The sequence below is a fragment of the Agelaius phoeniceus genome, chromosome 31 (assembly GCF_051311805.1).
Source record: "Agelaius phoeniceus isolate bAgePho1 chromosome 31, bAgePho1.hap1, whole genome shotgun sequence".
NCBI lineage: Eukaryota > Metazoa > Chordata > Aves > Passeriformes > Icteridae > Agelaius > Agelaius phoeniceus.
Window position 1 is genome coordinate 4,832,595 of NC_135295.1, and position 57,735 is coordinate 4,890,329.

At 56.7% G+C, this 57,735-nt stretch overlaps 1 protein-coding gene across 1 annotated transcript; it reads right to left on the minus strand.

Annotated features, from left to right (window-relative positions):
- Nucleotides 1-8,889: 8,889 nt before the first annotated feature.
- Nucleotides 8,890-41,600, minus strand: LOC129133536 (Fc receptor-like protein 4). Its single transcript, XM_077191910.1, has 16 exons — nucleotides 41,570-41,600; nucleotides 41,113-41,133; nucleotides 40,794-41,024; nucleotides 40,300-40,554; nucleotides 39,529-39,798; nucleotides 39,137-39,439; nucleotides 38,970-39,053; nucleotides 26,058-26,327; nucleotides 25,694-25,911; nucleotides 25,572-25,582; nucleotides 25,092-25,113; nucleotides 17,453-17,602; nucleotides 12,828-12,942; nucleotides 9,833-9,910; nucleotides 9,666-9,749; nucleotides 8,890-8,999 (listed from the first exon to the last, which is right to left on the minus strand). The coding sequence occupies exons 1-16, from the start codon at nucleotides 41,598-41,600 to the stop codon at nucleotides 8,890-8,892; spliced, it is 2,253 nt and encodes a 750-aa protein (XP_077048025.1).
- Between the last annotated feature and the right edge of the window lie 16,135 nt (nucleotides 41,601-57,735).

Here is a 57,735-nt window from a genome sequence, read left to right on the forward strand (position 1 = left end):
CTCGTCAATCACGGTCGAGAGGGGAGTGAGGATTTGGTTCCACTGGAGGACTTACTTTATTAACAGTGAACCTGAATGATCGACCAAAGCGAACTGTAATAATGGATTATCGGGGTGAAAGGCGAACCCTGGAAGGATTATTGGATACTGGCGTGGACTCCAGCATTGTTAGTCCGGATTTTTGGCCCCACAACTGGCCATTACAGCCAACCACAGTCACTGGGGTTGGAGGCCTAACACTTGCAAGAAAATCACCCATGTTATCTGTAAGTATTGATGGAAAAACTTTGTGGAGTGTTTTATCAATTGTACCTTTGTCCCCTACTGTACAGTGCCTTATTGGTCGGGACATTTTTGCTCAAATGGGAGTTGTGCTGACAAATGAGCACCCTTTAGGCTAATGACCATTGCGTGGACTTTCCCAATCCCATTAACTTGGACCACGGACTTTCCAGTGTGGGTTAAGCAATGGCGGTTAAAAAGGGAAAGTCTGGAACAAGTTCATATACTAGTACATGAACAATATAAGCAAAGTCATTTACAGTTGTCAACAAGTCCATGGAATACCCCTATCTTTGTTATTAAAAAGCAGTGCCTGGGAAGATCAGGGTGATGTGGCGAACTTATGCTGCTGTTTTACTAATCTTCACCCTCTTAATAGACAGTACAGACGTTGCTGGAGAAGTGGAAGCCCATCAAGTATGGGCCCCACTTCAGCCCAAGACTAACATCTGGGTCACCCTGGCAAACTTAACTAAACAGGAAGCTATTTGCCTTTCATTATCTTCTCCCGGTAATCCATTTACAACCTGTTTGGTTGGGTTACAAGCAGATCCCTGGCCATGCCCCTCACATGTACCCCCCTGTAGGACCAACAATGCTAGGGCAAGTGTGGATAATTGGAACCAATGGGTTTCCTTTTTTCCCATAGCACAGCAAGAACCCCAAGAATTGGAGCTGTTAGGTTCAGTGATGGCAGATGCATGTGTTAATTTCAACCACAGAAGCCAGCTGCCAGCCAAGAACCATTCCAATATTGTAACTTCCAGCATGGCTGTCTACCATAATGCAACAGCCTGGTGCCATTATACCACAAATAAAGTGTCAATCTCATCAAATGACCCTATTCAGTTGCCAGCAGGATACTTCCTGATATGTGGGTGTCGGGTTCGGCTGTCTGTCTCTGCCCCGACACGGGTAGAGTGGTTCTTTGGTGGGCGCGATGCAAAGGACGAGTCTGGACTCTTCAGCTTTCGGTCTTCAGGTTGTTTATTATTTCTTATCTACAAAATTTTTCTGTCTGCCCAACAGAGGTCTGATCTGCAGGCAGTCACAGGCACTCTCTGACCACCCACGGGGCGGTCATGTCTTTTTATACTAAAACCTACGTATACAATATTTACCTTTATTTCCCAATGCTTTTCACCCATGTTGGCAAGTGCACCTTCACCAGAAACCAATCTCTAAGTGCCAACATCATCACAGGAGATGGAGGACAAGAAGAAGAAAGAAGAAGGACAAGACACGCCCCGATCTCTCCATCTTGTCTCCATAACCCCCCTGTACCAAAAACCTTAAAGTCTATATCTCACCCTCTAAATGTGTCTCTTTTACACCTTTTACTCTAAAGTGATTCTCTTGTCCTCAGACTCTTGTTACTTCTGTGGATGGATCAAAATCAAGCCACCAAACACTCTTGGCAACATTCCAGGGTTTTCGAGACCCCCAAGGGTTCTCCTGGCATCTCTGGACATCGGGAACGATGTGCTGAGATCCCACATGTGGGGACCGTGCTTGGCCTGGTATCCCATCAGTGCTGCACGGGGGACCATGTACAATTGGATGGCTGTCTCTACTTACACCCAACACGTCCATGATACTAAACATGAGCCGCCGCCATCGTAGAAGCAAATGAATGGCTCATGCATTTGCTGCAGACTTCAGGGACGATGTAAAATTCTGGTCCCCAGAGGCGATAGTTGCAGCATCTTTCTTGACTCCAAGGGTATCAGCAGCAGGTGCTCATGCTATTTTAAACAAGTTGGGATGTTGGTTTGCTAAGCAGACCAATGCCACCTCTTTGGTCTGCTTAGCAAGCCAACATCCCAGCTTGTTTGGCACTTTCTAGCCTTTTCTTGATGTTGATTCTATTTGCCATGCAATGCTTCAAAATAGAGCTGCAATTGATTTTCTTTTACTTGCACAAGGTCATGGTTGTGAAGAATTTGAGGGCATGTGTTGCATGAATCTTTCTGATCATTCACAGTCCATTCACTCCCAACTCTCTGAGTAGCGGAGGTTAACTGGAAACTTACAGGTAGAATCGGGCTTTGGTATTGATGGATGGCTCAAATCTTTAGGCCAGGGATCATGGTTACACTCTATTGTTAAGGTCAGCATTATAGTGGGAATTATAGCTTTGTTAGTAGTATTAATTTTGCTGTGCTTTTGCATATGCCTACAGAACATGGTGCAAAAGATGGTATCTGCTGCATTTAATCAGACCATGCTTGTTCAACAGAAAAATGGGGGAAGTGTGGAGAGCTTTGTGGACAGTTGGCTAGCTGAGAAAGGTCACGTTGACATAATACCATTGGTTAAGTTAGAAGGAGGCAAGTCTAGGAGTCAACAGTCACTGTCCGACCACTGACAAGGACATTGTGCCCTTGGTGCAACAACAGGATAGAGGAGAGGATCTTTTGCCAAAAATATGAGGATAGTTTCAGCAGAATAACCACAAGAATGTAGATGTAGTAACAAAATAACCATAAGAATATAGAAGTAGGCGTGGTTGACCAATAAGTAATTAACCAATAATGAGCTCAGCTTTGCAATATGTAAAGGCTAAATTAACACCAATATAAAATATGTGTGAACTATCAATAAAGTTTGAGACTTCCTGATCACTCATATTGAGTGCCGCATTTCTTCTACCGATCCAACACCAAAGGGAGCCGAATTGTTGTTGTCTTTGCAGTAGTTCTTGGGCTCTCTCTGTCCCTTGGGGACAGGGACAAAAGGATCAATTGCTGCATTTCCAGACAGCTCCCTCTCAGCTGCCCCTGCAGGGGAGGTTTCCAACTAGTCCTGCTCTGAAAACCATCAAAGGCCCTCACAGAGCCCCTCCTTAGGCTCCCTTTGGGTCAAGGGGGCAGGGGGGACCCTCAGGTGCTGGCTGCCACCTGGGGCTGGGCAGAGCAGGCTGGGCAATGGCCATCCCTGTGCAGTGGGGCTGGGCCATGGCTGGGCCCCAGCCTTGCATTGACGGGGTCCCCAGGATGTGCCACCCCTGGGACAGGCGCCCGGCCAGGAATGTGCAGGGACATTTCCCGAACTGCCACCACCTGGGACAGGACCCCCCATGCCAGGATGTGTCACCCCCTGGGACAGGATCCTCCCAGGACAGGAGCCTCTGGATGTGCCACCCCAGGACAGAACCCCCCTTTCCCATCTGACTCTCAGCACAAACGGCCTCTTCCTTCTTGTCCAGGAAAATAAAGTGAAAGTGTTGAGGGGGCACAGCCAGACAGCCCCATCCCCCAAAGCCTCCTCACCCTTCCCTGCACCCCCCACAACCCATTTGCCTCCTCCCCTGTCTCCCCCCAACCCATTCCCTGCTCAGGTGCTTCCCAGGATTGCTGAGCCAGGAACCAGGAATAAGGGTACATGGCACAAAAGTGAAGAAAATAAGGAAAAAAGAGAAATAAAGAGAGGAAAAAATCCAGGGCAGGGGAGGGCACAGGAGCACCAGTACTGCAGGTCCCACCCCTGCCAGTGCCGCGGACCCTGTCGGTCCCTGCAGCCCCTCCCGCTGTCGCCCCTCCAGCAGAGCCTGTGGGGGCTCCGGCCGCGGCAGCCCCGCCTTCACCAGCCGTGCCGGTGGAGGAGGTTGAAGCTGAGAACCGCGATCAGCAAGCGGCACCACCCCTACTGGCCCCCCCGGTGGTTCTGCTGACCTTCTGCCGGCACGATCCAAGTTCAAGATGATGCTGAAAACGGCGCTGAGCCCGTGGGACCGTCTTCGGAGCTGCCCGCGGTCCCGCCGCCCCCAGTGGCAGCTGCCGCGGCACCTGCGACCAGCCTGGCTTCCCCCCGGAGTTTTTCGGGCTGTCCTGGGGCTGGCCCTGCAGAGAGAGCTGGGACAGGGAAGGGGGCGTCAGCCTGTCCTTCTGTGGAGGAGGCACGGCCTGACAGCTGAGTGTGGGCGCAGCCCGGCTGCCTGCTTTCAAACTCAGCGTTTTTCGCGGGCCGGTTCTCGTTTGGTCGGGAGCTTCCAACCCCCAACGGGAAGCTTCCGACCAAAGCTCCCTGCCGTCCCTTGTGCACCCCAACAGCGAGGGGGAGGTGGGTCCCGAAAGTTCTGCCTCTGGTCCCCAGCCCAGAGGGGGTTGGGGTGGTACCGAGGGGCTGGAAGCAGGAACACCTTTTGCATTTGCATTGCAGAGGCAGGAGGAACAGCGGAAAGCGACCATTGCTCACTTGCTGTGGGGACAAAACATCCCCCGAACCGGGGTGGTGGTCCCTGGGAAAGCTTCTCTTCCCACAAGTGCTGGTATGTACCGGTAGTCCAGGGAGAGGGAAGCGTTTGGTCACTGCTGCCCAGGAATTGGCAGCAGGGTGCTGGGTTGTGAGAACACAGAGCCCGCCTCGCGGGCTGGGCCTGGGCCGTTTGGCTCGGTTCCCAGGGCCAGGGTCACCGCCTGGCCGGCTGTTGGGTTGGGGGGCTTTGCTTCCCCTGTCAGGACCTGGGCCACCGTTCTGTGGGCCAGGTCTGGGGTTCCTGATCCTTCCACGAGGGCCAGACCCCCTCAGGGCCTGAGAGGCTCCTCTCTGGTGGTGCTCTTTCCGGAAAATAAAAAAAAATAAATAAATAAAAGGAGTTGAAAGAGCTAGTAGCAGCTCAAAAGCATTGAAGAGCCAAAAATTGGCCTCAGCCCAAGTGGTTCAAAAAAGGGCTGTGGCCAAGACATTCCAGAAATTTTCTCAAAATTGTTTGAGAACTGTCAATGGATGTTTGATAATCATTGATGATTTTCATTAGCAGTATTTTGTTTCAAGATTCTGAAAGCCTGTTTCAGGACCAAAAGGGACTTTCAGAGATGTCAAAGAGGAACATCTTCAGTCCATGGACTTTGTCCTGAAACTCAGCTGTCTGGACTTGGAGCAATGAACTTTCTTTGCATTGTTTTTGCATTTTCTTATATTGTAAGATTGTTTAAAGAGATATGATAAGAGTTTATGTTCTACAGGTGAAGAATTTCCCTGATCATTCCACATCAGCACTGGATTGAGGTTTTGATTGGCAACAGATAACCTGTCAAGTGTTTGTTCTCACTTCTGCATGAGCCCAGCAGAGAAAATTACAAACACTTTTCTTTTTAATTTAACTAAAATAAAAAAGGATGATATGTCGCAGACAACTTTTATGAAAAATCATTTCCTTAGGATTTTTCCTCCTGAGAAGCTGAGAGGCCTCAGGAACAAAATGTAAAGAGTGATTATCTGCTGCTGTGGAATGCAACAGGTGGATCTTTGATTGGCCCATGTTGAATGTTTGTAATTAATGGCCAATCACAGCCCAGCTGGCTCGGGCTCCCTGTTTGAGCCACAAACCTTTGTTATTATTCCTTCCTATTCTATTCTTAGCTAGCATTCTGATGAAATCTTTTCTTCTATTAGTATACTTTTAATGTAATATATATAATAAAATAATAAATCAAGCCTTCTGAAACATGGAGTCAAATCCTCGTCTCTTCCCTCAACCTGAGACTCCTGTGAACACCGTCACATCCCTCCTCCTTCCTGTCTCAAACCTGAAGCCCTTTGGGATGTCCTGGGAAAAATATTTCGGTTATTGCTCAGCCGCCAGACAAGAGGGAAAAGTGAGGGAATACAGAGCAGTGGCTCTGCCTGCGGTCGTGGTGGGGCTGTGGGGAGTGACCCTGTCTGGATTCCAGGCGTTCCCAGAGCTGCTCCATCCCTGCCCTCCTCACCTGCACAGGGCACAGGACTCTGCCCTGCCCCTGCCCCGCCCCTTCCAGGGTCCCCCTCCCCTTCCTGGAGCTGTGGGGGCCTTACCCTGGCAACGCTCGGTCCCGACACATCGCGACAGTGGCTTCGGACACGCTGCCACAGTCGGTTCGGACACCCCGTGACCGTCCCGGCACTCGCAGCGCGATGGCAGCTGGGCCCCTTCCCGGTGCTCCGGGACCGCCATTGCGGTCCCTCCTTTCCGCAGACCCCACCGCAGGGTCTCTGCTCCCCCCTGTCCCAGGGTCTCCCCTCCGCCATTTCGCTCCCTCCACGCTCGGGGCTCCCCAGGGGGGTCCCGATCCCTCCATCCCGGCCCCTCCCACCCGCTGCCCGCCGGCCCCTCCGGCCGCGCCCCCCGACAGCCCCGGGGCCGGCACCGGCAGAGGCTGCCGAGCTCCTGCAGGATGAGACGTTCCTGGGGCAGCGCCGGCTGAGCGGGGCCCGGCTCCCTCACGCCGCCCTTGCCTGCAGCACTCGGGCTCCAGCAGCCCCAGGCTGCTCCTTCGGGATGTGCCAACCAATCCCAGAGTGCTGCCCTTTGTCTGGAACGAGCCTGGGAGCACGCAAATCATTCCTGGGACCTCCTGTGAGGCTGAGCCTGAGCCCTGAGGGGTTTGGGGGCCCCATGGGTGTCACTGCTCTGTTCCAAAATCTGGGGGAAGCAGGAATGGTGGGTGTTGCTCCACCATGATCCAGCCCCATGGGCCTCACCTGAGCACTTTACGATATTCCTGGTGCTCCTGCTCCACCTGCATGGCCAGGAGCTGTTCCCGTGGGTCACCTGTTCCAGCCGCTCCCACCTCAGCTGTTGCTCCAGCTCGGGCTTCCCAGCCATTCAGCAGGAAGCAGCAGCCACATGGCACAGGCACTGAATCATCCCCAGCAGCAGCAAAAACCTTCCTGGCAGTAAAGAAAGCTCCTTGTTGGCAGACCTGGGTATATCTGACCCCCAAATGTTACCCAATGCTGCCTTGTGTAGCCAAATATCCCTGTGAGAGGCAGCGAGGCTGTGTGTTTGTGCACAGGGATGCTTTAGGAGCAACAGCTGAACTTCAGGAACACTTCAGGAACCCTAATTGCAACACCTCTTTAAGGGTCTGCAGCTCCCAGAGCGGAACTGGGGCATTGGCCCAACCACCTCCTGTTTCACCCCATTTTCACCCGCCCAAGGCACTGCTCCCAGCCTGGGCTGTCCCTGTGCTCCAGCTGCAGCTGCAGAGCACTCAGGGCAGTGGCTCTGCTCCCCTCCTCCCCCTCCCCCTGTGGCTGCTGTGTCGGGACCTGCAGTGGCCCAGGAAGAGCAGGAGCTCCAAACGTGCTCTGGAGACCCCCTGAGGAGCCCGGGCAGAGTCAGCACCAGCACCAGCTTTCCTCAACATCGCAGGGCAATTTAACATTCCCAGAGCTGCTCTGCCAGGGCTGAAGGAAGAAAAGGAAGTGAAAGGCTGAGGGTTTGCAGGAATTGGGGTTTAAAGCCACCAGAGGTGCTGCTGTGGACCCAAGACCTGCCTGGGGTCAGGCGCTACGTTCCTTCCATTCGGGATCATGGAGAGCGGACGTGGGTGTTGCGCAGGGCATGTGCCTGGCCCCGGGACACTGCTACGCTGCCAGTGGGCACTGGGATCCAACCTGCTGCCTTGGCAGCTTCTGCCCGCTGCCGGTGGTGGTGCCGGGACCGATTGGTGGCCGTGAGTTTGCAAAAGGAGCGATTTGCCCTCCTGCCTCCCGCCCGAGGCCGCCATGGCCCCTGAGGGGATGGAGCTGGAGCGGGGCGCCCCCTGCTGGCCGGGAGTGCTCCGTGCAGCGCCCCCTGCTGGCCGCGGTTATAACTGCCACAAAAACCAACAGCGCTGAGCAGGAGGGAAAGTTCTGGGTTTGTGTTGTTGGTTCTGTTCTGCTTTATAAATTTCCCAGTAAAGACCTGTTATTGCTTTTCCTACAGTTCTGCTTGGAAGCCCCATAATCTTTAAAATTAAAGAAAATTTTAGGTATGATCTTCCTTTCATTCCAGGAATGCTCCACTTTCCTGGGCAGATTTTTCTCATTTAAATGAGTTGCCAGCTCCTGGGTTCCAGCCTCGATGGGACAGACACCCCAAGAGGAGACAGGGTCAGGGACATGGCCACCTTATGCTCTGCCTTTTAAATGCCAGTTGGGTCACCAAGGGCCCTCTCCCCAGCTGGCACTTCAGGTCACCTGGCTACTTTGGTGCTGGCTTTGGCAGAGCATCACATTGTCCCAAGTGTGCCATGGTTGACAGACTGATGGACAGACGGGGCCCTGTCTCAGTAAAAGCAAAGTCTGACCCACTCCTGCCACACACAGGTTTTCCAAAATCTCTCCAGACATCAAACTTTTCTTGTCTCTGCAATGCCGCCCTGTGCCATGGCCGGATACTGACTACCCTGTGAAAATGGGGAGGCTCCAGAACCCCCACAGGGCCTTTGCGAGATCCTTGTGTGGGGAACAAGGCAGAGGAGGGCTTTGGGACATGAAACAAGAGAATCCAGAGCCTCCTGAAGGCTGCGTGGGCGATTACAGGAAGGAAGGTCCAGGGCCCTGCCGGGTTCCTCTGGTGAGAGAAATATGCGGGGGGAAAGTTCTAAGATTTGTTCTTTTTTGGTGGCGTTCCCAGGAAATCGTTCCTTGTATGACAATTTGGACTCTGAACCTTGTTGCTGTTGCTGTTGGTTTTATTCTCTCTCTGGTTGCTGTTTCAGGAAATTGTTCTCCTCTCAGCCCTTTGGCATCTTTGTGCCCCCATGGGGAGCAGGAGGGGCAGTTTTTAGTGGCAGCACAGACACGAGTGGGTGCCCATGGGTGGGGACCCCCAATGCCCCCCAGTTCCCCCCAGTGTCACAGCACATTCCCGTAGATGTCACCGGGTTCCCGCGGTTGCCCCTGGTGTCCCCACAGCTCTGCGTAGGTCACCTGGGGATCCTGGAGGGTGGTGGCACGGAGGGATGCTGCGAGAGACACGGGCTGTGGGATCTGGGTGGGGTGACACTGGTGGGTGACGTGTCCCTCTGCGTGTGTCCCCCCTGTACTCACCCCCTGCCCTCTTGGTGACCACGACGTGGGTGTACAGCACCTCCCCCTCCTCTGGGGGGCCTGGGGGATCTGGGGGGGGGGGGCCTGAGGGAACAAAGGGGATGTGGGGGAGGAAATGGGAGGTCTTGAGGTTTGGAGAAAAGAGGGAGCGTGTGGTTTAAGTTTCCCACTCACCTTTCCTTGTTCTTCCTGGCAGCTGCAGAGGAAAGAGGGGAGGGGTGACTGTGGGATCCCCAGGGCCCTAACTGCTCTCAGGATTCCTGAACTCCCATGGGACCCTCAATCTTCAACAGGACCCCCATGCATCCCTGGAGTCCCACAGAATTCATGAACATCCTCAGGGCCCCGAATCAACTCAGTCTCAAGCACCCAAAGCCCAGGAGGGACAGAGACCTCCCAAACATGCCCAGGGACACTGAGAGAACCCTCAACCTCCCTGAACAACCCTCCAGCACCTCCCCAAGCTCTACAGCACCCCAGCCAATGTCACAACTCTGGGATTGTGAATGCCACACTATTGCTCCTCAATTATGGAAGCCTCTACCGTCCCCTGGGACGCCTGTCCCCCCATTGTCACCCACCCGCACAGTGCCACCAGTTCCAGGCCACAATGACACCCACGAGCAGGAGCAGGAGCAAAAAGGCCCCACAGACCCCTGCGGCCACTGCAAGAAACAGAGGGGGATCATTCAGGGTCACCCATGACCCCAGAGGTCCTGCACTCCCTGGTTACCCTCTGGGACCCCACCTGTGTCCCTGTGTGTCCCTGTGTCCTGCAGTGTCACGTCCAGGGCACCGGGGGTGATGGTGGCATCGGCCACGGGCACTGCGGGGACAGAGACAGGGCTGAGGGCACAGGAGGGGCTGGCAGCCGGTGTGGGGGGACAGGGATGGGGGATTGGTGTGATGGGGGATGTCAGGAATGGGGTCATAACACAGAAGGGTGTGGGCACAAGGGGAGTAATAGAAGGAGCAAGGAAATTTTTGTTGGGGACTTGGAGATGCCCAATCAGGGGACCCGAGGTGTCTGTGGGGGCTCCCTGTGCCCATCCCGCACTCCCTGTGCACCATGACATGGAGCCAGGTGCTGCTTTTCCCCACACCCCCCCTCTCAGGGTGCAGCTGGCAGCTGTAATTCCCCGAATGGGAGACCCCGAGGGCGGGCACCAGCAGCTGTGGGGACCCCTGCAGATCTCCCACCATCTTCCAGTCCCAGTATAACATGTGCAGGAGGGGGGCTAAGGGCCACAGGGGGCTGGAGGTTCTGAGGCAGCTGAGAGTCAGGGGCGACCCCAGGGTGGGGTGAGGCAAGAACATGAATTCTGTCCAGGGAGCACATCTAGAGGGGTCCAGCCTTTAGGGAAAAGGGCAGCTCTGCTGTGCTGACACCCGGGTCTTGTCCCAGCCTCTTGTCCCTGGGAGCTCCTCCTCATTCTGGGGTGCCACATCCTTGGGGATTCCTTTCCCAGAGGTGGCACATCCTGGGGTCTTCTGTCCTGGGTGGGTCTTGAGCATTCCCACTGTCCCCAGTGTGGCCCTGTGACTTCTGGGGTGCCCAAACTTAAGGAGGCATCTTTTATGACCTTGCCCTGATGATGGTAAATCCCAGGATCAAGCTGGTTGAATTCCCTGATGCCCAATTGCTTTGGACAATTTTGGGGTCATATTTTGGTCTCAGATTTTGAGATGACTCAGAGCCCAGCACAGACCCCACCCTGGGGCACCCCAGGCTTGTCCTGGGAGGCTCTGGGTCTCTGCCCCACAAATCCCTGGGCTTTTTCCTGTCACCCAAATTTCCTGTCTTAGCAATCTCAGGAAACACTTGATGCCCAATTGACTGTGACAAAATTATACAGCCATAGAAAAAAGGCATAAATCTTTTCCTATACCATTATTTTCCCAATAAAACACAAACTCCTCAAAAATCAAACTGACAAGGTATAAAATGCTCTGGTTTATAGAATTCTTTTAATCATTGCTTTCCCAACAAGAGGAAATCAAAACACAGTAAAAACAGAAATAATTGGAAATAAAAACCACAATAAAACCACAAACAAATCACAGTGAAATGAGACTTTTTGGTTCCCTTTAGCAGCCCCCTGCTGCATCCCAAAGCAGGGTTTGCTTGTGGATAACACAGAGGGTGGAATCTCCCTGAGTGTCCAACAGCTCCATGGGATTGTTCCCTGCCTGCTGGGCAGCAACCCAGCCCCTAAGGAAGCCTTTTCTTGGGCCATATTTAGGAACTCTCCCCATTTTTCCCATTCCCACCCTGAAACTTGTTTGACTTCCCATGGAGGAAGGAGAGAAGCTCTGTCCATGCTTGGGACAGTGCACAGGAATCAGTGGAAATGCCCCTGTGTGCCTCAGGGTCTGATTCCCTGGTAAATGCACTCCAGCCTGCCCCGAATTCCCCTGTCTGGGCCCTGCCTGCTCCTGCTGTGACACCCCTGTTCCCCAGTCCCTCGTGTGCAGCCCCTGCTCAATATTTTCACACTTTTCCCTCTCTTCTGGTGTGCACATCCAGAACCCAAATATTCTTTCTGGGAAGTTCCAAAGGGCAGGAGGTTTTGTTCAAGAAGGAGGGTGAAGGTCAGGTTGTTTAGAAAATCGGTGTGGTATTTGCAGTAGTTCTGGGGGCTCTTTCAGTCCCTATCTGAGAGGGACAAAATGATCAATTGCTGCGTTTCTGGACTGGTTCCCCTGAAGCTCCCCCTGCAGGGGGGGTTTCCAGCCATCCCTGTTCTGAAAACCATCAAAGGGCCTCACAAAGCCACTGCTTGGGCTCCCTTTGGGGTCCAAGGAACAAACCCAAGACATTTCCCCCAGCATGTTTCTCTCACCAGAGGAACCTGGCAGGGCCTTGACCTTCCTTGCTCTGATGGCCAAAGTGGCCTTCAGGAGGCTCTGGATTCTCTTGTTCCCTGTCCCAAACCTATCCTCTGCCATGTTCCCCACACGAGGATCTCACAAAGGCCCTGTGGGGGTTCCTGAGCCTCCACTTTTGCCAGGGCAGTCGGGATCAGGGTATGGCACAGGGTCGGGTGTAAGAGACAGGAAAATTTGATGTCTGGAGACATTTTGGAACGCCTGCGTGTGGCAAGGGTGTTTTAGTCCTAGCTTTTGGTGAGACAGGGCCCCTTCTGTCCATCAGTCTTTCAGCCATGGCACACTGGGACAGTGTGACACTCTGCCAAAGCCAGCTTCTGAGTGGCAGGGTGACCAGAAGTGCCAGCTAGGGAGAGGGTCCTTGGTGGCCCAACTGGCTTAAAAGGCAGAGCATGAGGTGGTCAAGTCCTTGACCCTGCCTTTCATGGGGTGTCTGTCCCATTCATGCTGGGTGTCTGTCCCATTCACGAACGCAGGATTCAGCAAGTCATTTAAATAAGCATTATCTGCCAAGGAAAGTGGGAGCGTTCCTGGAATGGAAGGAAGACACATGTCTAAAAATCTTTTAAATTTCAAAACTGATGGGGCTTGCAGGCAAAAGTCTAGGAAAAGGAATACCAGCTCTTTACTGGGAAATTTATAAAGCAGAACAGAACCAACAACACAAACCCAGAACTTTCCCTCCCGCTCAGCGCTGTTGGTTTTTGTGGCAGTTATAACCGCGGCCAGCAGGGGGCACTGCAGGGAGCACTCCCGGCCAGCAGGGGGCGCCCCGCTCCAGCTCCATCCCCTCAGGGGCCATGGCGGCCTCGGGCGGGAGGCAGGAGGGCAAATCGCTCCTTTTGCAAACTCACGGCCACCAATCGGTCCCGGCACCACCAGCGGCAGCGGGCAGAAGCCGCCAAGGCAGCAGGTTGGATCCCAGTGCCCACTGGCAGCGTAGCAGTGTCCCGGGGCCAGGCACACACCCTGCACAACACCCACATCCGCTCTCCATGATCCCGAATGGAAGGAAGGCAGTGCCTGACCCCAACAGGTGATGGGTCCACCAGAGCCCTTTTTGGTGGCTGTACAGCCCTTCATTCCCTTTTCCTCCTTCAGACCCGGCACAGCAGCTCTGGGAATGTTGAATTTCCCTGGGATTTTGAGGAAAGCTGGTGTTCAGTACTGACTCTGCCCGGGCTCCTCATGGGGTCTCCAGAGCACGTTTGGAGTTCCTGCTCTTCCTGGGCCACTGCTGGGCCCAACACAGCATCTGCAGGGAAAGAAAGAGGAGATGGAGAACAGAGCCACAGCTCCAAGGGCTCTGCAGCTGCAGCTGGAGCACAGGGACAGCCCTGGATGGGAGCAGTGCCTTGGGAGGGAAAAATGGGGAGTAATTGGATCTGGTTGGGCCAATGTCCCTGTTCTGCTCAGGGACCGGCAGACACTTAAGGAGGTGTTATAATTTGTTCTGGAGTTCCTAAAGTTCAGCCATGCTCCTAAAACATCCCTGTGCACAAACACAGGGTTCTGGTGCCTCTCCTGGGTATTTTGGGATCCTGTTGCTGAGGTAGGAGCAGCTGGAGCAAGTGGGCCACTGGAACAGCACCTGGCCATGGAGAGGAGCAGGAGTGCCGGGAATTCCGCAGGGTGCTCAGATGAGGGCCACAGGGCACCGCTTGCCATTCCTGCTCCCCCCAGATTTTGGGACAGAGCAGTGACACCCATCGAGCTCCCAGACCCCTCAGGGCTCAGGCACAGCCTCAGCCTGGAGGGGTTCTTGGCTGCTCTTACCAGGCACTCGCCAAAGCTCTGATCCACGTGTAGCATTTGTTCAATATCCCTCCTCTTCAGGAATCAGGCTGAAGAATACAGTGTTTCCCGGGAGGCCTGGAGAGCAGCAGAGATGCACAGATGGCCCCACAGGCCAGGGCACAGGAGCATCCCATTGCCACAGGCTGGAGGAGGCATCAGCCCGCAAGGTGCCAGGGCAGGAGGCAGCCCAACCCGCTGCCAGGGGGACAGCAGCTGGCCACAAGTGCTCACCTCAGCAACAATCTGATTCTCATCACGGCAGTGGCAGTAGAGTGGGAGCAGGCTCTGGCGCACGTGGGACTTCAGGGCCTTTCTTCCCTCTTCTGTTAATAAGTCCAGCATCTCTTGAAAGACAGACATGGAGCTCAGCTGCACCTGGATATCATCCTATATGAAAGGAAAGGGCAAAAGACCTGAGCATCAGCTGCTTCAGGCCCCCCAGGGCACAGGCCTGCATCTGCACAGGGCACCAAGTGTCTGGGCAGCAGCCAGTGGCCGTGGCTGTGGGCACAGAGCCTTATGCGGTCAAAGAGTGGCAGGAGTGCCTCAGCCAGCTGCAGGGCCATGGGGTGGCTATTGGGGCACCATTATCCAGGAGCAAATATCTGACTAGAAGTATGGTCATCCTGAGCATCTCGCTATCATTTTCCTCCAGGAGCTCCACAAGACTTTCAGTCAGGCTCCGCATTTTTTGGGCCTGTGAGGAACACGACTTTGTGAAAGGCCAGCCTGCTGCTGCAGGGCCCAGAGGCCAAAGGCCTGTCCCGAAGCACTGGGGCAGCTGAAGCAGGAGGCAGGAGAGCTGGGAGCAGCTGCCCCCAGCACCCCAAGCCCAGTCAAGGCCAAGCAACTGCATTGCCCAGCCCCATGCTGCCTGCACGGCTTCAGCCACTGCCCCGTCCTCACCATCAAGGGATTCTTGCCCAGCACTACGAGGCCTCGGAGTGCCAAGTAATGCCAGGCCATGTGCTCGCTCTGCAGGTTCTGTGCCAGGATCTCCAGAAAACTGTCACTGCATTCCCTCAAGTCCAGGCACTCGAGGACCTGAAAGGCACAGGGCAGTGACAGGGGAGCCATCCAGCAGGATCCCAGAAGCGCACAGGGCCGGGCCCAGGCAGCAGCACAGGACATGGGCACTGTCCTGGCAGCCATGGCTATGAGAGGCCAGAGAGCTGGGAGGCAGCTCAGCCAGGCAGCGCCCGCCTTGAGGCTCACCTCCGCAAGGAATGCCAGGGCAGGGAAATCCCAGTATGGCATCTCTTTGCCGAGCAGGGTGGGCAGGTAGAATGCAACCACGGAACAAAACTGGATGGTAAGTGGCAAATTTCTCTGAAGAGGGGAAAAAATAAACAAGACCCTGAACCAGTGGGGTGTGGGAACTCAGCACATCACTCCCGATGTCCAGAGTTGCCAGGAGAACCTTTGGGGGTCTCGGAAATCCTGGAATGTTGCCAAGAGTGTTTGGTGGCTTGATTTTGATCCATCCACAGAAGTGACAGCAGTTTGAGGACAAGAGAATCACTTTAGAGTGAAGGGTGTAAAAGAGACACATTTATAGGGTGAAATATAAACTTTAAGGTTTTTGGTACAGGGGGGTTATGGAGACAAGATGGAGGGATCAGGGCGTGTCTCGTCCTTCTTCTTTCTTCTTCTTGTCCTCCATCTCCTGTGGTGATGTTGGCACTTGGGGATTGGTTTATGGTGAAGGTGCACTTGCCAACATGGGTGAAAAGTATTGGAAAATAAAAGTAAATATCATGTACATAGATTTTAGTATAAAAAGACATGACCGCCCCGTGAGTGGTCAGAGTGCCCTTGGCTGCCTTGCAGATCAGACCTCTGTTGGGCAGACAGAAAATTTTGTAGATAAGAAACAATAAACAATCTGAAGATCGAAAAGCTGAAGAGTCCAGACTTGTCCTTTGAAACGCGTGCCACCCAAGAACCACCCTACCCGTGTCCGGGCAGAGACAGACAGCCGAACCGGACAGTGGGGCAAACCTCTCCCAGGCGTGACTCACCCAGTTCTCATCTTTCCCCAGCACCCTTCCAGCAAGGGGACGTGGGCCATTTGGGAGTTGGTTGCTCATGGGCACCCTCCTCTCCCAGCCTTTTCCAGTCTGCTTGGCCATCCCTCAGTGACAAGGCCCTCTGGCCCATGACCACGGGCACTTTGTGGGGCACCTGGGTGCAGAGCACCAATGTCAGAGGCAGTGGGGAGAAGGGGGTCTCACCTGGCCAGCAGAGCCACAGCAAAGTGGTAAGTGTCAACAGAAAGCCGCGTGTCCCAGCCACACCTGCGTTCCATTGCCACCACCACATCCTCGCAGCGGAGAAGGCAGAGCAGGGACTTCAGGGTCCGCACTGCAAAGCTGTGTGCAGAGCAAAGCCCAGGTCACACCGGCAGCACTGGCTCCTTGGCGGGCCACGTGGCAGGGACAGGAGGACTGGCACAGAGCATCTGTTGGGGCTGGTGGCAAGGCCGTGCTCTTGCTGGCATCCCTTCCAGAAGGCATCGACCTCCTCCAGCATTTCCAGAGTGCTGAAGAACACTTGGAAGAGCAGATGCACAAAGAGGTGGGGGAAATACACCTTCAATATCCGTGGGAGACAGGGCACCTGGAGGATCTTCCACGTGACCACGGTTGCCTGCAAAGGACAAAGCCCCCCGAGACAGTGCTCAGTTCCGGGGTGTCCCCTGTGGCAGGGCCCGAGCGTGGCAGGGAGAGGCCAGGAGAGACCTTGGCAGGGGGAGCACGGGGCCTGGTGGCCCTGAAGCTGCCCCTGGGCCAGGTTTCAGGCCAGCGCCTGAGGCAGGGAGATGCAGTGGGGAAAGGAGCATGGAGAGCTGCTGGAGAGGCAGCCTTGAGGCCAGCAAAGGCCACTTGCAGAAACTCACAGCCAGGGCAAAGACACCCGCTTGGTCCCCATTGGAGGTGCAGGCGCTGTGCTCTGGCCAGCTCCCCAGCACATCCAGGAGGATCAGCTGTGCCAGCTCCGTAATCCTGGCTGAGCCCATGATGGTCTTCCACATGGCCATGGCAGCTCTGCGGAGTTAGAGCTGTGTCTCAGGGGGTCTCAGACACAGCAGCGGGGGGGAGCTGAGCTGGCTGCCAGTTCTGCCTGTGCCCACTGCCCACCTGCCAGCAGCAGCCAGACAGCCCAGCCCTGTGGGGACAGAGCCCTGAGAGGCAGCAAGGGAGCATGGCAGCAGGCTCAGGGGCTGACATGCCAGGGCTGGGAAAGGGAGCAGCCAGAGGAACTCTCTGTTGCTCAGACACCTGGGGCAGGCTGTACAGGGTGATGGGCTGGGGAGGCCTGAGCCCTCTGGGCAGGTGGGCCCCATACCTGTCACAGGACGGGGCCACACGCAGCAGCGTCATGACTGCGTCATCTGGCTGTGCTTCGGTGAGATCCAGCAGGGTCTTGTCCAGCCTGTGCTCAGCAGAATCATTGGCCAGGAGCCACTGGTGGATGTAGCTGACCATGGCAGGCACCTGGAGAAGGCACGGGGAGACTTGGAAAGCTGCCAGAGGGAGCAATGTTCCCAGCTTCCCCAGAGAAGTGCTTCCCTTGCCACCACACTGCCATGTGGCCTGAAAGGCTCACAGCAACCAGCATTCATGGCTTGGGAGGCCAAGCAATTGCTGGGAGGATCACAGCCTGGCCACAGGCTGCTTACTTGCTTTGGATTGTAAAAATCTTCCTCTACAAGCACACACAGGAGGGCAGCACTGGTCTTGCTTTGGAAGATGGGCGAGTATGGTCTGAGACCTGCGCCCATGGCGATGGTCTCTTCCTCCTCAATTCTCTTAAGGAAGTTGCAAACGAACTGTAGGAGAAGGGCAAGAAGCCGGGGATGTTGCATGGAGTGCTCCACACACGGTGCTGGGCTGAGCAGGGACAGCAGGCCCAGCCCAGCTGGGGGTGGCTGCAGGTACCTTCAGGGTTTTGCACAAGCGGCCACGGCCGGCTTCCTGCTCTTGTGTCTTCTCCAGGGCTGCACCTGGCAAAGAGCGAGCATAGCCAGAGCTGAGGGGCTGCGGGAGAGGCCGGAGAACACAGCCCAGCCCTGCGCTCCCCAGGCAGGGAGAGCTCCGGCATGACCCAGGCGATGGAGCGCGGCCACTGTGGAGTGTCTGCCCAGACCCTCTTCCATCCTGTCCGTGGGCATGTCCCCAGGGGATAGCATGGCATGGCATGGCATGGCATGGCATGGCATGGCATGGCATGGCATGGCATGGCATGGCATGGCATGGCATGGCATGGCATGGGGCCAAGCTGGCAGCAGGCACCAGTTCTGTGGCCCAGCTTTGCCACTCACCCTCCTGCGGTGGCTGGAAGGGCACCACCTGTTCAGTCTGCTGTGCCGGGGCAGCTCCAGGGCCTTCCTCCTCCTCCTCCACCCAGCTTCAGGAAATCTTGGGGGTCTCTGCTGCATGTCTCTGACTGGATTTGTGGCTATTTGCAGGAGAGATGCCTTGGAAAAGCTCCAAGTCACCAAGTCATGCAGTCGTGCCTGGAGGCACCTTCAAGAAAGAAGCCTCAGGAAGGCTACAGGACAGCAAGTCCTGCACTCGGTCTCAAGGGCTCCGGCCACAAGGACAGGAGACTCCTGTCAAGTACTGTGGTCTGGCCTCAAGCTCAGCTGCAGGAACAACGCCTCAGAAAAGCTCTGGGTGGGACGCGAACGAGTGCGCTGTGCAGGGGCTCCTCACGGCACCGCTCTGTCCCGTCCTGTCCTGTCGCGTGCTCTGAGCACTGTGGCGTGCTCTTGTCACTGCCAGCTCCTATGCCACCACGTGTCACAAAGGGCCCTTGGACACCCGGTTCCATTCCGTTCCATGGTGACCGTGCTGCACCGTGTCACCAAGGGCCCTTGCACACATTGCCGCCTGCCTTGGGGCCACCCCCAGCCCAGCCAAAATGGCCCAGGTTGGAAGGAATGCCTGGCCCCAGGTGTCTAAGCCAGGCCTACAGGATCTTTAGGAAGGGCTCAGAGCATCAGCAAACGCTGCCCTGCTCTGCGGGCTCAGGGCAGCAGAAGGAGCCCCCAGGGCTGCCGACACAGCCATGCTGGGAAGGGCACGGGGCCTTCCAGGGAAGCTGGCACGGCCTCCTTGGGACACGTCCCGGCTGGTGGCCGTCCTAAACTCGCCAGTGTGACCAGGCACAAGGAATGTGTGGGCCCGGGCACGAATGCTGCTCTGAGGCCTGGCGCCCGGGGAGCGCTGACATCAGCAGCTGTGGCAGAGTCCCTGGCCAAGCAGAGCTGCCACCCCCCAAGCCCTGGCAGCGCTGGTGCCTGTCTCCTGCCCCAGAGACCTGTGCCCCTGGGGGGCTTCTGTGCCAGAAGGAGCCAAAGCCCACGTGCATTGGGGGCTGTGCTCCTTCCTGCAGGGGCTGATGGCAGCAGCACCTGGAGCAACTGCTGGCACACTTGGTCTCTGTCAGATGATGTTGCTCCTTCCTGAAATGAATTTTTCTCATATAAGGCATTGGCAGTAGCACTAAAGCACATCCATTGCTGAGCTTCCCAGGGCAATTAGATTGCAAAGTAACAGTCTGAAATCTCCTTGTGCTTTTCTCACTCTCTTTCCCGCATTCTGGAAAAAACAAAATCTGCCCAGGCTCTGCTATTCTCGGCTTCACTTGCTGCATATCTTGCTCTGGCAGCTCATGTGCAAACAAAACTGTGTCCCTGCTGAGCACAGCAATGAGTGGCCACAAAGTGGAAAGTTCCCTAGTGAACATCAAGGCAGACACGTGGAAGTGCGGAGGATAAGGATAACTCTGGGAGGAGAAGCTGTTCTGTGTCTCTGATGATGGTGCCCACACCCTGAAGCAGCAGCCAAGAGAAGCGCTGGAAGCAGATGGGTGCAGTTTTGGGTGGCACAATATAAAAAAGATACGAAGCCATTATCCAGAATGCAAAGGAGGACTGCAAGGATGGAGTGTGGTCTGGAGGGGAAGCCCTAGATGCAGCTGAGGCCACTTTGTTCAGCCTGGAGGAGAGGAAAGGGCATCATTGTGGTCTTCAACATCCTCCTGAGGGGAATCAGAGGGGCTGCTGCAGCTCTCATCACTGTTGGGACCAGTGACAGGACTTGAGGAAAGGGCAGGGAGCTGGGTCAGGGCAAGTTTCATTTCCATAGCAGGAAAAGGATTTTCACCCAGAGCATGGTTGGCCGCTGGGACGGGTTCCCCATTGACGCAGCCCAGCGGAGCCCGGGCTGGCTCTTGGGAAAACTGTGGCGCTGCGCCAGGAGCGGGGAATGGCCAAGGCGTGGGATCTGCCTGCGGCTGAACCTGATGAGCCACTGCTCAGTGGTTCAGGATCCACTAACTGCAGCACGGAGCAGGCAAAAGAGAAGGAGGAGGCTCCTTGGCTGTGAGCTTCCACAGGCAAAGGGTTATCCCCAGGGAAGGATCCAGCAGCAAAGAGCCACCAGCACTTCTGTGCATGGGATTGCATCAGGGCGCAACTCAGGGGGTGGATACAAACGATTGACAATAAGGAATCTGCAGGGGAGGAGCGAGGGGATTACATCCCTTGCTTGGGACTAATTAGGACAGATGGGAGCAGAGGGTGGGTCACATGGGCCAGTGGGGCTTCCAGCAATCGGGGAATTCCTAAGGGGTGGTGCAGTCAGGGATTGGTCCAAGGCAAAAGTGACAGGGAAGGTTCAGGAAGAAAGAGCTGGATTATCTTGACAGGCAGGGAAGGAACTGGAACAAAGAGTGGGGAATGGCACGAGGGACAGCTTTGAGGGAGGGCAAAACCTAGGGGTAAACCAACTTGGGGAAAACACGGGGTACATGAAAACAAACCATGGTACGACAACTGATAAATAAACACGAACCGGAACAGCCCAGGGAAATGGGCACAGCACCAAGCCCATCTGAGTTTGAGAAGTGTTTGAACAAAATCGAGCAGTCACCCAAGCTTTTAGACACTACATCAAAAGTCAAGGTTTGTGACCTCTAGGTTTACATGAGTATATACTCCTGAGTATGACTTTAGGCAGTGTTTTATGAAACTCATTTTATGTCCAATCATACCCCAATTCCTTGTAGACCAGGGGTCCCCAATTCCAAGATAGGGTTCTCCACTCTGGGATGCTCTGAGATGTCCCCAGAGCAGGGGACAGCCTCTGGTCACACAGGAGGTGACCCATGGAGCGGAGCCCACCCAGAGCTCTCAAGGTCCCCATGGGTGCCAGCCTAGGGACATCAAAACCCCTCTCACCGTCTGTGACTTTCATGGGGGGGCTGAGCCCGGTGCTGGATCTGTCACACCAGTAGGTGCCTTTCATGATGACAGTGAGGTATTCAGGTCCCTCCTGCCACAAGCGCTGCCTGTTTCTGTACCAGGTGGTGGCACTGGCGGTCCCCAAGCCCTGGCAGGTCAGTGTCACCTGGTCCCACCACAATGCCAGCATCCAGGGGGGCTCCACCAGGAGCTGGGTGGTCTGGGCACCTGTGGGTGACAGGGGACACCAGCCTGCCAGGGCCAGCATGGGGCTGGGGACAACGGGGTGGGGCCATGGCATCCCCTGAGGACTCACCAGCGAGACTGAGGGTCTGGGCTGGAAGGGAGAAGGGACAGGGCTGGGTGGGGATGGCACCATGGGCAGAGCAGCATGAGGGCATGGGGTGTGGTGGCTGTCCCCAAACTGTCCCCATAGGGGACAGCAGTTCTTGTGGGAAAGTGTGTGTGGGTGGTCTCAAATATTTGGAGAGGCAGGGGGACATGTCTGTGACACAGCCATCCGTGCGCCACACCCATGTGGCACAGACACCTTGGGAACAGAGACACTGAAGCCAGCCTGGGCTGAGGCAGAACATGGGGACACTGTGGACACCCCAGGCAAAAGGATACCATGGACACAGCCCATGCTGGCCCAGGTCATACCCACCAGCTCATGATCCCATCCCCAGGGCCACATCCTCACCGTTCTTGTCCCCTTCTGTCCCTGCATCCCAGTTCCCTTGTCCCAATCCCCAGAGCTACCTGAGCCCAAAGGTGCCAGTCCCCACATTCCTGTCCCCACATCCCCATCCCCAAATTCCTGCCCCCCTATTCCTGTCCCCAAAGCCACCCTACAACCCCAGTCCCACCAAGGTCCACTGTGGGTAACATGGACTGGCACTGCTGGCATTGGGGACCTCAGGGGACCCCCCAGCCCCCCTGTGCCCCCTCCCCTTCTCATCCCCCGCGTGTCAGGCCTGTGCCTGGGGCACTCATCCCACAGGAGCAGCTCCACCTTCCCGGCCATCCTGGTGTCCCCAGCCATGTGCACTGGCTGTCACTTGCTGCCAGGGGTGGCTGTCCCCTGGGTGGTGGCTCTTTGGCCAAAGGGGAAGGAAGCGATGTCAGGTCTCACCCTCATGTGTAGGTGGCACCTGGTGGGGGCAGGGTGGCCACAAGCTGGGGACAGGCTGTGGGCAGGGTTGGGACAGGATGGGGACAAGGATGGGTGTGACACAGTGGGACATGGGGTTTCCAGGAGTCTGGGGGGAGCTCAGGCGTGTTTGGGGACACAGAGAGGAGTGTTCAGGGGAATGGGGGTCCCTTGGGAATGTGGGTCCTGAAGAGGCGATGTCACTGGGGATGGGTCTGCCATGGGAATGGGGGTGCCAAGGGCTGGAGGGACTCAGGGATGGGAGTCCCAGGAGAGCGTGGGCTCCAGGAATTTGGGGTCATGGGATGGGGATGCTGGGGGAATGGGAGCTGCAATGGGAATGGGGGTCCTGGGAGAATTAAGGTCCTGGGGGAAGGAGGATTGCAGGGGATGGAATGAACAGGAGAGGGTTCCTTGGGAATGGGGTGCTGGGCCGTGGAGATCCTGGGGAATATCAGTATTGGGATGGGAGTTCCACAGAGTGGGGGACATAAGGAATGGTGCTCCCATGATTTGATTTCTAGGAGAATGCAGGTCTCAGGGAGGGGAAGGGACTGGGTGGGCCAGTGAGTCTCAGCTCTTTCCCTGGATGCCTCAAAGTTTGGGGTGACCCAGGGCCCAGCACACTCCCCAAAAGGTGCCAGCAGCCTGGGGGTCACCCTTGACAGATTCCAAGGAACTCTGTGCCTGTGGAGCTGCTGCAGAGCTGAGACTTCTGTGGGGGAAAAAGGCCTGCCTGTGGTTTTCTCAGCTCTGCAAGAAGCACAAACCTTAAAGGGAGCCCAAGCAGTGGCTCTGAGAGGGCCTTTGATGGTTTTCAGAGCAGGGCTGGCTGAAAAACCACCCTCTGCAGGGGCAGCTGAGATGGAATTGATCATTTTGTCCCTTTGTCCAAGGGACTGAGAGAGCCCCAGAACTACTGCAAAGACAACAACAATCTGCTCTACAGCCTGACCTGGACAATCCTTCTTGAAAAAAACTTGCAGCCTTCTGGAAAATATCATGGAAAGAATCTTTGGGTTCAGTCGGTCACCAGATAAAAGTGTGGACATACTGAGCAGGAGCTCTGCCCACTGTCATGGTGGGGCAGTGGGGACTGACCCTGTCTGGATTCCAGGTGTCCCCAAAGCTGCTCCATCCCTGCCCTCCTCACCTCAGTGAAAGGCTGAGACTTTAGGGGAATTGTGTTTTAAAGCCACCAGAGGTGCTGCAGAGGACCCGACATCTGCCTCGGGTCAGGCTCTGCCTTCCTTCCATTTGGGATCATGGAGAGTGGTCGCGGGTGTTGTGCAGGGCGTGTACCTGGCCCCGGGACACTGCTACGCTGCCAGTGGGCACTGGGATCCAACCTGCTGCCTTGGCGGCTCCTGCCCGCTGCCGGTGGTGGTGCCGGGACCGATTGGTGGCCGTGAGTTTGCAAAAGGAGCGATTTGCCCTCCTCCCTCCCGCCCGAGGCCGCCATGGCCCCTGAGGGGATGGAGCTGGAGCGGGGCGCCCCCTGCTGGCCGGGAGTGCTCCCTGCAGCGCCCCCTGCTGGCCGCGGTTATAACTGCCACAAAAACCAACCGCGCTGAGCAGGAGGGAAAGTTCTGGGTTTGTGTTGTTTGTTCTCTTCTGCTTTATAAATTTCCTAGTAAGGACCTGTTATTCCTTTTCCAACACTTTTGCCTGGAAGCCCCATCATTGTTTAAATTGAAAAAAATTTAGTGATGGGTCTTTTTTCAATTCCAGGAAGGTTCCCACTTTCCTTGGCAGATGTTTCTCATTTAAATGAGTTGCCAGCTGCTGGGTTCCAGCCTGGATGGGACAGACACCCCAAGAGCAGAAACGATCAGGGACTTGGCCACCTCATGCTTTGCCTTTTAAGCCAGTTGGGCCACCAAGGGCCCTCTCCCCAGCTTGCACTTCTTGTCACCCGGCCACTCAGGACTTGGTGCATCTTACTGCCCCTAGTGTGCCATGGCTGACAGACTGATGGACAGATGGGGCCCTGTCTAACCAAAAGGCCCACCCCTGCCACACACAGCTGTTCCAAAATGTCTCCAGACATCAAACTATGCCTGTCTCTGACACCCCACCCTGTGCCATGCCTGATCCCGGTTGCCCTGGAAAAGGGGGAAGTTCCAGAACCCCCACAGGGCCTTTGTGACATCCTCGTGTGGGGAACACGGCAGAGAAGGGGTTTGGGACAGGGGACAAGAGAATCCAGAGCCTCCTGAAGGCCACTTTGGCCATCAGAGCAAGGAAGGTCCAGGGCCCTGCCAGGTTCGTCTAGTGGAGGAAATGTGCTGGGGACAGCATCTGGGGTTTGCTCCTTTTTGGTGGTTTTCTCTTGAAATCATTCCTTTTTTGACCATTTGGACATTGAACCTTGTTGCTGTTGCTGCTGATTTTATTCTCTCTCATTGCTGTATCAGGAAATTGTTCTTCTCTCAGCTCTTTGGAATTTTTGGGCCCCACGGGGAGGGATTGGAGCAGCTTTTAGCGGCAGCACAGACACGAGAGGGTGCCCGTGGGTGGGGACCCCTAGTGCCCCCCAGTTCCCCTCAGTGTCACAGCACATTCCCATAGATGTCACTGGGTTCCCGCGGTCGCCCCTGGGGTCCCCGCAGCTCCGTGTAGGTCACCTGGGGATCCTGGAGGGTGGTGGCACGGGGGGACGCTGCGAGAGACACGGGCTGTGGGATCTGGGTGGGGTGACACTGGTGGGTGACGTGTCCCTCTGCGTGTGTCCCCCCGTACTCACCCCCTGCCCTCTTGGTGACCACGACGTGGGTGTACAGCACCTCCCCCTCCTCTGGGGGGGCCGGGGGATCCGGGGAGGCCCTGAGGGAATAAAGGGGATGTGGGGGAGGGAATGGGAGGTCTTGGGGGTTGTGGTAAAAGGGGAGAGTGTGGTTTGAGCCTCCCACTCACCTTTCCTGGTGCTTCCTGGCAGCTGCAGAGGAAAGAGGAGAGGGGTGACTGTCGGGTCCCAGGGCACTGACCCCTCTCAGGACTCCTGATCCCCACAGGACCCTCAATTGCCCACAGGATCCCGCAAGCATCCCTGAAGCCCCCCAGAATTCATGAACCTCCCCAGTGGCCTCAAACAAGTTAGCATCAAGAACCCAAAACCCAGGAGATACATAGACCCTCCAAACACCCACAGGGCCCCTGAAAGAACCCCCAGCATCTCCACAGGACCCTCCAGCATCTCCCCAAACCCCATCAGCACCCCCAGACAAGGTCACATATTGGGGCTGTGGGTGCTGCCCTGACTCTGCCCAACTCTGGGGGCCTCTACAGCTTTTTAGGACCCCCGTTCTCCCACTGTCACCCACCCACACTGTGCCACAGGTCCCAGGCCACAGTGACACCCAGGAACAGGAGCAGGAACAAAATGGCCACACCAACCTCTGCGGCCACTGCAAGAAACAGAGGGGGACACATCAGGGTCACCCATCACCCCAGGGGTCCTGCACTCCCAGGTGACCCCGTGTGACCCCACCTGTGACCCAGGGTGAGCCAGGTGTCACCTCCAGGGCCAGCTCAGGGCTGAGTGCCCGGAACACGCGGTGCCCGTCCTGTCCCAGCTGGTTGGTGGCCACGCACTGGTAGGTGCCCGAATGTCCCACATCGATGTCCCTGAGCTCCAGGAGGGGACCCTGGGCCACCTCCTGCCCATTGTGTAGCCAGGTGAAGGTGACAGGGGCTGAGCCCACCTGCACTGAGCAGCGCAGGCTCATGGAGTCACCTGCATGCACCTGGTGTGACAGGGGACCAGGGGTGATGGTGGCATTGGCCACAGGCACTGTGGGGACAGAGACCGGGCTGGCACTGGGCGAGATGGGATGGGGGTGCCGTGGGTGGAGTCACCCCCAGCCTGAGGGTCCCACTCACCCAGGACGGTGACATTCAGGGGGTCACTCTCGGCCTCCCTTTCCCCGTCTCTGACCCGGCACCAGTACTGGCCACTGTCATTGTCCCCAATGTGGTGCAGCTCCAGGCGGGGGCCAGTGCCCAGCAATGGCTCCGAGCCCTCCCGGTGCCAGGAGAAGGACAGGGCACCTGTCCCCGTGGCCACCATGCAGTTCAGCACCAGGCGGTCTCCCAGTGCCACCTGTCCCCCAGGGGGCTGTGCTGACAGGGACACCCCTGAGAGCGGGACACCTGCAGGAGTGGGGATCAGAGATGGGATTGGGGACCCAGGGGAGGTGAGGGACATGGAAGGGAAAGAAAGGGTTTGGAGGGGAGCAGAGAGGATCCCAGTGAGCAGAAGGGGACCCTGGGAGGCACGTTGGGACCTGGGGACAATGGCGAGACCCTGTGGAAAGGGGGAGAGACCCAGGCAGGGATGGGGAACCAGACGAGAGACTGAGGAGCCTCAGGGAATGATTTGGGATTTAGAGATGGGCGGGAGGAGCCAGGGAGGGAAGGGAGACAAGAGAGTGGAGCAGGGACCTTGGAAGGCGTGGGGAATCCAGGAAATGCTGGGGAAGACAAAGAGAGGGATGAGGGATCTGCAGGGGGAACTGGGCAGTCATGGGGGAAACCAAGAGGGACTTGGGAAATTTGGGGTGACCCAGGGAGGAGTAAAGGGAGGGATGAAGGATTCAGGCAGTGCTGTGAAAACCCTTGGAGAATGTGGTAGAAGGACACCATGGTGACTGTGCTGTTCTGCCAGCCCCGGCAGTGCAGTGTCACCGTGTCCCCCTCCAGCAGCGCCCGCATCAGCACCTGCAGCACCAGCCAGTCTGGGGGACAGAGAGGTCCAATCACACCTGATAGCCCTGGGACCCCCTCCTTGGGACACACCCAGCGCACAAGTGGTCCCCAATTCCAACATGAGTTCCCCCCGCTCTGGGATGATCTGGGATGTCCCCAGAGCAGGGGACGGGCTCTGGTCACACAGTAGGTGACCCATGGAGCGATGCCCAACCAGAGATCTCGGGGTCCCTGTGGGTTCCAACCTGGGGACACCCAAACCCCTCCCCCCACAATCTGAGACAGTCACGGGTGGGCTGATCCAAGTGCCAGGTCTGTCACACCAGTAGACGCCACTATGGGGGGCACTGATGGTGTTGCATCCTGGCCAGCAGCATTGCCCATCATTGTACCAGGTGGTGGCACCAGCGGTCCCCAAGCCCTGGCAGGTCAGTGTCACCCGGTCCCACAGCACACCCGGCCTCCAGGGGGGCTCCACCAGGAGCTGGGTGGTCTGGGTACCTGTGGGTGACAGGGGACCCCAGCCTGCCAGGGCCAGTGCGGGGCTGGGGAGAGCAGGGTGGGTCCATGGCATCCCCTGAGGACTCACCAGCAAGGCCGAGGGTTTGGGCTGGAAGGGAGAAGGGACAGGGCTGGGTGGGGAGGGCACTGCTGGGCTTGAGGCACATGGGGCACAATGCATGGTGGCTGTCCCCAAACTGTCCCCGTCGGGACAGCAGTTCTTGTTAGAAAGTGTGTCTGGGTCATCCCCAAAAGATTTGGAGAGGCAGGGAGACATGTCTGTGTCACAGCCACCCATGCATCAAATCCCTGTGGCACAGACACCTTGGGAAAAGGGACACTGAGTGCACCCTGGGCTGAGGCAGAACATGGGGACACTGGGGAGAACATGGGCACGAGGACACCACAGACACAGCCCATGCTGGCCCAGGTCACCCCCACCAGCTCATGATCCCATCCCCATGGCCACATCCTCGTGGTTCTTGTCCCCTTATGCCCATGGATCCCAGTTCCCTTGTCCTTATCCCACAGGTACCTGAGCCCAAAGGTGCCAGTCCCCTCATTCCTGTCCCCACATCCCCATCCCCAAATTGCTGTCCCCTGTTCCTGTCCCAACAACTCCCCTACATCCCCAGTCCCACCAAGGTCTACTGTGGGTAACATGGACTGGCACTGCTGGCATTGGGGACCTCAGGGGACCCCACAGCCCCCCTGTGCCCCCTCCCCTCTGTATCCCCGGGGTGTCAGGCCCGTGCCCGGGGCACTCACCCCACAGGAGCAGCGCCACCTTCCTGGCCATCCCGGTGTCCCCAGCCATGTGCACTGGCTGTCACTTGCTGCTGTGGCTACCGCTCCCCTGGCTGGCGGCTCTTGGGATGAAGGGGAAGGAAGCGAGGTCACGTCCGTCCCCATGCGTAGTGGCCTTGGTGGGGGCAGGGTGGCCACAAGCTGGGGAAATGATGGGACAGTCTGGGGACATTGTGGGGGATGGTCTTGACAGAACTTGGGGGGCTCAGGGGATGTGGGGAACCAAGGATGGGTGTCCAGCAGAATGGGGGTCCACTGGAATTGGGGTTTCCATGCCTGGGGGCATTCTGGGATGGGGGTGCTGTGGGAACATGGTCCCCAGGGATTTGGGGTCATGGCAAGTGGGTGCCAGGGTTGGGGGTGCAGGGGGAAAAAGGGGACCCTCGGGAATAGGGGCTCTGGGGGAAGAAGCAGCCCATGGGATGGGATCAAGGCAATGGTGGGGCTGGGCAAAGTCAGTCCTGGGATGGGGGTCCCCAGGGAGGAGAGACCAAGGCAATGGGGGTCCCTTGGTTGGGTTCCCAGGGGAATGTGGGTACCAGGGATGGGCAGTGGCTGAGTGGGCACAGGGGTCACAGCTCCTTCACGTGGTACCTCAGATTTTGGGGTGACTCAGAGCCCAGCACTGCCCCCCCTGGGGTGCTCATTTCCTGGGCAAGTATCACATGGGGGTCCTGGGTAGCTCTGCCTCTGTGCCCTCCCCTGCCCTTGATTTTTCCGCTCTTTATTTCTCTTGTTTCCTTATTTTCGTCACTTTTGTGCCATGTTCCCTCACACCCTGTTCCTAACTCAGCAATTCAAGGCAGCACCTGAGCAAGGAAGGAGTTGGGGGGAGCCAGGGGAGGGGGAAAATGGGGAGTTGGAGGTGCATGGACGGGTGGGGAGGCTGGGGGGGATGGAGGTGTTGGGCTGTGCCTCCTCAACACTTTCACTTTATTTTTCCTGGACAAGAAGGAAGAGGCTGTTTGTGCTGAGAGTCAGATGGGAAAGGGGGGGTTCTGTCCTGGGGGGGCACATCCAGAGGCTCCTGTCCTGGGCGGATCCTGTCCCAGGGGGTGACACATCCTGGCATGGGGGGTCCTGTCCCAGGTGTGGCAGTTCCAGAAATGTCCCTGCACATTCCTGGCCGGGTCCCTGTCCCAGGGGTGGCACATCCTGGGGACCCCTGTCAATGCAAGGCTGGGGCCCAGCCATGGCCCAGCCCCACTGCACAGGGATGGCCATTGCCCAGCCCTGCTCTGCCCAGCCCCAGGTGGCAGCCAGCACCTGAGGGTCCCCTCTGCCCCCTTGGCTTTGATTCTGGCAGCTTTAGAGCTGCTGCAGAGGTGAGAATTCTGTGGGCGAAAAAGGCCCTGCCTGTGGTTTGCTCAGCCCTGCAAGAAGCACAAAACCCAAAGAGAGCCCAAGCAGTGGCTCTGTGAGGGCCTTTGATGGTTTTCAGAGCAGGGCTGGCTGGAAACTGCCCCTGCAGGGGCAGCTGTGAGGGAACCAGTCTGGAAATGCAGCAATTGATCATTTTGTTCCTTGCCGCAAGGCACTGAGAAAACCACAAAACTACTGTAAAGACAACAACAATCTGCTCAACAACCTGACTGGAACGCTCCTTCTTGAAAAAAACCTGCAGACCTCTGGAACATCATGGAATGAATATTTGGGTTTGGGCTCTGGCCACCAAATAAGAGGGAAAAGTGTGGAAATATTGAGCAGGGGCTGCACACGAGGGGCTGCGGAACAGGGGTGTCACAGCAGGAGCAGGGAGTGCCCAGGCAGGGGAATTCAGGGCAGGCTGGAGTGGATTTACCAGGGAATCAGACCCTGAGGCACACAGGGGCATTTCCACCGATTCCTGTGCACTGTCCCAAGCATGGACAGAGCTTCTCCCCTTCCTCCATGGGAAGTCAAACAAGTTTCAGGGTAGGAATGAGAAAAATGGGGAGAGTTCCTAAATATGGCCCAAGAAAAGGCTTCCTTAGGGGCTGGGTTGCTGCCCAGCAGGCAGGGAACAATCCCATGGAGCTGTTGGACACTCAGGGAGATTCCACCCTCTGTGTTATCCACAAGAAAATGCTACTGTGGGATGCACCAAGGGGCTCCTAAAGGGACCCAAAAAGTCTCATTTCTTTTTGATTTGTTTGTGTTTTTATTGTGAGGGACTTGTTGGGACAGGAAGCGTTATAAGGATTCTACAAACCAGAGCATTTTATACCTTGCCAGTTTGATTTTTGCTGAGTTTGTTTTTTATTGGGAAAACAATGGTGTGGGAAAGATTTTTGCTTTTATTCTATGGATGTGTAATTTTGTCTGAACCAATTGGGCATCAAGTGTTGCCTGGGATGGCTGAGCCAGGAAATGGTGGGACCTGACCCAGGGGTGAGTGGGGCAGGGACACAGAGACTCCCAGGACAGCCATGGGGTGCCCCAGGGTGGGGGCTGTGCTGGGCTCTGAGTCACCCCAAAATCTGAGGCACCCCATGAAGGAGCTGTGACCCCCGTGCCCACCCAGCCACTGCCCATTCCTGGCACCCCCATTCTCCTGGGAACCCAACCATGGGACCCCCATTGCCTTGGTCTCTCCTCCCTAGGGACCCCCATCCCAGGACTGACATTGCCCAGCACCACCATTGCCTTGATCCCATCCCATGGGCTTCTTCTTCCCCAGAACCCCTAGTCCCGAGGGTCCCCTTTTTCCCCCTGCACCCCCAGCCCTGGCACCCACATGCTATGACCCCAAATCCCTGGGGACCATGTTCCCACAGCACCCCCATCCCAGAATGCCCCCAGGCATGGAAACCCCAATTCCAGTGGACCCCCATTCTGCTGGACACCCATCCTTGGTTCCCCACATCCCCTGAACCCCCCACTCCTGGCAACAGCATCCCCCACCATGTCCCCAGGCTGTCCCACCATGTCCCCAGCCTGTGCCCAGCTTGTGGCCACCCTGCCCCCACCAAGGGCCACCTCCATGTTGGGACAAGATGTGACCTCGCTTCCTTGCCCTTCATCCGAAGAGCCGCCAGCCAGGGGAGTGGTGGCCACAGCAGCGAGTGACAGCCAGTTGTCACAAGCCGTCCTCACGGATGGGTTTCGTGATGGTTTGTGATCTCAGAGTGCAAGAAGAACCAACACGGTTGAAGGGGGTTTTCAGTGATAATCAAAACAAATGCACCGTGTTTGAAATAACCACAGTGAAAATGCCTTGGGGAGGAATTGGGGGAAAGGGAAAAATAAAAGGGAAAAGAGGGAGGAAAAAGAAAAAGGTATGTAGCTACCAAACGTAGTACTGCGGAGTCCTTCGGTGTCCAGCCAATGGAGTTCACCAGGTCACGTCCAGGGAGATCTCAGGGGTGCAGTCCATCTGCACTCTAATAATACCCTTTTCTGATGGGGGGAGGGGAATAGATCTTGTAACCGAATCAAAGGTAGTCTATTGTATCCTTGGGGAAAAGAATGGTATTTGGAAAGGGTACACACAGTCCATATTCTCTGCAGTGGGTGAGAGCCATTGTCTTCATGGTCCAATGCTCACACCTGCAACATCCATCTTGCTTTGGTCAGCTTGCCTCCCCCCGCACACCTCCCTGGGGTTGGGGGTTTCAGTCCCAGGCCTTGGAAAGTATGAGAGGGGGCCTTCTCACATAGGGGTTTCATGTCTCGGTTTTTCTCTGGTGAAGAGGCTTCTTACATCTCAGTTTGTCTGTCACTGTGATTGCAAACGAGCCAGAGGGGTCTTCTTAGGAGGACCAGGCAGAACTCAGGAGAAGTTCAGCCAGGACAAGAGAAAAATCCCACAGCTATTGTTGCAAAAGGTCAAAATGTCCTTCTTTCTTCTTGTTGAGCTCAGTGTAGCATATAGTAAATACACCTGTGAAAACAAAACTTTAACAATGCTCTCAGGTCTCGGGGCCTGGCTGGCATATGACTTTCTCCTACAGGGCTAGACAGGGGGGTCTTTTCTTCAGTGTTCCCCCAATGATGATCGTGTGGCAGATGAGGGATATTTCAGACAGACTCTCACACCAGTCCACATGGCTGGCAACACCGGGATGGCTGGGAAGGTGGTGCTGCTCCTGTGGGATGAGTGCCCTGGGCATGGGCCTGAAAGCCTGGGGATGAAGAGGGGAGGGAGCAAAGGGGGGCTGCAGAGTCCCCTGAGGTCCCAAGTGCCAGCAGTGCCAGTCCGTGTTACCCACAGTGGACATTGGTTGGACTGGGGATGTAGGGTGACTTTGGGGACAGGAACGGGGGGCAGGAATTTGGGGATGGGGATGTGGGGACAGGAATGTGGGGACTGGCACCTTTGGGCTCCAGTAGCTGTGGGGATAGGGTGGGGGACAAGGGAACTGGGATGCAGGGTCAGAAGGGGACAAGTTCCTGTTCCCAAGGTATCTGTGCCACACAGATGTGGTGCACAGGTGGCTGTGACACAGAAATCTCCCCCTGCTTTGCCAAATCTTTTGGGGGCCACCCCCACAAACTTTCTCACAAGAACTGCTGTCCCCATGGAGACACTTTGGGGACAGCCCCCACACCCCGTGACCCATGTGCCTCTGTCCCCATGGTGCCACCCCCACCCAGCCCTGTCCCTTCTCCCTTCCAGCCCAGACCCTCGGCCTCGCTGGTGAGTCCTCGGGGGATGCCATGGCCCCACCCCACTGTCCCCAGCCCCACAGTGGCCCTGGCAGGCTGGTGTCCCCTGTCACCCACAGGTGCCCAGACCACCCAGCTCCTTGTGGAGCCCCCTTGGAGTCCTGTGATGCTGTGGGACCGGGTGACACTGACCTGCCAGTGCTTGGGGACCGCTGGTGCCACCACCTGGTACAAGGATGGGCAGCGCTGGTGGCAGGAGGGACCTGACCATTTCACTTTCACTGAGAGTGGCACCTGTGAGAGTGACAGACCCGGCACCAGGTTCAGCCCCCCTGTGACTGTCTTATATGGTTAGGGAAGTTTGGGTGTCCCCAGCCTGGCACCCACGGGGACCCCAAGGGCTCTCGGTGGGCTCTGCTCCATGGGTCACCTCCTGTGTGACCAGAGCCCATCCCCTGCTCTGGGGACATCCCAGAGCATCCCAGACCGGGGGGATCCCAGTGTTGGCATTGGGAACCCCCGGTGCACTGGGTGTGACCCAGTGGGGAGGTCTTGGTGCCATGGGATGTGACAGGATCCCTCTGTCCCCCAGACGGGCTGGTGCTGCAGGTGCCTGCGCAGGCGCTGCTGGAGGGGGACACGGTGACACTGCGCTGCTCGGTGCAGGTGGGCTCAGCCCCTCTCACCTTCACCTGGTTGCACAACGGGCAGGAGGTGGCCCGGGGTCCCCTCCTGGAGCTTGGAGACATTGATGTGGGACATTCAGGCACCTACGGGTGTGTGGCCACCAACCAGCTGGACCTGCACTGCGTGTTCCAGGCACCCAGCACTGAGCTGCTCGTGGCTGTGACACTGCAACAAAGGTGGGGCCACACGGGGTCATCAGGGAGTGCAGGACACCCAGGGTTCAGGGTAACCCTGATGTGTCCCCTTCTGTTACTTGCAGTGGCCACAAGGGTCGGTGGGGCCCTTTTGTTCCTAGTCCTGCTCGTGGGTGTCATTGTAGCCTGGCGCCCGTGGCAGCACCTGGGTGGGTGACAATGGGGGGACAGGGGTCCCAGGGAGCTGTAGAGACCCCCAAAGTTGGGGAGCAATAGGGCAGAACGCACAGCCCCATATTTGTGACCTTTGCTGGGGGTGCTGATGGGGTTTGAGGAGGTGCTGGAGGGTCCTGTGGGGATGTTGGGGGTTCTTTCAGGGGCCCTGGGGGTAATTGGGGGGGTCTCTCTCCCTGCTGGGCTTTGGATATTGAGGCTGAGTGTGTAGGGGGCACTGGGGAAGTTCATGGATTCTGGGAGCTCCAGAGATGTTTGGGGGTCCTGAGGAAAATTGAGGGTCCTGTGGGGGTTCAGCAATCCTGAGAGGGGTCAGGGCCCCGGGGAACACAACCAGTCACCCCTCCCCTCTTTGCTTTGAAGCTGCCAGGAAGCAGCAAGAACGGTGAGTGGGGGTCTCAAACGACACGCTCCCCCTTTTACCACAACCCCCATTCCCTCCCATTCCCTCCCCCACATCCCCTTTATTCCCTCAGGGCCCCCATGGATCACCCGGCCCCCCCAGAGCAGGGGGAGGTGCTGTACACCCACGTCGTGGTCACCAAGAGGGCAGGGGGTGAGTACAGGGGGGACACACGCAGAGGGACACGTCACCCACCAGTGTCACCCCACCCAGATCCCACAGCCCGTGTCTCTCGCAGCGTCCCCCGTGCCACCACCCTCCAGGATCCCCAGGTGACCAACGCGGAGCTGTGGGGACCCCAGGGGCAACCGCGGGAACCCAGTGACATCTACGGGAATGTGCTGTTACACTGGGGGGAACTGGGGGCACTGGGGGTCCCCACCCATGGGAACCCTCTCGTGTCTGTGCTGCCACTAAAAACTGCCCCTCCTGCTCCCCGTGGGGGCACAAAGATGCCAAAGAGCTGAGAGAAGAACAATTTCCTGAAACAGCAACGAGAGAGAATGAAACCAACAGCAACGGCAACAAGGTTGAGAGTCCAAATGGTCACGCAAGTACCAATTTCCAGGGAAAGCCACACCGAGGAACAAACCCCAGATGTTTCCCTCAGCACGTTTCTCCACCAGAGGAACTGGTAGGGCCCTGGACCTTGCTTGCTCTGGTGGCCAAAGCAGCCTTCAGGAGGCTCTGGATTCTCTTGTTCCCGGTCCCTAACCTCTCCTCTGCTGTGTTCCCCTCACGATGATCTCACAAAGGCCCAAGGGGCGTTCTGGAGTCTCCCCTATTGCCAGGGTAGTCGGGATCAAGCCATGGTACAGGGCGGGTTGTCAGAGACAGGAAAATTTGATGAATGGAGACATTTTGGAACAGCTGTGTTTGGCAGAGGTGGGTCAAGGCTTTCATTTAAATGAGAAATCGCTGCCAAGGAAAGAGGGAATTTTCTCGGAATGGAAAGAAGACCCATGTCTAAAATTTTTTAAATTTGAAAAATGATGAGGCTTGCAGGCCAAAATGTGGGAAAAGGAATAATAGCTCTTTACCGGGAAATTTATAAAGCAGAACAGAAGAAAACAACACAAGTCCAGAACTTTCCCTCCCGCTCAGCGCTGTTGGTTTTTGTGGCAGTTATAACCGCGGCCAGCAGGGGGCGCTGCAGGGAGCACTCCCGGCCAGCAGGGGGCGCCCCGCTCCAGCTCCATCCCCTCAGGGGCCATGGCGGCCTCAGGCGGGAGGCAGGAGGGCAAATCGCTCCTTTTGCAAACTCACGGCCACCAATCGGTCCCGGCACCACCAGCGGCAGCGGGCAGAAGCCGCCAAGGCAGCAGGTTGGATCACAGTGCCCACTGGCAGCGTAGCAGTGTCCCGGGGCCAGGCACACGCCCTGTGCAACACCCGCGACCGCTCTCCATGATCCCGAATTGAAGGAAGGCAGAGCCTGACCCCAGGCAGGTCTCGGGTCCACAGCAGCACCTCTGATGGCTTTACACCACAATTCCTGCAAACCCTCAGCCTTTCACTCAGGTGAGGAGGGCAGGGATGGAGCAGCTTTGGGGACACCTGGAATCCACACAGGGTCACTCCCCACAATGGCCAGAGCTCCTGCTCGATATTTCCACACTTTTCTCTCTTATCTGATGACCACAGCCTGAGGCCAAACATTCTTTCTATGAGGTTTCAGAAGGCCGCAGGTTTTGTTCAAAATGAAGGCCCACTTCACCTTGTTAAGCAGAGAGTTGTTGTCTTTGCAGTTGTTCTGGGGCTCCCCCAGTCCCTTGCCAAGAGGGACAAAATGATCAATTGCTGCATTTCTGGACTGGTTCCCTCTCAGCTGCCCCTGCAGGGGCAGTTTCCAGCCAGCCCTGCTCTGAAAACCATCAAAGGTCCTCGCAGAGCCACTGCTTGGGCTCCCTTTGGGGTTTGTGCTTCTTGCAGGGCTGAGCAAACCACAGGCAGGGCCTTTTTCCACCCACAGAATTCTCCCCTCTGCAGCAGCTCTAAAGCTGCCAGAATCAAAGCCAAGGGGGCAGGGGAGATCCTCATGTCCTGGCTGCCACCTGGAGCTGGGCAGAGCAGGGCTGGGCAATGGCCATCCCTGTGCAGTGGGGCTGGGCCATGGCTGGGCCCCGGCTGGGCCCGAGTCTTAATTGGACACCCCAACAACATCAGCCACTCCACAATACACATCACTGTCCCAACACTAACAACATCACAATATTTAATCAACAATATCATCAATAATGTAATATCAATTCATATAATATCCAGCAAAAGTCAACTTCCATTAACTTGTTTCTCACAGTACATACCAGTAAAGAACTCTTATTCCTGTTCCCACATCTTTGCCTAAAAGCCCTGTAATTTCAATGTTACAATAATTCAGAGTGAGGGGTATTGTATTTTCCATTCCAATGGAGGTTCCCACCTTGTTCAGCTTCCTTGACAGTGCAGAACAAAGAAACACCATTTCTGCCTGTTTAACAAAAGAGCTGCATTTTTGTCCCAGGAGCAGGGAACCATGTCCTGCACCCCTTTGGAACTGGGACGGGCACCAGTAAGCCACCTTAGTGGGAGCACTGGGAGGGGGATTGCAGAGCCACTAAGCACACTGGTGTTAACAGGAACAAATCTCAATTTGATTTATGTCTTAACATATGCTACACATGACTGAATAATTACTCTGTGGTTGTCCATGTGCTGGGAACCCTGTCCCTGGCGAGGCTTCACACAACAGAGAATCAGGGGAGAGAAAGCTTCCATGATCTGGCTGTGAGTGACCCACACTGGCTGGTGGGACAGATGCCCGGGAAAAATGTCTGGGAAAAATTCCCAGGAAATCCAGCTGTGGGAAGAGCCTTTGCAAATCAAAGCAGCAAACTGTGACACAACAGGAGCGTTTTGCTTTGGGTTTCTTGGAGGGATTGGGCGCTTGCTCAGAGGGTCAGCTTGGCCCTCCTCCCCTGTGGGATTGACATTCTCTGAACCTGGGAGAAGCAGTGAGAGAAGCAAAGAATGATCCCAAGAGTTCTTATCTCAGTTACTGCTCCTGTGTTTTTCACAAGTGGAATGAATTGTGGAAGATTGTTTACCTGAAGGGAATTGGTAATTGGATTCTGGTGTGAGGGTTTTGATTCACTGACCAATTGAATCCAGGTGTGTGTGTGTGGGGACTGTTGGCTGACAGTCATGAGATTGTGTGCAGTGGAGGGCAGTTGAGTGCTTGGCAGATTCAGTTTAGATGTAATGTAATATGGCATAGAATAATATAGTATAATAAAGTAAACAATTAGCCTTCTGAAAAGATGGAGTCAGATGCATCACTCCTCCCAGTTGTCAGGCAAAAATATCACCCATACTCCCCCTCCTCACCTTTTCCTCCCGGTGGTCCTTCTTCCCTGTCCGCACCCGTTCTTCCCTGCTTCGCTGCTTCCCCGAGGCAGCTCATTCCTGCTCCTCCTGGACGTTCCTTCATTGCTTCCCCGATGGAGCGGATGCTGCCTGCACCCACCCGCCGCCTCTGCTGCGTTTCCCACGCTGCCCACAGCCCCGAGCCTGCTGCACCTGCCCACGGCAGCCCCAGCCCGCGGCAGCCAGCCCAGAGCCACCAGTGCCCAGCACCAGCCCGCAGCCAGCCCGCAGCAGCCCCTGCAGTCATCGCTCACAATGCCAGAGACACGCAGGTGCCGTCCTTGGAAATCACGCCCAGCCACTCACAAAAGCCATGTGGGCTCGCCCTGGCTTGCAGCACACACACTCCGTCTGCCGAGCTGATGCCCACAGAGCGCCTGGGCTTCTTGTGCTAACGCTGTCCCTGTCTTCTGTTTCTCTCTCTGTCCTTTTCCCTTTCTACTCCCTTCTCTTCCCCTTTGGTAAGAACCCTTACCCTCCTTTATCAATAAACAGTTCTCAGATAGAATATTGCCATGTTTGTGCTTCATTTTCATCCGAGAAACCTTTCAGCAAGAATCCTCCCTGACTCCCCCTTTTACAGTGGGATGGGACAGGGGTAGTGGGAGGGGGAATGGGGAGCACAGGGTGCCCTGTGTAGCCTCCCCCTGACCCATGACCACCTCCCTTGGAAGGATGGGCAACCACAGGAGCCATGGAGGGAGCACCCCCAGTGTCACCCAGTGCCTCCTGCTTCCCAGAGCATCACAACTTTTGGTGTAGATTGTCATAGATGTCGCTGGGCTCCCACGGTTGCCTTTGCAGCTCCATGTATGTCGCCTGAGGATCCTCCACTGAGGGTGCCAGAGGGTCTTGGGGAGCCCTGTGGGAATAAGGGGATGTGTGGAAGGGGATGGGAGGTGCTGGGGGTTTGGGTAAAAGGTGTATCATGGCTGGAGCCTGCACCCACCTTTCCTGGTGCTTCCTGGCATCTGCAAAGGAAAACTGGAGGGGTGACTTTGGAGACCCAGGGGCCCCCATCCGCCCCTGGGAATGCTGAACCACAACCAGACACACAATCTTCCCCAGGCCCCCCAGTATCCCTGATGTGTCCCCACATGCACCAGCAGCCTGAGCCCCCAGAACCCCGAGCCTGGCAGGGAGGGGAACCCCTGATAGAACCCCCAACATCCCTGCAGGACGCTCCAACAGCTCCCAGGGCTCGGAGCCATGGACACTGCGGGCTCAGCCCCTCCCAAGTCAGGGGCTGTGGGTGCCGCCCTATGGCCCCCCTTCTGTGGGGCCCTTCCCACCTCTCTCCATGACCCCCATCCCCCCATTGTCACCCACCCACACAGTGCCAGCGGTGCCAGGCCACAATGACACCCACGAGCAGGAGCAGGAACAAAAGGGCCCCACCGACCCCTGCAGCCACTGTAAGAAACAGAGGGGGACACATCAGGGTCACCCATCCCCCCAGGGGTCCTGCACTCCCTGGTGACCCTGTGTGACCCCACCTGTGACCCAGGGTGAGCCAGGTGTCACCTCCAGGGCCACCTCTGGGCTGAGTGCCCGGAACACGCGGTGCCCGTCCTGTCCCAGCTGGTTGGTGGCCACGCACTGGTAGGTGCCCGAATGTCCCACACTGATATCCCTGAGCTCCAGCAGGGGACCCTGGGCCACCTCCTGCCCATTGTGCAGCCAGGTGAAGGTGACAGGGGCTGAGCCCACCTGCACTGAGCAGTGCAGGGTCACGTTGTCACCTGCATGGACCTGGTGTGACAGGGGACCAGGGGTGATGCTGGCATTGGCCACGGGCACTGTGGGGACAGAGACAGGGCTGGCACAAAGAAAGGTGGGATGAGGGTGCCATGGGTGTGGTGATCCCCAGCCCGAGGGTCCCGCTCACCAAGGACGGTGACATTCATGGGGTCACTCTCGGCCATGCTGTCCCCGTTGCTGACCCGGCACCGGTACTGGCCGCTGTCATTGTCCCCAATGTGGTGCAGCTCCAGGCGGGGTGAAATGCCCAGCGGTGCCCCCGAGCCCTCCCGGTGCCAGGAGAAGGACAGGGCACCTGTCCCCATGGCCACCGTGCAGCTCAGCACCAGGCTGTCCCCGAGTGCCACCTGTCCCCCGGGGGGCTGTGCTGACAGGGACACCCCCGAGAGCAGGACCCCTGCAGGGGGACAGTGAGGGACTGGGGACCCCGGAGGGGTGGAGGACATGGAGGGGAAAGAAGGGGATTGGAGGGGAGCAGAGAGGATCCCAGTGAGCAGAAGGGGACCCTGGGAGGCACGTTGGGACCTGGGGACAATGGCGAGACCCTGTGGAAAGGGGGAGAGACCCAGGCAGGGATGGGGAACCAGACGAGAGACTGAGGAGCCTCAGGGAATGATTTGGGGTTCAGAGACGGGTGGGAGGACCCAGGGAAGGGAGGGAGACCAGAGGGTGGAGCAGGGACCTTGGAAGGGGTGGGGAATCCAGGGAGGGCTGGGGAGGACAAAGAGAGGAATGAGGGATCTGCAGGGGGAACTGGGCAGTCATGGGGGAAACCAAGAGGGACTTGGGAAATTTAGGGTGACCCAGGGAGGAGTAAAGGGAGGGATGAAGGATTCAGGCAGTGCTGGGGAAACCCTCAGAGGATGTTGGGCTTCCCTGTCCCCATCCTTGCACTCACTGTGCACTGTCACTGTCACCGTCTCTGAATCTCTCCTCTGTGACGCCACCCAGCCCGTGCAGTGGTAGCGGCCACTGTGGTGCAGCCGCAGGGGGGACAGGGAGAGCTCAGTCCCATCATGGAGCCCCTCCAGCTTCTTCCCATCATGGTAGAAGTACACATCCGTGAGTGGTTTGTTCTGCCAGCTCCGGCAGCGCAGTGTCACCGTGTCCCCCTCCAGCAGCGTCCGTGCTGGCACCTGCAGCACCAGCCAGCCTGAGGGACAGAGGGGTCCTGTCACACCAGGGCCATCAGGCGGGTCATGATGGCACCAGGAGGCACCAGGAGCCACCCATTGTGAGAGAGAAGTCTCCTTGCACAGGGATGGTCTGGGTTGTCCCCATAGGAGGGGACGGGCTCTGGTCACACCAGGAGGTGACCCATGGAGCGGAGCCCAACCAGAACCGTCGGGGTCCCTGTGGGTGCCAGGCTGGGGACATCCAAACCCCCCTCACCGTGTAAGACTGTCACCGTAGGGCTGTGCCCGGTGCCAGGTCTGTCACACGTGTAGGTGCCACCTTCAGTGACAATGAGGTGGTCACGTCCCTGCTGCCACCAGCGCTGCCCGTCCTTGTACCAGGTGGTGGCACCGGCGGTCCCCAAGCCCTGACAGATCAGTGTCACCCGTTCCCACAGCAATGCTGGTCTCCAGGGGGGCACCACGAGGAGCTGGGTGGTCTGGGCACCTGTGGGTGACAGGGGACACCAGCCTGCCAGGGCCAGCGTGGGGCTGGGGACAGTGGGGTGGGGCCATGGCATCCCCTGAGGACTCACCAGCGAGGCCGAGGGTCTGGGCTGGAAGGGAGAAGGGACAGGGCTGGGTGGGGGTGGCACCATGGGGACAGAGGCACAGGGGCATGGGGTGTAGGGGATGTGCCCAAAGTGTCCTTGTGTGACATGGACCCCTTGGGGACAGGGACACTGCGGGCACCCCTTGCTCAGGCAGGACATGGGAACACTGTGGGCACCCCTGAACTGGGGATGTCACAGCCACCCCGTGCTGGCACAGGTCACCCCCACCTGCCCCATGTTGCCTCCCCGAATCCCTGACCCCCTGTTATTGTCCCCACATTCCTGTCCCCCTTCCCCTGCCCCCCCAGCCACCCCATGGCTCCAGTGACCTCATGCACTGGTTCTGATGGCCTTGGGGACCTCAGAGGACACCACAGCCCCCCTGTGCCCCCTCCCCTCCCTATCCCTGGGGTGTCAGGACTGTGCCTGGGGCACTCACCCCACAGGAGCAGCGCCACCTTCCCAGCCATCCCGGTGTCCCCAGCCATGTGCACTGGCTGTCACTCGCTGCCGGGGGTGGCTGTCCCTGTCCCCCCGGTGGTGGCTCTTTGGCCAAAGGGGAAGCAAGTGAGGTCAGGTCTTGTCCTCATGTGTTGGTGGCCTCTGGTGGGGGCTGGGTGGCCACAAGCACAGGATCATGGGGATGTGGCCATGGGGACAGCTGTGGGAAGGGTGCAAACAGTCTGGGTACAAGGCTGGGTGGACAAATTGGGACATGGGTTTCCCACGAGTGTGGGCCTCAGGGGTTTGGGAAGCCAGGGATGGGGTGCCAGGGAATGGCGGTCCTGAACTGGGGGAGTTACTGGGAATGGGGGTGCCATGGGAATGGGGGTTCCCAGAGCTGGGGGGACTCAGGGATGGGAGTCCCAGGGGAACGTGGGCTCCAGGGATTTTGGGTCATGGGATGGGGATGCTGGGGGAATAGTGGATCCCGTGGGAATGGAGGTCCTGGAAGAATCAAGGTCCTGGGGAAAGGAGGATTTCAGGGGATGGAATGAACTGGAGAGGGTTCTTTGGGAGTAGGGTGCTGGGCCATGGAGATCCTGGGGAATGTCAGTACTGGGATGGGGGTTGCAGAGGGGAGGGACACAAGAAATGGGGGTCCCATGATTTGATTTCCAGGGGAATGGAGGTCATGGGGATGGGAAGTGGCTTGGTGAGCCTGTGGTTCACAGCTCCTTCCCTGGGTGCCTCAGATTTTGGGGTGACCCAGGGCCCCGTCCTGCCCCCACAAGATGCTGGCAGCCCGGGGGTCACTCCAGACAGAGTCTGAGGTGCTCTGGGTCTGTGTCCCCCCAGCCCCCAGGGACTTCTCCCTCTCTTTTTTCCATTTCCATCATTTTATCCCTCAATTTCACAAGTCCCCAGTTTGTGCCCTGATGATCCTGGTGGGCACCTGAGCAGGGAGGGGGTTGGGGAAAGCCCAGGGTGGGGGAAGCAGGGATGAGAGGTCTGCAGGGAGGGCTGGGGAGGCTGTGGGGGATGGGGATGTCCAACTGTGCCCTCCCCAACACTTTCACTTTCTCTCTGCTGCAGAAAAAGGAAGAGGCCGTTTGTGCTGAGTGTCACACGGGGGGGAGAGGGGGGGCAGGTTCTGTCCTGGGGGGGACATCCAGGGGGCTCCTGTCTTGGGGGGATCCTGTCCCAGGGGGGACATGTGATGGACAAGGGGCTCCTGTACTGGAGCATGGCAGATTCGGAGGGGTCCAGACTTGTCCATTCTTGCTCGTCCCCTGCAGGATCTCAGCCAGCAAGAGCAGCTGGGGAATGGAGCCCCTGGGCAGGAAGGAACTCCCAGACTCCTGCTCCTTGAAGACAGAGGCCACCCAAGGGTGGGGCCCAGACATGGCCCAGCCCCACTGCACAGGGATGGCCATTGCCCAGCCCTGCTCTACCCAGCCCCAGGTGGCAGCCAGCACCTGAGGGTCCCCCCTGCCCCCTTGGCTTTGATTCTGGCAGCTTTAGAGCTGCTGCAGAGGGGAGAATTTTGTGGGGGGAAAAAGGCCCTGCCTGGGGTTTGTTCAGCCCTGCAAGAAGCACAAAGCCCAAAGAGAGTACAAGCAGTGGTTCTGTGAGGGCCTTTGATGGTTTTCAGAGAAGGGCTGGCTAGAAACCGCACCTGCAGGGGCAGCTGAGAGGGAACCAGTCCAGCAATTGATCATTTCTTCCTCTTGGGAAGGGACTGACAGAGGCCCAAAACAACTGCAAATCCTACAACAATCTGCTCAAGAACTGGAGCTTGACCATTGTCCTTGAACCAAACCTGCAGCCCTCAGGATCCGCATGGAAAGAATGCTTGGATTTGGATTGTAGTGGGCAGATAAGAGAGAAATGTATGGAAATATCAGTCAGTGGATCTGCCTGTGGTCATGGAAAGGCTGTGGGGAGTGTCCCTGCCTGGATTCCAGGTGTCCCCAAAGCTGCTCCATCCCTGCCCTCCTCACCTCAGTGAAAGGCTGAAGGTTTGCAGGAATTGTGGTGTAAAGCCACCAGAGATGCTGCTGTGGACCCGAGACCTGCCTGGGGTCAGGCGCTGCCTTCCTTCCATTCAGGATCATGGAGAGCGGTCGCGGGTGTTGTGCAGGGCGTGTGCCTGGCCCCGGGACACTGCTACGATGCCAGTGGGCACTGGGATCCAACCTGCTGCCTTGGCGGCTTCTGCCCACTGCCTGTGGTGGTGCTGGGACCGATTGGTGGCCGTGAGTTTGCAAAAGGAGCGATTTGCCCTCCTGCCTCCTTCCCGAGGCCGCCATGGCCCCTGAGGGGATGGAGCTGGAGCGGGGCACCCCCTGCTGGCCGGGAGTGCTCCCTGCAGCGCTCCCTGCTGGCCGCGGTTATAACTGCCACAAAAACCAACAGCGCTGCGCGGGAGGGAAAGTTCTGGGTTTGTGTTGTTTGTTCTGTTCTGATTTAATAATTTCTCCGTAAAGAGCTCTTATTCCTTTTCCTACACTTTTGCCTGGAAGCCTTATCTTTTCTGCAACTAAAAAATGTTTTAGATATGGGTCTTCTCTCCATTCCAGGAATGTTCCCACTTTCCTTGGTAGACATTTCTTATTTAAATGAGTTGCCAACTCCTGGGTTCAGTGTGGATGGGACAGACACCCCAAGAGGAGACAGGGTCAGGGACTTGGCCACCTCATGCTCTGCCTTTTAAGTCAGTTGGGCCACCAAGGGCCCACTTCTAGTCACTTGGACACTCAGCAGCTGGCTTTGGCAGAGCATCATGCTGTCCTCAATATGCCATGGTTGAGAGACTGATGGACAGACAGGGCTCTGTCTCACCAAAAGCAAGGCCTGACCCACCCCTGCCACACGCAGGTGTTCCAAATTGTCTCCAGGCATCAAGCTTTTCCTGTCTCTGACACCCCACCCTGTGCCATGGCCTGATCCTGACTGCCCTGGAAAAGGGGGAAGCTCTGGAACCCCCACAGGGCTTTTGTGACATCCTCGTGTGGGGAACACAGCAGAGGATGGGTTTGGGACAGGGAACAAGAGAATCCAGAGCCTCCTGAAGGCCACTTTGGCCATCAGAGCAAGGAAGGTCGAGGCCCTGCCAGGTTCTTCTGGTGGAGGAAACCTGCTGGGGGAAATATCTGGGGTTTGTTCATTTTTGGTGGCTTTCCCTGGAAATCGTTCCTTGTGTGACCCTTGGGACTCAGAACCTTGTTGCTGTTAGTTTTATTCTCTCTCTGGTTGATGTTTCAGGAAATTGTTCTTCTCTCAACCCTTTGGGATCTTTGTGCCTCCATGGGGAGGGATTGGAGCAGTTTTTAGTGGCAGCACACACACAAGTGGGTGCCCATGGGTGGGGACCCCCAGTGCCCCCCAGTTCCCCCCAGTGTCACAGCACATTCCCGTAGATGTCACCGGGTTCCCGCAGTCGCCCCTGGGGTCCCCGCAGCTCCGCGTTGGTCACCTGGGGATGCTGGCGGGTGGTGGCACGGGGGGACGCTGCGAGAGACACGGGCTGTGGGATCTGGGTGGGGGTGACACTGGTGGGTGACGTGTCCCTCTGCGTGTGTCCCCCCCGTACTCACCCCCTGCCCTCTTGGTGACCACGACGTGGGTGTACAGCACCTCCCCCTCCTCTGGGGGGGCCGGGGGATCCGGGGGGGCCCTGAGGGAATAAAGGGGATGTGGGGGGGGAATGGGAGTTCTTGGGAGTTGGGGTAAAATGGGGAGGAGTGTGGTTTGGGCCCCCCACTCACCTTTCCTGGTTCTTCCTAGCAGACACAATGGAAGCAAGGGAGGAGTAACTGTAGGGTCCCAGGGCCCTGAAGCCTCTCAGGATTCCTGAACTCCCATAGGGCCCCAAAGTATCCCTGAAGCCCCCCAGAAGTTATGAACCTCATAAGTGCCCCCTACCAACTCAGCCTCAAAAACCCAAAGCCTGCCAACGACAGGGAGTCCCCAAACACTCCCAGGACTCCTTAAAGAACCCCCAACATCCCTGCACAACCCTCCAGCACCTCCCCAAACTCTAAAGGACCCGCAGACAAGTTTACAATTCTGGGGCTTGGATGCTTCCCTATCGGTCCCCAACTCTGAGGGCCTCTACAGCTCCGTGGGATGCCTGTCCCCCCCATTGTCACCCACCCATACGATGCCACCGGTGCCAGGCCCCCAGGAAAGGAGCTGTGACCCCTGTGCCCCCCACCCACTGCCCATCCCTCGCACCCCCATTCCTATGGGACTCCAACCATGGGACCCTATTTCTTTCAGTCCCCCCTTCCCTGAGACTCCCAACCCTTGACTCCAATTTCTGAGAACTTCCATTCCCAAGGAACCCCATCCCGGTAATTTCAGACCTGGGGACACCCCTTCCCTCTGGGACCTGATTCTCTCAGGGCCCCCATTCTCACAGGGCTCCCCTTACCCGGGGCACTCCCATCCTTGGCCATCAGCCCATTATCACAAATCCCTGGAGGCCACGTTGTTCATGGACCCTCATCCCCAAGTCTGAGTCCACCCAACCCTTGGGAACCCCCCTTCCCATTGGACCCCATCCCTGGGCACCCCGTTCCCCTGGACACCCAGCCCTGGCTCCCTACACCACCTCAGCCTCCAAATTCTGGCAACACCATGTCCCCACATTGTCCCACTATCCCCCCCATGTCCCACAAGTTCCCCAGCCTGCCCCCATCCTGTCACCACCTCGCCCCCACCAAGGGCCACCTACACATGGGGACGGACGTGACCTCACTTCCTTCCCCTTCATCCCAAGAGCCGCCAGCCAGGGGAGCGGTGGCCACAGCAGCGAGTGACAGCCAGTGCACATGGCTGGGGACACCGGGATGGCCGGGAAGGTGGCGCTGCTCCTGTGGGGTGAGTGCCCTGGGCATGGGCCTGACACCCCGGGGATGGGGAGGGGGCACAGGGGGGCTGAGGTGTCCCCTGGGGTCCTCAAGGCCAGTAGAGCCAGTCCATGTTACCCACTGTTGCAGTGCGATTTCCTATTTTACCTATCCCAACCTCCCCAGGTGTGCCAACCTTTTCCCCTCCCCCTTTTGCCCTCCTGCCTAAGAGCTGTCCATCAATCTTAACATTCCAGCAAGGCGTCGTGTGGTTGGCAGATGCTCCTCTGGTCTGGGTTCATTGGCCTGTCCTAGTGCCTATCTCCCTTGACCCTTCCCCTGCTCACACCTGGTTGGCCCTCACCTGTCCCTCCTCTCCCCCGGTCCCCAGGGCTTAAAAGGACATGAGACCATGCAGCTGGGTGTCTGTCTGGGAGCTGTTACCACATTCAGAGGTCTACCATGCTGCAATAAAACTCTGGACTAAGACTCTATGACAGAACCCGCTCCTTTTCTCTTCACTGCCACTTGAACCTTTTCCACCAAAGGTAAACTGAGTTCCTACCTTGCCTGGATTTGTTCTGAGTGCCCAGCTGCAGCACCCAGCTGGCCAAAGGTATCTCTGGGTGAAAACACCACAGCTGCAGCCTTTGGTCCAGCAGCAAGGGCCAGACGAAGCCAGGCAGGACACACCCAGAAACATTCGGGGTCTAATATTTAATACCCACAGTGGACCTTGGTGGGACTGGGGATGTAGGGTGGCTTTGGGGAAGGGAACAGGGGGCAGGAATTTGGGGACAGGCATGTGGGGATGGGAATGTGGGGACTGACACCATTGGGCTCAGGTAGCTGTGGGGATAGGGACAAGGGAACTGGGATGCAGGGACAGAAGGGGACAAGGACCTCTTCCCAAGGTATCTGTGCCACAGGGATTTGGTGCACAGGTGGCTGTGACACAGACATGTCCCCCTGCCTTGCCAAATCTTTTGGGGACCACCCAGACACATTTTCCCACAAGAACTGCTGTCCCCACGGTGCCACCCCCACCCAGCCCTGTCCCTTCTCCCTTCCAGCCCAGACCCTCAGTCTCGCTGGTGAGTCCTCAGGGGATGCCATGGCCCCACCCCACTGTCCCCAGCCCCACGCTGGCCCTGGCAGGCTGGTGTCCCCTGTCACCCACAGGTGCCCAGACCACCCAGCTCCTGGTGGAGCCCCCCTGAAGGCTGGTGGTGCTGTGGGAACGGGTGACACTGACCTGGCAGGGCTCAGGGACCACCAGGGCCACCACCTGGTACAGGAATGGGCAGCATCTGGGACAGGAGGGACACAACCATTTCACTGTCACCGAGAGTGGCACCTACATGTGTGACAGACCTGGCACTGGGCTCAGCTCCCCCATGAGAGTCTCGAAGGGTGAGTGGGGTTTGGGTGTCCCCAGCCTGGCACCCCTGGGGACCCGAAGGGCTCTGGGTGGTCTCTGCTCCATGGGTCACCTCCTATGTGATCCGAGGCCGTCTCCTGCTCTGGGGACGTCCCAGAGCATCTCAGAGCAGGGGAACCCCGTTTTGGAATTGGGCACTCCTGGTGCGATGGGTGGGACCCAATTGGGGAATCCCCATGAAAATGGGACCCCCGGTGTGACAGGTCCCCTCTGGTCCCCAGACGGGCTGGTGCTGAAGATGCTGGTGCAAGCGCTGCTGGAGGGGGACACGGTGGCACTGCGCTGCCGGGGCTGGCAGAACAAAGAGCTCAAGGGCGTGCACTTCCACCGTGAAGAGAAGTATCTGAGGCGGCCCCAGGATGGGACCGAGCAGTCCCTGTCCCCACTGCAGCTGAACCAAAGTGGCCGCTACCGCTGCAAAGGCTGGGTGGGCAATGTGGTGTCACAGTGGAGAGAGTTGGAGCTGGTGACATTGACAGTGCCCATGAGTGCTGGGATTGGGACAGGGAAGCCTGACATCCTCTGAGGGTTTCCCCAGCACTGCCTGAATCCTTCATCCCTCCCTGGGTCACCCCAAATTTCCCAAGTCCCTCCTGGTTTCCCCCAGGACTGCCCAGTTTCTCCTGCAGATCCCTCATCCCTCTCTTTGTCCTCCCCAGCCCTCCCTGGATTCCCCACCCCTTGAAGGTCCCTGCTCCACCCTCTGGTCTCAATTCTATCCCTGGGTCCACCCACTCATCTCTGAAACCCCAAATCATTCCCTGAGGCTCCTCAGTCTCTCGTCTGGTTCCCCATCCCTGCCGGGGTCTCTCCCCATTTCCACGGGGTCTTGCCATTATCCCCAGGTCCCAACATCCCTCCCAGGGTCCCCTTCTGCTCACTGGGATCCTCTCTGCTCCCCTCCAGTCCCCCTCTTTCCCCTTCCATGTCCCCCACCCCTCCGGGGTCCCCAATCCCTCCTCTGTCCCCCCCATAGGAGTTCCGCCCATGGGGGTGTCCCTGTCAGCACAGCCCCCGGGGGACATGCGGCACTTGGGGACAGCCTGGTGCTGAGCTGCATGGTGGCCATGGGGACAGGTCCCCTGTCCTTCTCCTGGCACCAAGAGGGCTCGGGAGCACTGCTGGGCACTGTCCCCCGCCTGGAGCTGTTCCATCTTGGGGACAATGACAGCGGCCAGTACCAGTGCCGGGTCAGCGACGGGGACTGCGTGGCTGAGAGTGACCCCCTGAATGTCACTGTCCTGGGCAAACAGGACCCTCGGGCTGGGGGTGTCCCCAACCACAGCACCCCCATCCGACTTCACCAGGTGCCAGCCCTGTCTGTGTCCCCACAGTGCCCGTGGCCAATGCCACCATCACCCCTGGTCCCCTGTCACACCCGGTGTGAGCAGGTGACCCTGTGACCCTGCACTGCTCTGCGCAGGTGGGCTCAGCCCCTGTCACCTTCACCTGGTGGTGGAACGGACAGGAGGTGGCCCAGGGTCCCCTCCTGGAGCTTAGGGATGTCAATGTGGGACATTCAGGCACCTACCAGTGCATGGCCACCAACCAGCTGGGACAGAACGGACACCGCCTGTTCCAGGCACTCAGCCCAGAGCTGGCCCTGGAGGTGTCACCTGGCTCACCCTGGGTCACAGGTGGCGTCACACGGGGTCACCAGGGAGTGCAGGACCCCTGGAGTGATGCGTGAAATTGATGTGTCCCCCTCTGTTTCTTCCAGTGGCCGCAGGGGTCGAGGGGGCCCTTTTGTTCCTGCTCGTGGGTGTCATAGTGGCCTGGCACCGGTGGCATCGTATGGGTGGGTGACAATGGGGAGACAGGCATCCCACGGAGCTGTAGAGACCCTCAGAGTTGGGGACCGATAGGGAAGCATCCAAGCCCCAGAATTGTGACCTTGTCTGCGGGTCCTATAGAGTTTGGGGAGGTGCTGGAGGGTTGTGCAGAGATGTTGGGGGTTCTTTAAGGAGCCCTGGGGGTGTTTGGGGACACTCTGTCGTTGGCAGGCTTTGGGTTTTTGAGGCTGAGTTGGCAGGGGGCACTAAGGAGGTTCATAACTTCTGGGGGGCTTTAGGGATGCTTTGGGGCCCTATGGGAGTTCAGGAATCCTGAGAGGCTTCAGGGCCCTGGGACCCCACAGTTACTCCTCCCCTGCTTCCATTGCAGCTGCTAGGAAGAACCAGGAAAGGTTAGTGGGGAGTTAAAACCACACTCTCCCCCATTTTACCCCAACCCCCAAGACCTCCCATCCCCTCCCCCACATCCCCTTTGTTCCCTCAGGGCCCGCCCGGATCCCCCGGCCCCCCCAGAGGAGGGGGAGGTGCTGTACACCCACTTTGTGGTCACCAAGAGGGCAGGGGGTGAGTACGGGGGGGACACACGCAGAGGGACACGTCACCCACCAGTGTCACCCCACCCAGATCCCACAGCCCGTGTCTCTCGCAGCGTCCCCCCGTGCCACCACCCTCCAGCATCCCCAGGTGACCAACGTGGAGCTGCGGGGACCCCAGGGGCGACCGCGGGAACCTGGTGACATCTACGGGAATGTGCTGTGACACTGGGGGGAACTGGGGGGCACTGGGGGTCCCCACCCATGGGCACCCACTTGTGTGTGTGCTGCCACTAAAAACTGCTCCAATCCCTCCCCATGGAGGCACAAAGATCACAAAGGGCTGAGAGAAGAACAATTTCCTGAAACATCAACCAGAGAGAGTATAAAACCAACAGCAACAAGGTTCTGAGTCCCAAGGGTCACACAAGGAACGATTTCCAGGGAAAGCCACCAAAAAGGAACAAACCCCAGATATTTCCCCCAGCAGGTTTCCTACATCAGAGGAACCTGGCAGGGCCTCGACCTTCCTTGCTCTGATGGCCAAAGTGGCCTTCAGGAGGCTCTGGATTCTCTTGTTCCCTGTCCCAAACCTATCCTCTGCCATGTTCCCCACACGAGGATGTCACAAAAGCCCTGTGGGGGTTCCAGAGCTTCCCCCTTTTCCAGGGCAGTCAGGATCAGGCCATGGCACAGGGTGGGGTGTCAGAGACAAGAAAAGCTTGATATCTGGAGACATTTTGGAAAAGCTGTGTGTGGCAGGGGTGTTTTAGTCCTAGCTTTTGGTGAGACAGGGCCCCGCCTGTCCATCAGTCTGTCAGCCATGGCCCGCTGGGGACAGCATGCCACTCTGCAAAAGCCAGCTCCTGAGTGGCTGGGTGACCAGGAGTGCCAGCTGGGGAGAGGGTCCTTGGTGGCCCAACTGGCTTAAAAGGCAGAGCATGAGGTGGCCAAGTCCCTGACCGTGTCTCCTCTTGGGGTGTTTTTCCCATCCAGGCTGGAAACCAGGAGTGGGCAACTCATATAAATGAGAAACATCTGCCAAGGAAAGTGGGAACGTTCCTGGCATCGAAAGAAGACCCATATCTAAAACATTTTTTAGTTGCAGAAAAGGCCTCCAGGCAAAAGTGTAGGAAATGAATAATAACTCTTTACGGAGAAATTAATAAACCAGAGCAGAAAAAACAACTCAAACCCAGAACTTTCCCTCCCGCTCAGCGCTGTTGGTTTTTGTGGCAGTTATAACCGCGGCCAGCAGGGGGCGCTGCAGGGAGCACTCCCGGCCAGCAGGGGGCGCCCCGCTCCAGCGCCATCCCCTCAGGGGCCATGGCGGCCTCGGGCAGGAGGCAGAAGGGGAAATCGCTCCTTTTGCAAACTCACGGCCACCAATCAGTCCCGGCAGCACCACAGGCAGCGGGCAGAAGCCGCCAAGGCAGCAGGTTGGATCCCAGTGCCCACTGGCAGTGTAGCAGTGTCCCGGGGCCAGGCACACGCCCTGCACAACACCCGCGACCGCTCTCCATGATCCCGAATGGAAGGAAGGCAGCGCCTGACCGTGCTGGCACCTTCAGCACCAGATCATCTAACGGACAGGAGGGTCCCATCTCACTGAGAGGCTCGAGATAGGTCCAATACAGGTCCCCATGGCCCTGGGGACATCTGGGTGCACTGGGATGAACTGGGATGTCCCTATGGGCAGGGCAAAGGCTCTTGCCACACGACAGGTGTGAGGTCACCCATGGCGTGGAGCCCACCCAGACCTGTCAGGAGCCACCCTGATCATTTAAGATCCCCCCTCACCATCTGAGACCATCATGGGGGGCTGGACCCAGTGCCGAGTCTGTCACACATGTAGGTGCCACTCTCAGTGACACTGAGGCCATTGTCCTCTCTCATCTGTTCCCACAGCCACCCCATGACTGCGGTCACCTCATGCTCTGGCTCTGCTGGCATTGGGGACCTCAGCGGACCCTGCAGCTCCCTCTGTGCCCCCTCCCCTCCCTATCCCTGGGGTGTCAGGCCCGTGCTCAGGGCACTCACCCCACAGGAGCAGCGCCACCTTCCCGGCCATCCCGGTGTCCCCAGCCATGTGCACTGGCTGTCACTCACTACTGTGGCCACCGCTCCCCTGGCTGGCGGCTCCTCGGATGAAGGGGAAAGAAGCGAGGTCATGTCCATCCCCATGTGTAGGTGGCCCTTGGTGGGGGCAGGGTGGCCACAAGCTGGGGACACGAAGGAGACAAGGGTGGGTGGGACAAGGTGGGACATGGGGTTCCCAGGAGTGGAGGGCTCAGTGGGTTTAGGGACCCAGATATGGGTGTCCCTGGGAATGGGGAGTCCCAGGGATGGGGGCCATGGGAATGGGGGTCCTCAGGCTGGAGGGTCTCAGGGATGAGAGTCGCAGGGGAACGTGGGCTCCAGGGATTTGGGGTCATGGGATGGGGATGCTGGGGGAATGGGAGTCCTGGGAGAATCAAGGTTCTGGGGGAAGGAGGATTGCAGGAGATGGAATGAACAGGAGAGGGTTCCTTGGGAATGGGGTCCTGGAACATTGAGATCCTGTCAGTACCGGGTTCGGGGTCTCAGGCAAGGTGGGATATAAGGAATGGGGCTCCCATGGTTGGTTTCCAGGGGAGGGGGTTGTCAGGGATGAGCAGTTTCTGGATGGGCACAGGGGTCCCAACAGCTTCCCTGGGTACCTCAGATTTTGGGGTTTCCGAGGGCCCAACGCTGCCCCTCCTGGGGTGCTCCTTTCCTGGGCCGGCATCACAGGGTGGTCCTGGGTAGCTCTGCTTCTGTGCCTTCCCCTGCCTTTGATTTTTCTTCTCTTTTTTTGTCTTATTTCCTTATTTTCCTCACTTTTGTGCCATGTACCCTCAGCCCCGGTTCTTGGCTCACCAATCCGGGGAGCACCTGAGCAGGGAACCGGTTGAGGGGAGACAGGGGAGGGGGAAAATGCAGAGCAGTGGGTTAAGGGAGGGGTGGGGAGATATTGGGAATGGGAGTATCTGGCTGTGCCCCCTCAACACTTTCACTTTCCTTTTCCTGGACAAGAAAGAAGAGGCCGTTTGTGCTGAGAGTCAGATGGGAAAAGGGGGAGTTTCTATCCTGGGGGGCACATCCAGAGGCTCCTGTTCTGGAGGTATCCCGTCCCAGGGGGTGACACACGCTGGCATGGGGGGTCCTGTCCTGGGTAATGCAGTTCTGGTAATGTCCCTGCACATTCCTGGCCGGGCGCCTGTCCCAGGGGTGGCACATCCTGGGGACCTCTGTCAATGCAATGGTGGGGCCCAGCCATGGCCCAGCCCCACTGCACAGGGATGGCCATTGCCCAGCCCTGCTCTGCCCAGCCCCAGGTGGCAGCCAGGACATGAGGGTCCCCCCTGCCCCCTTGGCTTTGATTCTGGCAGCTTTAGAGCTGCTGCAGAGGTGAGAATTCTGTGGGTGGAAAAGGCCCTGCCTGTGGTTTGCACAGCCCTACAAGAAGCACAAAACCCCAAAGTGTGGAGAACTTTGTGGACAGTGTGCTAGCTGAGAAAGGTCACGTTGACATAATACCGCTGATTAAGTTAGAAGGAGACAAGTCTAGGAGTCAGCAGTCAGTGTCCAACCACTGACAAGGACATTGTGCTCTTGGTGCAACAACAGGATAGAGGAGAGGATCTTTTGCCAAAAATATGAGGATAGTTTCAGCAGAATAACCACAAGAATGTAGATGTAGTAACAAAATAACCATAAGAATATAGAAGTAGGCATGGTTAACCGATAAGTAATTAACCAATAATGAGCTCAGCTTTGCAATATGTATAAGCTTCATTAACACCAATATAAAATATGTGTGAACTATCAATAAAGTTTGAGACTTGCTGATCACTTATATTGAGTGCCACATTTCTTCCACCAATCCAACAAATGGTGACCCTGCGATGTGATACCGGCAATGGCAACCATGGTGGATCAGTGTAGGAGTTCGGGTCCTGTCGCAGCAAGGATGGCGAATAAGCACCGCTGAAAAAGGGAAGCTGCCCTGCCCTGAGTAACATCATCAGAGAACCCGGCTGATACGTGCTGCCAAGACCTTGTAGGGCTGCAACGGTGCTGACGTTTTTAAAATGGATAGAGAAAGGCAAGCAGCATATGATTTATTTACTTGCTTTTTACAAATGCCTCAGGTTAAGGGCATAGATTTGCAGAAAGAGCTTCCTGGATTGTTAGCTTATGGGTATGAACAGGGAGTTTTTCAAAATCTCCTCATACAGTACATGAGTTAACGGAGTGGCATAAATTTGGGGACAAGATATGGGAGGTATTCATAGATGATGATAAAACTGCAAAAAAGTTGGGAAAGCTGTGGCGGGCTGTGCATGATGAGTTATTACAATATCAGGCAGAAAAGAAGGCTGGGCAGCAAGCTAGTATGGCTCATGAAAAGAATAAGGGTTATGGGGACTGTTTTAATTGTCCGTTACCCCTGCCACATCCACAGTCATTTTGCCACCAACATCGGCTCCTGCTTCAAGCAGCAGCTCACTCCCCATGTGTGCTATGACAGCACCATCTGCACCGCCTGTGTCAAACCCTCCATCTCCTCCTCCTAGTAATGAGCCAATCCCTGGGTCAGAAAGTGACCTAGCGGGGGCCATTGCACGGGGGCGAAGGGAGGCATGGGCAGCAGTAGCAAAAGATATCATGGATATGGGGAATAAAGAGACTATAAAAGCAGCTATGGATGTTGCTTGTCTGGTGATATATTCACCCATGGCAGGGGGCGGGTTTCAAGCAACAATAACTGCTCTAGACTGGAAATTGTCGTCGCAATTACGGTCCACAGTTAGTCAATTTGGGGTGACCGGTGAGCCCACAAAACAAATGCTTGATTATATCTGGGGGACTCAGGTTTTGCTGCCGGCTGATTGAAGAGGAATAGCGAAGCTTATCCTCACTCAACATCAACAGCTCTTATTTAATGCACATTGGCAGTCACTCTGTCAGGAATGTTTAGCAGTAATATGGCAGCCAGGTGACCCGTTACACGGGGTAACCCTAGAGGAGTTAATGGGTCTAGGGCCTTTTCTTCGGACAGAAGCACAAGCGTTTCTCGGTTCTGATAAGTGTTGGGAGGCTATGCGTCTGGTACGGTTGGCTATAGATAGGATAAAAGAGCCAGGGGGGATTCCTTCTTATATGGGAATAAAGCAAGGAAGAGATGAGTCATTTGGATCTTTTATAGATAAGGTATCCAATGCTATCGAGAGGGCAGGAGTCACTGATTTCATGAAAGGTACTTTGTTAAAACAATGTGCACTCCAGAACAGTAATCAGGCTACAAAGAACATATTAAATACCCTAGGAGCTAATTGGTCTATAGAAGAAGCTTTAGAATGATTGGTGAATGTGCCCGTAGGAAATCAAGCAATGTTAGTAGATGCTATTAAGGAGTTAGGAGCAGGATTACAAAAACAGGCAGAAGCTTCACAAAAACAGGCAGAAGCCTCACAGAGTCAGGTGTTAGCTGCTCTTGCCCCCCCTACAAGCAGCGGCAACAATTACTCCACGGGCTCCATCTACTGGCCGATTCAAATGTTACCGGTGTGGAGGTATAGGACATACGCGACGGGCTTGTCACGCAGTCAGTGTCTGGTACCAAAATTGTTGTGGGTACTCAGATACCCACAACACCGGAGCCTGCCGACGCTGCTTGGGAAACAGGAAAGTCACTGCACCCACCAGCCGCCCCGCCCAGACACAAGTAGCTGCTGTCAACACCTCAGCTCAACTTCCCTTCAACCAGCCACCGCTGGGAGCCTCAGATTGGACGTGGCAGCCGCAGCAGCAGTAACCTTGATGACCACCCAACCGGAAAAAGTTCTGACTGGAATAATGGGACCAATCATCATTGATGGACAACCTATGGGAGCTTTGGTTCTGGGACGATCATCGGCCACCATGATGGGATTATTTGTTTTACCTGGGGTAATAGACGCTGATTATATGGGGGAAATTTGTGTTATGGTGCATACTCTTTTTCCACCTATACAAATAGAGAAAGGACAAAGGATAGCTCAATTGGTTCCTTTGGAGCAAATGGCTAAAACTTTACCCCCTCGTCAATCACGGTCGAGAGGGGAGTGAGGATTTGGTTCCACTGGAGGACTTACTTTATTAACAGTGAACCTGAATGATCGACCAAAGCGAACTGTAATAATGGATTATCGGGGTGAAAGGCAAACCCTGGAAGGATTATTGGATACTGGCGCGGACTCCAGCATTGTTAGTCCGGATTTTTGGCCCCACAACTGGCCATTACAGCCAACCACAGTGACTGGGGTTGGAGGCCTAACACTTGCAAGAAAATCACCCATGTTATCTGTAAGTATTGATGGAAAAACTTTGTGGAGTGTTTTATCAATTGTACCTTTGTCCCCTACTGTACAGTGCCTTATTGGTCGGGACATTTTTGCTCAAATGGGAGTTGTGCTGACAAATGAGCACCCTTTAGGCTAATGACCATTGCGTGGACTTTCCCAATCCCATTAACTTGGACCACGGACTTTCCAGTGTGGGTTAAGCAATGGCGGTTAAAAAGGGAAAGTCTGGAACAAGTTCATATACTAGTACATGAACAATATAAGCAAAGTCATTTACAGTTGTCAACAAGTCCATGGAATACCCCTATCTTTGTTATTAAAAAGCAGTGCCTGGGAAGATCAGGGTGATGTGGCGAACTTATGCTGCTGTTTTACTAATCTTCACCCTCTTAATAGACAGTACAGACGTTGCTGGAGAAGTGGAAGCCCATCAAGTATGGGCCCCACTTCAGCCCAAGACTAACATCTGGGTCACCCTGGCAAACTTAACTAAACAGGAAGCTATTTGCCTTTCATTATCTTCTCCCGGTAATCCATTTACAACCTGTTTGGTTGGGTTACAAGCAGATCCCTGGCCATGCCCCTCACATGTACCCCCCTGTAGGACCAACAATGCTAGGGCAAGTGTGGATAATTGGAATCAATGGGTTTCCTTTTTTCCCATAGCACAGCAAGAACCCCAAGAATTGGAGCTGTTAGGTTCAGTGATGGCAGATGCATGTGTTAATTTCAACCACAGAAGCCAGCTGCCAGCCAAGAACCATTCCAATATTGTAACTTCCAGCATGGCTGTCTACCATAATGCAACAGCCTGGTGCAATTATACCACAAATAAAGTGTCAATCTCGTCAAATGACCCTATTCAGTTGCCAGCAGGATACTTCCTGATATGTGGGGACCGTGCTTGGCCTGGTATCCCATCAGTGCTGCACGGGGGACCATGTACAATTGGATGGCTGTCTCTACTTACACCCAACACGTCCATGATACTAAACATGAGCCGCCGCCATCGTAGAAGCAAACGAATGGCTCATGCATTTGCTGCAGACTTCAGGGACGATGTAAAATTCTGGTCCCCAGAGGCGATAGTTGCAGCATCTTTCTTGACTCCAGGGGTATAAGCAGCAGGTGCTCATGCTATTTTAAACAAGTTGGGATGTTGGTTTGCTAAGC

Bases quoted from the DNA above. Each gene is read 5' to 3' on its own strand.
- LOC129133536 (XM_077191910.1), bottom strand. From the start codon at position 41,600: ATGGCTGGGAAGGTGGCGCTGCTCCTGTGGG. The intron at 9,911-12,827 runs GTGAGTTTGCAA...CTGTCCCCGCAG, and splicing joins GCCGGGACCGATTGGTGGCC to TGCCCGTGGCCGATGCCACC. The intron at 9,750-9,832 runs GTGGGGTCCCAG...TGTTTCTTGCAG, and splicing joins AGGGACACACAGGGACACAG to TGGCCGCAGGGGTCTGTGGG.